This window comes from Marmota monax, unplaced genomic scaffold, assembly GCF_021218885.2.
Source record: "Marmota monax isolate L192 unplaced genomic scaffold, Marmota_monax_Labrador192_F-V1.1 WCK01_AAM20220418_F8-fsc00263, whole genome shotgun sequence".
Classification (NCBI taxonomy): Eukaryota; Metazoa; Chordata; class Mammalia; order Rodentia; family Sciuridae; genus Marmota; species Marmota monax.
The window spans coordinates 129,394-190,341 of record NW_026693408.1 but is presented as its reverse complement, the minus strand read 5'-3'; the positions used below and the strand labels follow the sequence as shown (position 1 = coordinate 190,341).

The window sequence follows — 60,948 nt, the reverse complement described above, 5'->3', positions numbered from 1 at the left end:
GGGCTGGGCGCTCACATCTCCTCTCTGCGGATGGGAGCCAGTATCCTGCTGCCTCTCTGCGCCATCTGCTGGCACATTAAGGGGATGGAAGTCGACTTGGGGAGAGATGGAGACTGAGTTCAGCAGCTCATTCTAGGGAAACCACACCTCCTTGCTGTGTTTCCTAAGTGCCCTAAGAGGACCCGTTGATCTGGAGGGAGAGTTAAGATCAAAATTTCAGACAGCTGGAATTTCACTTAGAATCCATTCATTGTAGTTCAAAGACTGGCATCAAATTTATTATTATCATTTGTTAAATATTTTAGATCTTTTCAGAGAATCTACAAGGGCATAGCAGGTTTTCTTCCCCAGTACATTTTGTGTGGGCAGGAGATGAGGTGACACAAACGGGTGGGACACACGGGGGGAGGGCTGCACCTACATTGCAGGCTTTGGTCCCCTGAGAAAGAACAATATCTGAACTTCTACTGGGTAAGCTAGAGGGACCCAAGACCCACAGTCAGGTAACATGAAGAGGAAGGAGGAAGGGGATCCATGGGGGACAATGAGGACTACAGTCATACATGCATTCAACAAACCTATCATAAAGTAAAAATACACTCTGTAGGAAGGGTCTGCTGAGCAAGCCCCTGCTCGCTGCATGGCCGCCTGTCCTGCAAGCGTCGTGTTGGGATGGAGCTCAGGGAGTAGTTGGGAGGGTTGATTTCCATGGTATTAACCAAGATGAGGGTCTTTATCTTGGTGGGGGTGGAGTGGGCAGTGTAAGCTGGAACAGGGGTCTGGGCAGAGTGGCTCCAGCCTTCAGGGGTCTCTCAGCTGCTCCCTTAGGGGCAAAGGTTTGACCTGCCCAGGTGTCAAAGGAAAGGCAGATGGCAGGGTCCTCCCAGGGCCACAACAACATCCACTGATTGTTGAGGGGCACAGGACAATGCTGTTCTCTGTGCCAGCCTCAAAGCTTTCCTTAGTGGAACCCATGGTGTTCATCTTTCATGAGGATGTTCACATCTTGGGAGCACCTGGGGTAGGAATATCTAGAACCAAACAAGGCAACTCTGGAACAGCGGTTGATTTTTCAGATTCTGAGCCAGATGGTAAGGGGCTGGGGCCTTCTCAAGAGAGACAGGTGGTGACTGCAGCATCTGCTATGATAGCCCCTGACTTGGTTGGAGTTCAAGCAAGAATTGGCTAGATTCAGTAAGACAATCCCTGGGCTCCCTGTGACTGAAGTTTTGCAAAGAAAATGCTTCACAGCAGTTATAATAGTCTCCAAAGTTCTAACGAAAAAAAATATGTTTGGTTGAATGTTTCTTCTCAACACTCAGGGCATCCTGCTTTTTACTCTTTATAATCGGGTCATCATGTACAGATGGCTGTCCCATAATTAGTTAGTTGTTGGTCCATCTCAGGATAAAACCCACCCCCCCATTCCTCCTCTGTCACTTTGTGATGAAAACATGGCGCTCTCTCTTCAATCTTTGAGAGACAGGTGAAGAAAGTTTTTCTTGATGGGAATGGAAGGCTACACATGGATGTGACAGTGTTTTAAGTGGGGGCTGGGAGATGCTGGCTCAAGGCTAGCTCTACCTCTGTGTGACCCTCAGATATATTCATTCTTTATCAGAAAATGGTGTTACACTCCAACTTTAACAAAAGGAGGTAATCAAAAGCCAGTCTCCATGGGAGTGCCTAGCTTAAGCGCCAGCACCTGTGGACATTGAGCTAAACTGCATTTGAATCTGAGGGAGACAAGGGTGCCTGACAGATGACCTGGGACAAATATTGGTGACAAAGTTCAGGGGAACCTTTGAGCCTGGAGTCTTGCTCTTCTGAGCTAGGTAGAGAAGGAAGAGGAGACTCGTCCAGGACTGGAACTACAGAAGATGGATCCTCAGTCTGGGTCTCCAGCCCTCTGCTTGCCCAGCCAGGGAAGCTCCCTGCCCCAGTTGTTGGAGCCCAGGGTCAGAGAGCCTTGCCCTGTGTTGCCTTAGTAGCCGTCATCTGTGAAGAAGGGCCCACTGGCAGAAGGGGAGCAGTCACCCTCCTCGCATGGCTGCGAAAGCTCCCCGTACTCGCTGTTGTAAAACACCCGACTTCCTTGTGGCCCCCGGTTGGGCCGGCGCCGCCTCCCCTGGGGGTCAGAGTGTGCTCTGGACACATCCACATCCTGGCCTGGTCCTTTACAGCTGCCAAGACAGAAGAGATCGGATGTGGGTCAGGTTCTGATTGGAATCATCAAAGACACAGTCTGAACACAGCACGTTCAGAGACTCTGGGAAACACACACCTTTGGCTTAAACAGCAAACAGGACTAATCTGATCTGACAAACACTCCAGGGAACTTTTTCTGTCCCAAACTTGGACACAGTTCCACCTGGAATGTCTGATTGCATTCCCCCAAACCTGCTTCTCTATGATACACCTGCCCAGTGCAGATGCCTCTGGTGCATCTGTCTCTTCACGGTTCATCAGATGTATTTCCAGCCATACAGAGAATATCGCCCTCTGTTGCCACTTGTAGTGAGCAGCAATTGTCTCTAATGAACAAACTCCTTGTGTACCTGTCTTCTGAATTCTGGATTATATCCTACTTCATTAGGACCCTATTTTCTAGGACTTTCTTTTCCCCTTACCACCTGCCATTTGAGGTCCAGCAGACTGCCCATTTGGAAATAGTGTCCTTCCAAGATGGCTGCCCCTGTGCTGCCCATCTCAGTAAATGGCAACAAGGTTCACTCAATGGCTCAAGCCAAGCATCTGGCTGCGGTCTTTGCTTTCCTTCAGCTCTCACACCCAATGCATCCAGATGTCCTGTCCACTCTAACTCCATAATACACCTATGCATAAGTCTCTACCCCTCCATCCCTACACAAGAGTGGATTTGCAGGCTCTGTACTACTCTCCTGGAAGATCTCTGTGCTTTCACTCCTGCCTCCCTGTTCTCCAATCTTCAGAGAGACCCTTAAAGTTAGTCATGACATCAGAACACACCCTTCAGTGGCTTACCATTGCCCTTGGAAAGAAATTCAAGTTTCTCATCACGGCCTAAGAAGCTCTGCAGGTTCCAGCCCATGAAGGCTTCTCTGACCACTTTCCTAAGCTTCATTCTTAGGTGTCACTTCCTTTGAGTTTTTGGAAAATGCTGATTTATTATTATTTTGCTCTGCATGGTGCTACTGAGAAAACCCTGATATACCAATTGTTTCCTTTAAAAGTCATTAGGGTTTCTTTTTTCGCCTAAACTCCCTAAATGTTTCTCTTTAAAGTCAAATCATTCTACTAGAATTTACTATTCATGTGTCAGTTTTCCCAGGTATCCTTCTAATATGAAAATTTATGACTTCATTTGTTTATTTAAGAGCATTATCTTTAAACTATAAGTTTAAAATATTAGTTTTACTCCTCTGTATTTTCTTCCTCAGGGACTCTGATTTTTATGTATATTATATGTCTTCTATTCATCTTCTATATCTTTCTTTCTGATCCTTTTACTTCAGTTTCTTTTCTTGACTATTCTCTATATAACCTCCACTATAACTCTGTTCATATATATTGTCCCTCTGGCACCCTGATCTTCATTTTTGATAAGATTTATCTCAAATTGCTTTCAATTTCCTTCTTAAATTTAGTCATTTTTTAAAATCTTCATTTTATTTGTGACATAAGTTCCCATTTTATAGCTCCATTCTCTCCATTTATTTTCTGGATTTTTTAAATGTCTGACTTATGGTGCAGCTTCTTGTTTCATTATATATTTAATTCATCTTAAAAAGTTTTCATCTTTTTAAGAAAACTCCACTATGAATTTTAATTCTAATTTCCTGTTTTAGTCTTACAATAACTCTGAATGAATAGTGCTTAATTTTTCATTCATGATTATTCATGTTGGAATTTCCTACACCAAAAATAATAGATTATCTTGTGAAAGGGGCTGAGGATACACATGGTGCTATGGTCTGACTGTGACCTCCAAAGTTTATCTATTAGAAACTCAGTCCCCAGTGCAAGTGTTGAGAGGCAGGACTTTTAAGAGTTGGTTATGTCACCAAGTGGATTAATGTTGTTATCACAAGAGTGGGTTTGTTATAAAAGCAGTTGGGTCCTCTCAATGTTTCTCTCACTTTCTGCCATGGGATTTTGCGACAAGAAGGACCTTGCCGGATGGTGGTACCATACTCTTGGATTTGGTAACCAGGAGCCAAATCAATTTCTGCTAATTTTAAGTTCTCCATTCTCAGGTATTGTTATGGAAGCATACGATGAACTAAAATAGAGGGCTTCTTAGGTTTCTTCACTCAAAAGTGCCATATCAGACCCACATCTTTGGTATCACTAATTCTTTCTTGCCAAAGGCAGCTCTTCACGTCAGGTGTCATACTTCCACCAAGGGCCAACCAGTCCTTTGCTGGCCAACCACAAGCCCAGGTTTTCTAGATCTTTCACCTACAGATTTGGACGAAACATTACACTGCAGGGGAAGGAATCTGGCATCCTGAAGGGTCACTGAAAAGATGATGGAACCCGGGAGTGAAGAAGAGTTGACTCCCCAGGGGTGAGTGTGGACCAAGGATTAAGAGAAGACAGGAAGGGGCTGGGCAGGTAAACCACTTCCTTCTTCTTCCCATAGATGTCTCCAAGATATTCTGTCTTTGCACCTGTTTGGAGAAGGTTCTTTATTCCAAGTTTTCACACCTGCCCAGTGATCTGTTGCACCTTTTCATGGCTTATCATAATGTTCCCAAGGGAACCTGTGCGAAGAATTGTGCCCTCTGTTGCTGCCATAGTGAGGCGCAGTTTCTGTAATGAACAAATCATTGTGTGTGTCTTCTTCTGAATTCTGGATTCTACCTTGCTTCTGTAGGACTATTATTTTCTGGAACTTTCTTTTTTGGTCGCCACCAAGCAGTATTCCCTTCCAGCTTACTACCCTTTCAGAAGCAGTGCTTACCAAGACCACCAGCCCTGGGGCCACCTACTTGCACCTGGGGATTTGCTGTCTCCTACCAGGCTCAGCCTCCTCCATTCTCAGCCTCCTCCATTCTCTCCCCAGTGGGATTGGTCACTGTTCCAAGGACATGTTTTTTTTTTTTTGTACTGAGGATTGAATCCAGAGGCATTATACCACTTGGCTACAACCCTAGGCCTGTTTATGTTTTATTTTGAGATACAGTCTCTCTAAGTTACTAAGACTGGGTTCAAAACTTGTGATCTTCCCTGCCTCAGCCTCCTGAATCCCTGGGATTACAGGTGCATGCCATTGCACCTGGCTTGTCCTAAGGACTTTGCCACATGCTTCTCTCATGGAATAGTCTTCATATGACTCTTCTTCTGCTATTCTGCCATGGCTTAGGATTGGCTCTACTGGTTCTGGGTGTGGATGGACACACACACACACACACACACACACACACACACTTTCCTGGGTACATCATAGACATGGGCTTAGTGGCCTTACTTCTTCTCCTTGAAAAGCTGTGTTGTTTTTAGCAAGATGTGTGCAGACTTGAATTTAAATCACAATTATACTCTGGTCTATTATCTCCCTCCTCCCCTCCTTCTTTCTTTGGGTGGGGATCAAACCCAAGGCCCCATGAATGCTAGGCAAGCACTCTACCATTGATCTACATCCCCAGCCTACCCTTTTATTTAATTATTTTTAAGTGATAAAATGCTGTTTAGTAAGGAAATATAAGCCAAAATATACTCCAGGAAATATTACTATCATTAATTTTCTAAAACCAAGTTACTAATTTAGGATTTTAATAATAAACAGGTGGCAAAATATCTGATTTCCTGACTGTATGAAAAATTAAAGTATACTTGCAAAGTCCCTCTTATGCTTACAAAATGCAAATTTCTCTGAAAACTGAAATTTTGAAGCATTTTCAAATTTTTGATTTTTGGATGCTCAACTGGTAAAGTCTATGCAAAATATTCTAAAATCCAAAACATTTTGATATCTGAAATTCAAAAACTTCTGGTCCCAAGTATTTTGGATAGTGGATACTCAACCTGTAACTGACAAGTTGTAAATCATTAACATACCTGCAACAAATGTGAAAATAAGATCAACTGTCTTCTTGTTATATAAATAAATAGGTGAGGTTTAGAGTAAAATATTTAGTGATAACGTCATATATTGATTCCAAACAGCATAGGCAGAAGCCAAGGATTTGTTCTGCAAAGCTATGACAGGTGACCCAAAAAGGGGCTCTTGACAAAGACACTAAGGTCAAGGGAGTGGTCTGGATAAATGACCATGGGCTATTTGGGGTTTGGAGATGAAAGTAGTCTCCCCTTGGCTGGTGTGTGTGTGTGTGTGTGTGTGTGTGTATGTGCATGCCCGTGCACTGGGCACAGTGGATCACACATGGTTTCACAAAATGTGACATCTGATCATCCATCAAATGAAAAGGAGGTATTTGGACCAGCACCCAGGTACAGCCAGAAGGGGGACTCTTTGGTGATGGGGGACAAAAGTCCTGCAGTATTAGAGCAGCTTCCCTTGAACATACAAAAAGGCAATAGGGAGCCACCAACGGTTCTAGATAAGAGTGGCAGTGCACACCAAGCCCCAACCTCCCTCACCAGGCCTCTGCTCAGAGCCTCCTAGGGAGGGCAATGCCCACCTTTGCAGGGGAGGAGGCCTCCCAAGCCCTTACCTGAATCCACTGTCTTGTCTATGCCTGCTCTCTATCCGCTCAAATTCCTCTGAGGCCAGCACCATCCCACTGTCTGTCTGGTTATCCTGTGTGGAGAGAACCAGCAAGGCTGTGGGCCAGGCTGTGAGCACCAGCCAAGAAGGGACTTGTGTGCACCTTCATTCTGCTCATCTAACACCTATCCCTGTGGAAACTGAGCCAGGCTGGGGGTGTCCATTCTATCACCTCCGGAGCATGCAGGTGAGTCACATGTCCCCACCATAGAGGGAGAAACAGGTCTGGGGGGAGCCATACATGTCCCCACCATAGAGGGAGAAACAGGTCTTGGGGGAGCCATGGGGACACCATGCTGGAGAGCCTATAAGGTAGCCAAGCATGTTCTCAAAGTACGGGTAGAACAGGAGCAATAGGAGAAATGGGGAGAGTATGTGAAATAATTTTCTGGCAACTCATAGTTATCTGGAACTCAGATCCTGCTGGAGACACACATCCTGGGTTTAGTGGGCCTTTGTTCCCTCTCAGTTGTGGCTTGGTATGGTTTTCATTTTGAATTCCACTGGGGAGGACTGCAGTCTTCTCTCGGTCTTTGTTTGGCCCTAGAGACATGAGCCTGAGTCTGTGTGGACTGGTGGAGGGCTCCCTCTGTTGATTTGGCTGTCCAACCTCCTTGGGCCCGTGCTCATTGGCCAGGCTCAGAACTCACTGGTCCCATTGGGTGAGGGCTGGCACTGAAAGTCCTGGCATGACTCCTGTCTGTGCTTCACCAGAGCTTAGGTCTGAGGGTTCAGTCTCCTTTTCTACAAGTGGACATACTTGTCCACCCTCACAGAGCTGTCTAAGCTCAACTATGCTTGACTCACATCGGAGGACACAGGTGTCACTATATAAGTGGACACTACAAGTTTTTCTGTTCCTCATATCCCATCTTCCTCTTGTAGTGCCACTGTCCTCTACTTGCCTGGTGGCACTAATTGCCAGTCAAGGAGGGAGGGAGTCTGTGACTTAAGCTGATGCAACAAGAACTATCTGAGGGGCAGCTGTTTTTCCCCCCGGGGAAGAAGAGGGCCTGGGGCTGCCAGGGAGGGGAGCCTTGTGTGGGAGTGACAAGAACACAGGGGAAAACAATTGAAGGTGGTGGCTTTGTATGAGACCCCAAAGTACCTGAGGTGCTCCCTGGCCTTGACATTTCAAGTGACTTTGCCAAGGAGATACCTGTACCCCCATGCTATTTTGGCAGTAGTGACAATAGGTGGGATATGTAATCATGCTAGGTACCAGATGGATAAAGAAAATGTGATGAATAGAATATTATTCCATTTCTAAAAAAGGATGAAATATTGTCAATGCAGCAGAATGAATGGAAGTGGAAGATATTATGTCAAGTGAAACTACCCAGACATTGAAAGACAAATACAATATAGTCTCTTTCATAGGTGGAAGCTAAAAAAAACCCAATTTACCTGGAAGTAGAATAGTGATTAATAGATGTTGAGAAGGTGGGGAAGGGTGGATAAAGGAGGCTGGATTTTATTAGTGCATGTTGTATGTATGTATCAAAATATCACATTGAACCCCATTAATATGTACAATTTATACATATTAACTGATAATAAAATAGCATTTTAAAAAGCAGTTGACTTCTGTCACTTGCTTCAGAAATCTCTGATGCTTACCTCCCATTGAGGTACCCCTGGCCCTGATCTGAGGTACACAGATCTCTCCCCCCACCCTTCCCTTACCACAGAGGCTTTGTACGTTGTTGGGGTCATAGGGAATTCTTCAAAGGTCTTCATCTTGGGGGCACCCTGGGTCTGAGTCCCTCTGGCCAGGTACCCGGGAAAGGACACAAAATTATAATACCTGTGGGGAGAAAACAGAAGGTACTGGAGAGGCACGAGCCAACTACCCTACTAAAATCTCCCCCTCACCTCTCAATCTGCCTTCTTCTCCCTGATGAAGGACCTCCAGTGTGGGGTATGAGCATGGGTGGGGCCTGGGCCTGAGGTCTGGACATGTCCCTGGTCCTGCCTTGGATGTCCATCATGCAGCCCCATCTGAGGGATCCTGGGCACATCCCTCCCCTTCCCTGAGCTGCATTTCCTCACCTGCACAAGAAGGATAAAATCTCCAAAGTCCCCTAGTGGGGTGCACAGTAGTAGGAAAATGGGGTGCACAGTAGTAGGAAAGTGGGGCACATCAAGCTGGTCCTGCTGCTATAGCCACTGGATGGCTTGGCCCTGCCCTAGGCTGAAGCAGACCTGGCAAGATTCTCAGTTCCATGTCTCTTAGCCAGGCTGGTGGGAATGTGGATGGTGCAACTTCCTAAGGCTAAAATTCTGGGAACTTAGGCTAAGTTCTGACTGCTGAATACCACTAGTGAGTGGCTGACTCTGCTTCCAAGACAGTGGCAGTGAGTGATCACACCCTGGGAAGAGTCTGGGCCCCAAATCCAACCTACTGGACAGTCTTTCTGCAAGAAAATGTCACTGGGATGGGTACTGCTGGAACTGTGGTGAGGGGGCCTTTTCAGGGAGGGGGTTGGAAGTGCAGAGAATTAGAGAAGGCCAATTGCCTTATTGTTTGGATAAGGGCTTGAATGTGTCCTCAAAGGTACGTGTGATGGAAGCTTGGTCCCTAGTGTGGCAGTGTTGAGGTGGTGGAACTTTTAATAGGTGGGGCCGAATACAAGGTCATTGGTGGTGGTGGGGGGACTACCCCTGGAAGGTATTAATGTAGTTCTCTCCAGACTGGCTAATTCCTAAGAAAATGAGTTGTTACAAAAAGAGCTGTGCTGACCCCAGAATCCCTCTGACCTCCTGTTCCACCATATGCTGTCTTCTGTATATGCTCCTGCTATCATAATGGGCTCTGCCATGTGACTCCCCAGAGGTAAGGAGATACCAGTACCATGCTCTTGAACCTCCAGAGCTGTGAGCTAAATAAACCGCTTTTCTTTATAATGAATCCAGTACTCAGTATTTTGTTATAACAATGGAAATGTCTTAACACTGATGGGCAGAAAACAGGACTGAGGAGGCTCAGAGGAAAGCACAGCTGTAAGGCCATAAGGCTTTGAAGGGGGCCCTACAGCTGCTGACCAAGCCCACAAGGGCATTGATGACCCTACTGCTATTATTTAAATGATTCTAACATCCAAGTCATCTCTCAAGTCACTGTAAATTGCTTTTCCTTGATGATGTGTGAGGATAAAATATACTGTCTCCAAACGGCTTCTCCCACCTCCCCAGCATCATTCCCAGACCCAGGAAAGCAAGGACCTTGCAGCCAGGCTGTGGCGTTGCATGCTGGGCGGGCTGTCCTCCAGGTCTTCAGTGGCCACATGCAGGGCTGTGGTGGATGCCTGCAGGAAGCTGCTGTCCTCTGAACTCTGAGAGCTGCATGGGACTATGCAGTCCTCCTCTTCCTCCTGGCAAGAATGTGGAAGCTGATCAGGGTCAGAGACTGTACCTCAGGCCCTGCCCCTGCACTCAGGACTGCTGGGGTCCTGACCTCTCAGGTGGGGTCACGACGGGCTGTGTGTGTGAGCATGTGCTCTGAGGATTAAATAAGCTCCTGCCAGAACCCAGCAGACTTAAGCAGTGCTCAAGGCAGTGCAGGGGTCAAGGTTGCTGAAGTCTTGCTGGGCCAGCCTCATTCAGTTCTCCCAATAGTCCTCCCAGGTCTCCCTTTGCAGAGGAAGCAGGCAGGTTGGGCTGGGCCTCAGCAGAGCATCCTCACTTCAGTCTCTTGGCTGCTCTTGCAGCCTCCAGAACCAGTGTAAGCATTTTACCTTTTCTTTTGGGCAGAACCAGACCCAAATTACCCTTTTCCAGTCCCTGAGTCTCAGGCAGAAGCCTGCTGCCTGGTCACTCCTCCAGGTCCCAAAGCATGAGGTACTAGCCATGAGTACCACCAGGGAGGGAGGGATGCAAGACACAAAAGTCCAGGACCTGGGTGCTCAGTGGGTCCAAGGAGGTGAAAGAACGCATCACCATTATGTTGGGGAGTCAGAGGCTACCTTCAGGTCTGGGAAGGACTAGCCTGGAGCTCCTCATGTGCAAGAAGGATCTCTGACCATCTGCATGGCAGCTGGAGCAGGCATCAGGGGTTGTGTGCACAAAAGGAAGATGCCCGTGTCTTCCCTTTGAGTGACTGGGTGTGAGACAGAGATGTGGGTGTTGGGCACTGAAAGGGCAAGCTCAGGGTCCTAGGGCCTGGACATGCATGACCCTTGTCTGGTAGCTGAGAGGTGAGCAGAGCTTAGGGGGCAGTAAGAGCAAGTCCAAAATCAGGATCAGAGACTGTAGTAGGTCAGAGCACAGATGGGGCTCACCTGCCGGTCCCCACTCTGAAGCAGGTCCCCCAGGATTTCCACCAGCTCTGAGAAAGCAGGCCTTGCTTTGGGGTCTCCTGACCAACAGCTCAGCATGATGCGGCGTCTGCAAGGGAAAGCTGGTTGCTGGCCTGTGATCTGAGCATGCCCTGACCCTTCCACCAGCCCATCCTAGCCCTCCTTTCTCCCTTGGATCCCTGACATCGTTTGGATGAGGTTTGAATGTGTTCCCCAAAGGTTCATGTGCTGGAAGCTTGGTCCCCAGTGTGTTAGTGTTGGAACCTTTAAGGTGGTGGAACCTTTAAGAGGCGGGGCCTAGTGGAAGGTAATTTCATGGGGGTGGTGGGGGGGGTTGGGGTGGTGGTGGGGTGAGGACATCCACCCTCATGAATGGATTAAAGTTGGTCGTATGGAGTGGGTTGGGTCTCACAAGAGTAACTCATTTGGAAGAATGGAGGTTGTTATAAAAGGAGCCTAACCCCTGCCGGGTCTCTTGCCAGGCCATCTCTCTCTCACATCCTTGCACCATAACATGATACAGCCAGAAGATGCCGAACAGACGCTGGTGCCAAACAGATGCTGGTGCCCTGCTCTTGAACTTCCAAAATCATGAGCTAAATACATCTCTTTTCCAGATACAATATCCACTATTTATTTTTTGTTGTTGTTATAGGAACAAAAACCAGACTAAGCTTGTCTCTTACACCCCCTTTGTCTCCCTACTCTAGGCACTGTTCCCCTTGTCTGGGGTACCCCTCCCCACCATTCTCCAGCTGCTTTTTCACTCCTTCTTCAAGTGTCACTTCAGTATCCCCACCTGGGGATGCTTTCCATGATCACCCTGACTCCTTCTAACTCCTGCTGGCTGTTCTCAGAGCACCCAAACCTCTCCTGTCCATCACAGTTATGGTTACTTAACTACCTTTTTGCCTGCCAGGGCCAGGGCCAGTCCAGCTCTATTGGCTCTAGTCTCCTTGGAAATGGCACAGAGCAGGAGGGAGTTGTTGACTGGTCAGTGGTGGAGTGAGGGCCTGTTTATACAGGCCCCAGGCCCATCCTGGCCTGCCTGTTTCCTGCTGCTGCCAGCATGCTGTACTTCCTGTGCCTGAATGCCATCCTTTGCCTCCATGTTTACATGTCCCCTAGAGTGCCCCCATTGCTGTGTGTCCTCTTTCTGTGCCTGTCCCCAGGCCTTCCTCTATGTGTGCACACCCTCTTCTAGCCTACATGCTTCACCTCCCATCCCCCCTCCCCACCTGTTGCATCTGTACTCTTCTCTCCCTGTGCCCATCCCCCCAGTCCCCAGCACCTGCACATCCAGCCAGAGACTCACATGGCAGGAGAGGCCAGCTCTGGAGCCCTCATCCGGGTGCCATCTTTCAGTCGCTGGCAGAACTCCTCGTTGATCTGTACCCCAGGGTATGGGGAGGCCCCTGAGAGCAGGAAAGGACGGAGGTGAGTGGGGAGCAGGCTGCCCACTGCTCAGCCCAGCCTCCCAATTTCCCCTGTCCTATTCCATCCACCCTTTCTCTTCCTCCCTGTAGCAAGGTGAAGATGGGGTTCACTCTGTTGTGCCCAACCTGGGGCCTAGACAAGTTGTTGCCCTGTCCTCCCCCAGTCTAGCTCTTTATCTAGTTAAAGGAGGATGAGGCCACTCATTTGTTAGGGGGCCGTGAATGTCTACACATTCAATACGAATTAGTGAATTCACAGTTACCAGGACCTTTATGGGTGGTGGAATTCCACAGAACCAGTTTTGACAAAGCTACTTCTCCCTCTTGCTGCATTTCCCAATGCCCCACTGTGCCCACATCCTGGGATCTCCAACACATCAGAACCAAGCACAATGGGCTGGGCTGTCCTTGATTGTTGTCTTTGTAGGCCTACCCACGCTATCCGCTTTTAATTATTATTATTATTAATACTTTGCAGAGGTGGGGTTTGAACTCAGGGCCAGTGCAAGCTAAACATACCCTCTGCCACTGAACTACATGCCTACCCTTTACTCCCCTTCATGTACCCTGGACCTCCCGAGTGCCTCTTGTTCACACAACAGTACCCAAGCTCCTAGATTCTTCCTGATCTTTTATTTTCAGTGACAGCATTTATCATCGTTGCCATTGGTGATACTTTCTTGTTTGTTGCCTCCCTCCACCCTAGAAGGGGACTTCATCATGTTCCTATGTGGGACTTGTATAAGTAGGTCTGTTCATTGAATCAGCACCAAGCTCTCTCAGGGAGCCATGAGAGGTGGAGGCCATCATGTGAACCAAGGCTTTGTCCTGCAACAGGACCCAGACGATGCCAGGATGGAGGCAAAGTTCTCTGGGAGCTGGGCCAGGATGGGTAGAGGCAGGAGTCTTTCATGGCACACGACAAACCACCTGCCCCAGAATGATCAGACAACTTGCTCCAAGTGCACATCTCCATGCCCCACCCCTGGCATCAGAAATGCTGATGGTACAATCTGGAGCTGGTCCCCTCTTTCCTCCCCAAGTTGGACACCTCACCCTGCACTCACCCAGGGAGAAGATCTCCCACAGCAGCACCCCGAAGGACCAGACATCACTCTGTGTGGTGTACACCTTGTCGAAGATGCTCTCAGGGGCCATCCACTTCAGGGGCAGCCGGGCCTAGGGGACATGAAGGGAAGTGTGTTCCACGGGATGGCAAGGAAGAGAGGACTGAGGTCAGACACTGAAACATCCTCCTCCCAGAGGTCAGTTCCTAACCCTTCCTCCCGGGGTTGCTGATGTCTCTTCCTCATCATTTGTTTCTTTTCCTCTCATTACTTCTACCTAAGGGTCTCTGCTTCCAGCCCAGCATCCCCATCCCCTCTCTTCACAGCTTACAGAGAGTGCCTTCTGTAAACTACTTCCTTCACCTGCTGTCACCCACCTGTGAGTTGGAATGAAGGACAAAAGCCTTCTGTGTGGGACCATGCTAGACAGGGTAGCTGTCACAACACGTTCTGGACTCATCCTTCTCATTTCCTTCCTCCAGCCTTCTTCCCACCTCTCCCTTGAGCAAACCCCTAATCAGCCATGGATGCTCATTCAGGCACCTTCTGAACTTCACCAGTAGGACATAGATGAACTTTTCTAGGATGGCCCCTGCACCAGGCCTACTCATCTCCAGACAGACATCACCTGGCTTCCTCTGCCCACACAGGGAGTTGGTGTCTACCAAATGGACCAAGACACTGGGTAAAACACTAGTTCTGATTGGAGCACTAGAGTCCCTGCTTGTCAATTCACGTCTTCACTTTCCCACCCCAGGCTGCCTTAGTAGATAGGGTCACTAGGGTCCTCTGTAGGCTCAGTGGAGGCACTGGAAGCAGTGAGTCCCCCAGCATCTGGGCAGGTGGCCTGGTAGACTAAGGAGCCCATGTCACCCTAAGCCAGCACGACCCCTCCTGCTCAAACAGGAGGTTTGTGGTCTCTTCCTCCCCATCTCCCCAGGCCCCCAACTTTTCTCCTTTTGCACTCACGCTGCCTTTGCGGACATAGTCAGGGTCTTTGTAGATGTCCCGGGCAAGGCCAAAGTCGCAGATCTTCACTATGTCACTTTCTGACAGCAAGATGTTTCGTGCAGCCAGGTCTCTGTGGATGCACTAGATTGCAAGGAGGTGGGGATTTACTCAGCTCAGATGGCCTGGGTGATGGCCATGCCTGGAGCTCCAGAGTGCTCCAGGGGGTGTCCTTTTTGATTCCTGCTCCTTTGGGGAAAGATTTCTGTGATTCCCAGGACTCATGGAATTGTGGGGATAGCAGAGAAAGGGAGTCAGCCAGACTGATTTCACATCCAGTTCTGTCACTGACTAGCCAGGGGACTTGGAAAGTGAATTCCTTACTTTGCTCTCAGTTTTCTCTTCTGTAAAATGGGAGAGACAGGAGCTGATCCTGGGGCTACTTTGGGGTGAAGTTTGGACTGAGCACACATATGCATCCTGTTGGTTTTGCACCTTCTCCCCTCCACAGGGCCTGATGGGGGTTTGGGAGATTCACCTTGCGGGAGGCCAGGAACTCCATTCCCCGAGCCACTTGGAAGCTGTAGCAGACAAGGTCTTCCATGGTCAGTGGGCTCAGCCACAGGTCTTCCACTGCACAAAGGACGGAGGTGGGCTCAGGAGCATCTCCTCCATAACTTTCATCTTCCACCCAGCCCAAAGGGAACATTTATTCACCCACCCTGACTACATCCTTCCTGGCCAGGTCCCTGAGGCCCTGGGTACTAGCTCTCAGCCCACTCTTCTGACCTTCACCTCCACTCTCTAGGATCACTGCCAGAGCAGTAAATACTGTTGTACCACTGGGCCTCTGCACCTGCTACTCCACCCTCCACTGCTTCTCCACCTTGTCTTCATGCAAACTGCTATTCACACTGTGATGCTCAACTCAAATGTCAAAAAGCTCTGTGGAAACTATCGCTGGGGAATCCTTCCTAAGTCAGAGTCCATTACATGCTTTTTAATGGAAGCCTCTCCACTAGGGCCCCAGGATGTTATTCTGGGCTGCCTGATCATGAGGTGCCAATCAGACTCTGGGCCAGGGGAAGCCAGGCTCTTCTTACCTTCTTGAACAGGATGAGCCCGCCCTGCCCCTCCCTTGCCCATCAGGAGCCGTGTGAGCAGGGCCCTGTCGCTGCTCCCCGACCTTCTCCGGTCAGCCTTGGCGCCTTCAACCATCGCGTGGAAGCGCCTTCGCTGCTCGGGAGACTTCTCCTACAGATGGATAAAGCTGGTCTGAGGGGGCTCGCCTCCCATTAGGGAGGCGCATTCCATTTCCACCCTCAGCCCTTGGCTCTGCGTTAGAACTCTGGCTGCTGGCTGGGCCTACTTACCGCGTAGGGGTTGAAGGCTTCCCGCTTGGCGCGCAAGAAGTTGGAGAGGTTGCCATACTTGCAGAACTCTACGATCACCATGAGGGGCCCTGGAGAAAGGTGGGGCAGAGCCAGGCACTGGTGACTGAGGGCAAGCTGGAGGGACAGATGTACAGCAACGCTCCGGCCCTACACCACCACTGCCTGATATCCCTCCTGCGCCCCACCCCACCCCACTCCAATCTTGCCAACCCAATCCCAGCGTGTTCCTCCCATCCTTAGCGCGAGTGAGCCCACCCCGCAATTGCCCAGTCCTTCCCCCAGGGCACCCCGGTTCGGTACCGTTGGGTTTGGTACACGCCCCCAGGAGGTTGACCACGTTGAGGTGGTTACCGATGTGGATTAGAATCTTGAGCTCCGACATCAGGGCGCGATGTTCGCTAGCCGTCGCGCCCTCTGGAGGGGATACATGGGATTTAGCATGGTGCGGGACCTGCCCGCCCCTCCTCCCATGCCACTGACTTAACTAAGGCACAGTCAGTACTAGGGAGCAATGGGGTGGGGGCGCAGGGTACCCAGTACATCTTTCCGGTCCCATTGAGGCAGGAGGTTCAGGCGGAAACCTTGCTCTGATTCCCACTGCCTCCCTGTAAATTCTTGGGTGATATTCTATCTTTGAACATCAATTTCCCTTCCTACACCACAGTCCCTCCAAGAGCTGCTGGTGCTCCTCACCCAGCTGGGAAGCCCCTTCGACCCAGTCGACACCACACCTTTCAGCATTTTCACAGCCACGGTGTCACAGCTGCTGCCTTTGTTAATGCCAAAAGCTGAGGCTTCCACCACCTTCCCAAAGGCTCCATGACCAAGGACTCTCCCTGCGGAGGCAAGGAGCAGGTTCCAGGTGAGGAACCTGGGGCTGAGGGAGGAGAAGGGTGGGTAGCAGGGTGACCTGTCCCAAGGCCAGGAAGTAAGGGGCAGAAGCAGGAGGAACATGGGGTACCTCTTCTGCCAAACAGGAAGAGTGTGTGGAGAGGGAGCTGGAGAGAGAAAGGGAGAGGAGAGGCAGACAGGAAGCCCTCAGTATCCTCTCCAGGCAGGTGTGATACATCCATTTTGCTCAGAGCAAGGAAATGACCTAGGGGCCTGGGAACTGGGGGTGCTGGCCAAGGGTTCTGGGGGATGAAGGCCCAGATGGAACAGGTCAGGTCAGGTGGGGACCAGGCAGGCCTTCCTGGCAGGAGTTCTGAGAAGGGAGGGATTTCTGGCACACCAGTGGGGCCCACCCTGGAGCAGCTGAGGCTGCCTCTGCCAGGCAGGGCATGGTGGCTGGGGCAGGCTGGATGCTGGCCTCACCAAGGTGCAGACGCTCCCGGGGAAACTCCCACTGGCTGGCGTCATAGGACAGGTATTCACATTGTTCCTCCAGAGGCACTTCCCCTGGGTCCATGATGATGGACAGGTAGCCAGTCTTGATGTCTGCATGTCCCGGCTGAGGGTAGGGGTGGGAACAGCTTGTTGATTTGGTCGTGAAACTTTGCCTGCTACAGATGGCACTTGTTTGGGGGTTGGGCAAAACTTTGCCTGCTACAGATGGCACTTGTTTGGGGGTTCAATGAGTAAAGGTCTGACCAACAGATAACCTTTTCTCTTATTGGAGCCCAGCATAGAAGGATGGGGAAGTTTCCCAGGAGACTACCTGACAAACCAGGCTGGGGAACTTGTTTTTATTCTTAAGGAAGGGCTGGCCGAAAGAAAGACCCCATTAGGAGTTGGGGAGAGGCTCAGCAGGGGAAGCTACCTCACCCTTCGCATGTTACAGAAGATGAGGAGGAGGAGGATCCAGAAAAAGACAGCAATGACCCCGGTGCCAACGAGGATCACGATCTCCATGCTGCCTTTGTCCTCCGAGCCTGAATGGGAAAAGAGGGAGGGAGGAAAGGCTATACCTTACCCCTTCTGATAGGCATGACTTGCATGAGATGGGACAAAAGAAGGCTACAGTTAGGGAAGAAAATTGGTCTATGGGAGCAAAGCGGGGCTCGGACCTTCCACCGCCACGCTGGCGGAAGAGTTGACGCAGCCCTTGGCGTTGCACACGCTGCACAAGTAGCGGCCAGCGTCTTCTTCGCGCACGCGCTGGATGCTCAGTTTCTGGTTCGAGTCCGCCAGGTCGATTCCTATCGGGTGGCATGGAGATTCCAGCTCAGGTGGGCCTAGGGGCTTTGGATTTGAAGACCTCCCGACCCCCACGGTCGCCACAGGCCACCCTCCTTACCAGATTCTTTTTCCAGAACCCTTTCGTCTTTGTACCACACAATGCTGGGTATATGCGCTCCAGCCACCGGGCACCTCATTTCCAGGGAATCACTCACGTTCACCAGGAGGTCTGTCAAGTTCTGCGTGAGCCGAGGAGCTTCTAAGGCTGGGGGTGGGGGTGGAGAGAGAGCTAAGTGGAGGCGCAGAAAGTAAAAATCACCTAAGAACCAGCACTCCGGGCAGGACTGGGAGCAGAGGTGTGGGAGGTGGGGGTGCAAGGGTGAGATGGGTTGCACAATACTGAAGGAAGGGTCGGGGATTGTGCGTGCAAGTGAGAGGCGGGGCTGAGCTGGGTAGTGGAATGCTCCTGCCGACCCAGACTTGCAAATAGACTACCCAAGCGCTACTGGGCTGGGTGCAAAGGCAGAAGCCGCGGAGGCGAGATGAGAAGCGTGGCTCCGCCCTTGAACACCGGCCTGGCTCGCCTCACCCTGCACTGAGAGGTACTTCTTGTGGCAGTGTTTGTCATGGCTGCGACGATCCTGCACCTCGCACACGTAGTCGCCCTCATGCTCGGGCGCCACTCGGGGGATGCTCAGGCTGAGAGTGGCGTGGCGCTCCCCTGGTTTCGCTTCCTCCAGATTGGCCTCCAGCGGCGTAGCGAATAGGTGCACGTTCTTGCAGTCGAGCAGTAGCGGGTTCCCTTGGGCATCGTGCAGCGTGGACAGGTTGAGGCGGTACCAACGTAGATGCTCATAAGTGTAGTTGTCGGCTCGGCAGCTGAGGCGCACGGACTGGCCCTCTAAAGGCTCCTCAGTGGGTTCCGATTCTATACTGAAGCCATCAGGGATGGCTGGGAAGTGGGGAGGAACCTCTGTGACTCTGCCCAGATATTCGCTCACCTATCTGCCCTCTCCCCTTTCCCAGTTGGCCTTCGAATTCACTTAGTTCCCAATGAAGGGTGTGCACATATGTATCCAGGTGATCATACCACTCTAGAGCTCACTTCCTTCTTCTTTCTCCCCTTCATTGACCAATGGACCCAGATCTCTGATGTCAGCCCCACCTCACTGGGTCTCCTCCTGACTTCCTACCTCTCCTTGTCCTGATCAAGCCCCAACCAGGTTGCTGCTCTCACCTCTCCTAGGAGGCCAGATTCCTTGAGTCTCCTAGACTCAGTGGGGCCCATTCTTCATTCTTTCTTCCTACTGACCATACCCCACTACTCCTCCTCTTCTTGAAACAATTTCTTCATTAACTTTTGCCCGTACCACACTCTGGGTTTCCATCTCTTGATTCTAATCATTTCTTGTCAGGCTTTTATGGGCTCCTCCCTGCCCCCAAGTGTTCTCCCTGGTTCCATTTCTCTGGGGGTGCCCTCATTAACACCCCTGGGTCCAGTGACTGCCCACTCCTAGGCTTCTGAGTTCTCCTGAGGTCATCAATACATTTGAAAATCTGAGTAAGCTGTAGACCTTTCCAGAGCAAAATGTGCACATGAACCACAGGGCTCCACAGAGTTTTGGAAGGGTGGCAGGAGTCAAGTGTAGCTGCAGAGAACCAGAGGACACCCTTGAGGGAGATGGCTCAGGGCTGAGGGCAGACAGTATTACTACCCCAGTGCACCAACACTTAGTCCATATGCTGATAATCTCTAAATGTATCCCTCTCATCCAGCCCCAAGGCCCTATGGGCATTATATATCTCTCTCCAGTGCCTCATAATCACCAGAAATACAATGAGTCAAACCCGGCTCTTGACCTTGCACCCAGGGCTGATCAGGGGAAGAGGCCCTCTCTGAAAGGCAGTCTGGTCACTCACTGGTCACATAGAAGTAGATGAGTCGCTCGTCCTGGCCCACCTTGTTGAAGACCACACACTTGTACATGGCAGACACATTGGCATCCTGTATCACCAGCTTGCTCACAGTCTAGGTAGAGCACAGGTACAAAGATCCATTTCTAGCCTGAGTTCTTCAACCTGGACCCTCCCCTTCTGCAAGGAGGCCACTATGCCCACCAGGAATGGGGAAACTGAAGCTTTAGGCTGTCAATGAACAAAGTTCAGAGACAGGACCAGGAATGGTGAGGCAGGGAAGAGAAGGAATGGCCTTCACACAGCAGAGTTAGGAGGGTCCCTAGAAGAGTCAAGGGACAGTATATGGACAGTTCCTCTTTCCTGTGGCTGAGGTCAGAGGGCAGTTTTTGGCAGGAACAGAGAGACTTCAATCTGTGAGTGGGCTTAGTCTATGGCCATGTTGAAGGGTCAGAAGTCAACGTGACAATTGGGTCAGTACAAGACAGGTTTAAAATTCAGACTGTGGTCACATCAAGGCATCAGTTACTCCTGAACTGGGGTCAAGCTTGGCCTAAGGTCAATAGTGGTCATTGTGTGAGATCTTTGTGATGTGCCACATTGATTCCAGGGCACCTTTTTCTAGTGTCCAGGATAATCTTGGGAGGTAGGTAGCAGGTGTCCCAGGCTTTCAGAAAAAATTCTGGCTTCAGAGAGTAAGAAACTTGAGAAGTATGGGAGGAGACAGGGCCATAGGCCCTGCCTACCATCCAAAGACCCCCACCCCCACCCCAAGCCGGGCACTTCCTGGCCAGCCCTGGAACAGGAAGAGGCTCTGGAGGTGTGTAGGAAAACAGGAAGTGACTGTAGGAAGTGGGTGCCTTTGTTCATTCCCCCTCCCCCTCCTGGCCTCTTCTTAGCATTGCCCCCAGGCTGGTCTAGCAGCTCAGCAGACTTCTGTGGAGACCTGGTCAGCCTCCAACCCCATCTTCTCCAAGCCTTGGTGTTTGTGAGCACAGGGGACTGTGGCCTGGCCAGGAGATCTTGGATCTCTGCTTCGTTGTCTGGGAAGAAGCAGGAAGCCTGACTCCTATGTGCATGTAGGAAGGGAAGCTGAGGCCCATAAATTGAGGAAGGGTCACCTGGTTCTCAGCTGCTTTCCCCAAGCTCTTCTGGACAGGTGGAAACAGAGAAGGCAGAAGAGAGCCCTCCTAACCACCCTTCTTTCCCCTTCTCTTCTGGCCCCTTGGTGGCTGGACTGTACCTTATTCTTCCCCTCCACAAACTCGGTCCAGGTGTCCAGGCTCTCGATGGGGTTCACAGGGTCCTGTGTGGTCACCTCCCTCCAGTCGCGGCACTGAGGCATGCGATCCCTCTGCTGCCGACGACGGCTGTCACAAACCAGGAGGCAGATCAGAGACACAGCCAGGGAGAGCTCACACTGGGGGATAGGGGTCTTTGTCATCTTCAGAGTCATCTTACACCTTAGTGGGTAGGGCCAGTTCTCAGGCCAAGTGAGTAATAGGGCCGGTGAGTTTGTTTCTGCAGTGTTGCTCAGGGCCTTGCACTCCATCCTGTGCACTATATCCCACTTTTGCTGTGTTGCTTCCTTCAGAGTTTACCTGGGATCTGCTTACCTCGCTTGCCTCTGGGCAGCATGTCATCACTCTGCCTCAGGAGGACCACTCCACTAATCTTTCCCTTTCTCCTCCGGGGTTAGATGTGCATCCCCAGCATATTTGGGCCCCTGGCTCTTTCAGTTGGTATGAAGTATAATGGTGGATCATCAGAGGGAAGCAAATTTGAGGTACCAGTGTGAGATGTAGGCTATGTGATCCTGAAGAATCCCTCATGATCCTTGGATACTTCAGGCTGTTTCAGATTCACACCAGTTCTACTGAGCTTCCCCCACTGACGGTTCTGGAGCCATAGCCTTTTGGTTGCTGGTGGGGCTTCCCTTAACTCCTGTCTAGGTTCCTGGCATCCATCCCTCCCTAGCTTGTGACACAGGATCTCTAGCTAAATGGCAAATCTGATCTATCACTTCCATGCTTAATGTTCTTTACTGTCCCACCCTAGTGCCTTCAAGACCTCTGCTCACCTCAGCATCCTCCTCTCCTGTCCCCTGCATTGTCTAAGTTGTCTCTGCCATAAATATTCTCCCTGGCCCATCTGTCTTGTTGATATCCAGCTTAGTATAAGGGGGCATTGCTCAGCAGTTGGGTAGGCTCTGTTTTCTCTGTTGAGAATGTTGCCCTTCTTCTTTAAACCTGTTGTTGCTTTATCTATAGGGGGGTGATTGTGAGCTGCATTGATGAGCAAAGGCACATAAACATGCTTAGTGTGTTCTGAGGCCCAGAACAGAGTTTTATAGCAATATTCCAAGTCTGCCCACTTCGTGGGAGGGGCCATCATTGGTACCCAGATGCACTTCCTTTTGTCCTTCCTAAATGATGCAATTATGCATCCAGGGGCTTGCTCTTGAGAGAACTGGGTGGGGGCTAGCCCCATCCCCATAGTCCAGCCTGGCCTGCTGGCATAGGACTGAATCAGTGATTTAATATTGTTAAAATGCTCATACTGTCCAATGTGATCTACAGATTCAATGCAATTGCTTTTATCAAAATGCCAATGACAATATTCACAGAAATAGAAAAACAATCTTAAATTCAGATAGAACCACAAAAGACCTTGGATAGTGAAAGCAATCTTGAATGAAAAGAACAAAGCTGGAGGCATCACACTACTCAACTTCAAAATATACTATAAAGGTACAGTACCAAAGTAGCATGGTACTGGCATTAAAACAGGGACTTGGACCAATGAAACAGATTAGAGAGCCCAGAAATAAATACATGCACTTAGAGCTGATTTACAATAAAGGTGCCAAGAACACACACTGGGAAAACAAAAGTCTCTTCAGTGATGAGAAAACTGTCTATCCGCATGCAGAAGAATGAAACTAGACTCTTGTCTCTCACCAGTTATAAAAATCAGTTTGAAATTGATTAAAATTATAATACTTAAAGCTATAACGTTACTACAAGAAAAAATAGAGAAGCTGTTTCATGATGTTGGTCTGGGAAAGCGTTTTTATGAATAATACCTCAAAAGCACAGGCAACAAAAGCAAAGATAGGGTTTGAGTTCAGAATAGGGATTCTGGGAGGGGTACAGGTAAGGTCTGGGTGGCAAGAGGGGCTGAAAACTGAGTTCACCATGGTTGAGGTTGGGGAAATGGAGGTTAAATAGAGGAGAATGGGGTTGGGGGCATACTTACAGGCTGCGCTGGGCAAATGTCTTGCAGGGTGTCCAGGGCCGCCAGTGCCACTGGATGCTGAGAGGTGGAGGCACCCCATAGGCTGTGCAGGTGAGGGCCTGGCGACTGTGGCGGGAGTAGATGCTGGGGGAGGAGGCTTCCTTCTCATGGATGTGTGGGGGTACTAGGGGAACAGGCATCGGCCAATCAGGTGGCCCCATCACCACACCTACCCAACCACCTGTCCCCTCTCCCATCGTCCCTGCCTGTACCATTCACCACCAGCTCCAGGCTGATGTTGCACCTCAGGCCGGCTGCTGAGTTCCACAGGGCGAGTGTGTAGATGCCTGCACTTGCTTCGGTCACTTCTTTGAGCACCAGAGCATGTGGACTGTGGCGCCCAGTCACTGCCTTTTTGTCCTTGTACCTGGCCCAGGAAGGGAGTTCAGGGGCTGTGTGGACCCTGCCTCATGCTGACACTTCCACCCCATCCAGCCAGAATGGTTCCAGGACCCCCCCACTGTATACTCAACTTTCTGAATGCTCTAGTCTCTTCTATTTGCATATAACCCATGCACATCCCTCCATCTCTAAATTACTTACAATGCTTAATACAATATAAATATTATGTAAATGCAATGTAAATGCTGCGTTATACCAAAGCATTTAGGAAATGATGACAAGAACAAAGCCTGAACATGTTTGGTCAGTAGAGACACAATTTTTTTCCCAAATAGTTTCAATCCACAGTTGTTTGAATCCACAGATGCAGAACACAGAGATATGGAGGGCCCATGTATACTGCTGGAAATGGGAAGAGAAGACCAAGTGGCTTTTCCTGATGGGCCAGGTCAGAGCAAGCAGCCCCTCCTGGATCAGGCCAGAAAGGGCCAGTAGCAGTGTGGGTGGGATGGGTGGGGCAGCAGTCTCTGGTCTGGGGAACAGATGGTCAAAGGCTTTAGGCTTTATCAGCTGGGTCTCATAACTCCATCAGGTGGTCAGCTCAGGAACATCCCTGAGACCTTGCAGCAGCAACTCCTGCCTTTGTTCCTAAAGCCTTTGAGATCTTTCCCCAAGTGATGGGGAGACTGTGTTTCTGCTCAGTGCAGTCCCCTTAACTCTGCCTTGTCTGTGGCCTTGGTTTGCCTTCAATTACCAGGCTTATCAAGTTCAGTCTAGGAAGGTTCTGCCCATCTTCCCAGTCTCCTCTGGTTGGCTCTTCCATACTAGTTGGGCTGCAGCATCAGGTACCAACTACAGGGCTCTCAATGTCCTCTTTCTCACAGTCCAAATCCAGAAGTGAAGCTTTAGCCCCCAAGGAGCACAACTGGACTTCTTACCATGCAAGGAGATCCCTGCTTGGCTTTCTGATCCCCAATCCTGCCCTTTCCTGAGCTCTCCAGACACATGGTCTACCCAGGATTTTGGCATTTACTGCTGCTCTTGCTTGGATCCTCTTTCCTATAGATGATAGTCGGCAGGGCTCTTTACTTTCTTTTTTTGGGTTAGAGTATTCATTAAAGAATACTAGCTTATCCTCTCCTGTCTCATTATGTGGGTGGTACTTGGCTGGACCCTGTCCCTGTCTTACTGATCATTAGCCCATTGGTTTTCTTTCTTTTCGTTTTGTTTCAGTGCTGGGGATTAACCCAGGGCCTCACGCCCTGCTATTTGCTCTACCACAAGCTACATCTCCAGATAGCCTATTGATTTTTAGATATGTGTGTCTATTGATTGTCCACACCCCCACTGAGCTATGAATCCCATGAGGACTGTCTCCTTCCTGTTGTACATCGTACATGTAGACCTCTGCCTGACATCTGTAGGTGCTCCATAGATACTTGCTGCACACTGGAGGAAATAGATGCCTCCCACCCCACAGTGGCTCCTCCCTAGTCATGAGCTGGAATTTCTGTAGGCAGTTGCCTCTGCCACCTGAGTTCTGGACTCAGACAGTCCTTCCTCTTCAGATGCTTCCCCTCTGGGTACCAACTGTGCTAAGCCAGAGAGATGCTGTGTGTGTGGCCTGGGAGAGGCACATTTCTTGGGCAGAGAACTATGGTGATGGGGACACAGAGATCTCTCACCTCTGACAGCAGTCTGACTCAGAGAATAACATGACTTGCACAGGGTCACAGAGCAGGACAAGGCAGGAAAGCACAAGCCTGTGCTATCTATCTGGCACTGGTGCAGAGGGCTGTTAGAATCCAACTCTGCCACTTGCTGGGACTATTGCCCTTGGGCAGATCCCCTTTCCATCACAAGTCTCAGGGTCCTCAACTGAAAACTGGGGAAATGTACCTTGCAGGGGTTGTGAGGGCCAAGACAACATCAGCACCTTGCTGGGCACATTGGGAACTTCGGGAACCAAGGACCAGCTTGTCTGTTTATGTTCACTATACCTTCCTTCAGCCACTGTCTCAGAGTTATCACAAGATGATGCCAACTGAATAGTGGGCACCTGTGGGGCTCTGGTGACTACCTAGTAGTGCTCTGGGCCAGCTGAGAACTTCTTGGAAGTAGATGCTGGCCAAGCAGGAGAAGGTCCAGATGTGGTGGGAATGTTCCAGTGGAAAAACAGCTGCCTAGGGATCAGGCTGGACCCCAGATGCAGCAGAGTTGGTCACTCACCCTGAGCAGGCTCAGTCCTTCTGGCCTTGGAAGGCAGGGGACAGGCTCTGGATGTCTCTAGGAACTCCTCTTTTGTAAGTGAAGTTCCTGGCTACACCATTGCCCTCAAGACTCTGCCTCAAAAGCTCTGGCACTGTGCCGGGTGGACTCCCAAGGCTGTGGCCTCACTAGGCTAAGGGCCAGGACATTCCAGGCTCTTCCAAGAGAAGCCTGCTTTTAGTCTACAGTAGTGTAAGTAGCTCCTGGCTGAGGATATCTGGGGCATCTGCATGCCCAGCACCAGAAAAACTATCCTTCCAGGTGGGAGAGGTACTCAGGCTGGGAGGACAGAATGCTGGAGCCCAGGCGACGAATGCCCTTTCCATCTTCTGACTTGTTTTCTCACCTATATAATAGCAGCTTGGGTCAGCATGATCTACCGTGGATGAGCCATGTGGATGCTCAGAGGGCTGAGGAAGCATTGGGGAGAGGTTCTGTGCTCCCTTGAGTTCTGTTGGGAGCATCCAGCAAGGGCAGAGCTACTACTGAGGGGTCCCCTCACTGCCCTGAACACACCCCACAGGGAAGCCTTGGTTTCTCAGCTCACAGAATGAAGCCTGGGCTCTAGCATTCGGTAAACCTCCTGGAAACTCTCTAGTTTTACTGCCCAGGGCCAGGCTCCATAACATTTTGTTCAATCCCTATGGTATCTCCAGATTTCTGGAGAAGAGGGTCCTGGGAGAGGCAACCTAGTTGAAAGCACTAAGGGACTGAGGTCGTTGATGTGTGACTGGCCTTATAGTTACTCAGCATGTAAATGAGTCCAGCTTTCAGGGCTTTAGAGATGCTGAGGAGTTGCAGGAAATAGTTAAAGTCCTCCTCTCTGCCACCACACCATATATACTAAGCAGGCGGGTACTTAATCTTTTCATGGTTTTATAGCATCCTGGGCCAACCTTCCTCTAGTTGAACTATTGTATGATGTAGTTGCTTTTTAGGGGGTATCCTCATGGAAGGTCCCCACCTGGGTCTCAGGGTGCAGGCCCTGATGGGGAAGGACACTGCCCTTCTCGTCCCTCAGTCCTTTCTTGTGCTGGGCCTGGTAGGATAGGAAAGGGAGGGGGGCCCAGGGCTGTTACCATTGGAACTCCGGCGGGGGATACGCTGCCAGCTTCACAGGCAGCTTCACCAACTCGTCACCTGCAGTGGCCTCCAGGACAGGTCCTTTGAGCCACTCGACACTGATGAAGGGCTTTTCTGCCAGACAGGAGGCATGGGTGTAAATCTGGGGCTGACCCATCGAGGACCAGGGATTTCCAGCCCCTGCAGAGCCCCTGCAGCCCCAGTAGCCTGAAGATGGAGGCTTGCCATGCCATCCAGCATGTGGGAGCCAGGCAGGGTTTCTGCTCATAGCCTTCCCTTTCCTCTGGCTAGACTCCCTGCTGCTTAGGTGCACCATGGCCTTTGACCCCAAGCCTACACTGCACAAGGACCCTTGTTCCTCAGGCTTTATGATGCTGGACCCACCCCGGGGCCAAGCTGGGCATAATGATCCAACTCCAGGCCATACCGTGCACAATGACTTCAGTGCTCTCCCGGAATTTCTGGATGCCATTGTTGACCTCGCAAACATATGTGCCCAGGTCATGCTGGCTGACGTTGTAGATGGTCAGGATGCTGGAGAGTTCTGTGTGAGTCTGCTGGGAGCGCCGCTCAGGTACCCACTTACCCCGCTCTGCCTGCCCACACCCAGGGGAAGCCCAGGGTCAGCAGGTGGGCTCTGGCAGAGTGGACCTACCAAAGGCACACACCCCTGCCCAGCCAGTGCTGGCTCTGGAAGCCTTGACCCAGTTTTCCTTGGGGTGGAAAATTTTCCCATCAGACTGGATTTCATGGGGCTGGCTGGGCCTGTACCTCTTCCACACAGAGGCCCAGTGTGTGCCAGGTACAGGTGGGCTTGGGCAGTGATGGGAACAGGACAGCTGTGGGCAGGAGGAAGGCGCCCTGCAGGGCTGCCAACCTCACCTGCTTCCCTGGATAGTCCCAGTCGAAGGTGACCCCTGAGTTGAACTCAGCCCACACTGTGCAGTTCAGGACCAGCTTCTCCCCGACCAGCAGCTCCAGTGACTTCTTGGGGAACAGCTGGATGTCATAGAGTTCATTGCCTGGTGAAACATGCACAGTGACTCCCATACCCCTCACAGGACATACACAGGACACCCACCACACAGACTGCAGAGCACTGGATGCTCCTCAAGATCAGCTGTGTCACTAATAGCCCTATTACTGGGAATGGGGGTTCCTGCCATATTCCTCTTGGGGGCACAGGGAGTGGTGACTGGGTGAGGTGCCAGGAGCAGGCCCTACCTGTGATGTGCACAAGGAAGAGATTGGAAAGGAAGTTCTGGCCGCCCCAGGTGGTCTCACACTGCAGGTACAGAGCATCACGCAGCAGTGACGTGGGCACCCGCATGCCCCGGCGGTCGTCCCACACCACTTCCTGCCCATCAGGCTGCAGCACAGAGCTTTGCTGGAGGGATACACTGACTGTAAGTGCCTGGCTACTCCTTTCCTCCTGACCAGACCAGCAGCCACCTTTCCCAGGGATGGGGTAGTAGGGTTGAATCCTGGCATGGGGATTGGGATTGTACCGATCGCAATGTGACGTTGAGGCCAGGGATGGACACCAAGCAGGGCACCCACATGGAGTCCTTCCTGTTGACCAGGAGTGTGTCGGGTTGGTTGATGAACGGCTGCTCAAAGTCTAAGGAGAGGGAGTAGGAGTTGAGGAAGGACGGGGCTCAGGGAGTCTCTGGCCAGGGCTGGTCAGGGGTGGCAGGGCAGCCCCATGGGGGCTGGGTGGTGATGATTCATCTGCCTGCTGCCATCTGGAGTAGGGGGAGATCTCCTTCTCCCCTCTTGCCAGCCTGGGGTCAGCATGGGCACTAACCATCCCTTCCAGGACCCTGCCCACACCTGGTCTGCTCACTTGTCTTAATGACCTCACCTCTTACGAACACGTAGGTGCTGGCAGCTGTGGTGCCCTCGATGCGGGCCTTGATGTACTTATAGTAGCAGAGGTAGCTGCCTGTGTTGTTGGCGTGGGCCTCGCCCAGCAGCAGCACCTTGCAGTAGGGCTTGGCGTCTGTGCCCTCACAGTCTCGCACAACCCCTGTGTCCTCGCTGTCCTTCTCCCCTGTGGCTGGTGTCTCCTGAGCTCCTGGCCAGGCCCACTCAAGGGGGTGTTGCCCCCTGGCAGAAGATAGGAGAGGTCAGGAAGCCCCCTGCACTCAGTGGCAACCCAGGGGGACAGTTCCTGAGGAGCCTCCCTAAAGGGCCAATAGCCTCACCCACAGCTTGTCTCACAGAGATGGGACAGCCCGGGGTTTAGGCACATATCATAAACCCAGCCTGGGCCAGGGAACTCTCTGAGACCCCTGGCAGGCTGGCCTGCAGAGAAGCTCAGGCCTTGGATCATAGCTGGGGCTACAGGAAGGTCCTGGGAGCAGAGTGGGAGGGCTTGGGGCCAGAGAAGGGAGGCTGGGGGTCAATGCAGGTGATCTAGGGCCCATACAGGGTGACCTGAGGGGTAGGTATGGGTAAGGTTTGGAAGTACATGGTGCCTTTGTCTGCAGGGCCTCTAGGTACCCACATCCTGGGAACCCTACTCAGCCTCAAGGCCTCTCTGGCCTGAGGAGGAGCTGTCTTCTGTGTCCTCAGCCATCACCTCCCACCTTGGCCTTCTGTAGCCTCCTTGGACTGCCAGGAGGGAAGGGCTCAGTACCTGCAGGAGATGGATAGGCTCTCACTGGTGTCGATGATGTATGCCTCCTCCGTAATGTTCAGGGTTGGGGGGGTCATGGAGTAACCACTTGCCAGGCCTGGCATGGGAGACAGGGTTAGTGTAGCACTGGGTCATGAGTTCATGCAGGTCCAGCCAGCCCTAAGTGATAACTGACTGCCCTGGATTCCGGCCTCTGGCCATAAAGAGCTGAGTGGCCATTATGAAGAGAAGGAGGAGACGGCAGGGCTCATTCTACATGGGGGAGGCTTAAAGCATGTGACCCCCACAGCTTCATTTAAACTGCACACCTACGCTCACTGCTTATGAGGGGGTCCTGCACATCCCAGACTTCCCCCAAACACACCCAGGCCTCGGCCTCCCCACCCAGCCTCTTATGTCCTCACCCACTTCAAGATCCCAGGGACTCCATCTCATGACTGCTCTTTGGCTCAACCAGCTTTTTTTTTTTTTCCTCATCTGCATAGGCCCTGTCTAATTGCCCCAGCCTCAGGGGGCTCTCCCTGCCCAGGCCTCCACCCAACACCCTCAAGTCTTCCTGTAGAACTGTTCCTTAGATGCACAAGTAAATCTGCTTGACGTGGTTAAGTACCCATCCTCAGCCCTAGATGACTGCAGGCTGATTGGGTTCAGGCCCCTCTGCCTACCAGAATGCCAGCCCTCCTCCCCTCCAGCTCTGCATGTATCATTTTCCTCCTGGTGGGGTAGTGGGGTGTTGTGGTGTGTGTGTGTGTGTGTGTGTGTGTGTGTTTTGCATGCATGTGTTGCCAGGTGTGGGTCTTTGGCACATGCATGTCTGTATCTGTGGGCCTGGGCATGTGAATCTGTCTTTGGGTGGTATATGTAGCTTTGTATGTGTGTGCAAGAGTGCATCTTTGTGTGTCTTCAGTATGTTTTGAAATGAGATTTTGGTGTGTGGAGTGTGCTGTCCTGATCATTTGGTTGTGTGGCTTGGGGTCAGGGTGTGTAAAAACATCTGTGGTTCATGTTCTTGCGTATACACAAATGTATGTGTGTGGAAGAGTGGGATCCTGGTGGGGGTGGGAGCAAACTCTGGGGGAGGTCTGGGCCTGGAACTCTGGCAGATGCATCCTGCCAGGACCATCCTGAGACAACAGGAAGGGAGGACTGTATGGCTAGAGGCCCAGGGCTGTGTCCTGTCCCTCCCCCAAGTCCCTGTCCTCCTGGGGGGAGCAGAGCCCATTCTCCTATCCTCAAGCCCTTCTAGTCTCACAGATTCTCCAATATTGGAGCCAAAGTCCAATTCCTTTGCTCCTCAGCTTCTGAAGCCCTAGGGTCCTGCCATGCTAATGGGGTGGGGTGGAACCTGGGAAGCCCCACCATAAATGGTTTTACACACCTTAACCCCAAGCCATACAACCAAGTGGTACCAGGATATCACACTCCACACACCAAGGTCTCATTTAAGCATCATGTAGAAAATAGCCCCCAGTCAGCACTCACTGGCCTCTCCCTTCTTCCATTCCTCCCCATCCCCCCTCCTGGTCAAACCCTTCTAGGCACCACTGCACCAAGGGTCAGAGCAGAAAAGTCCTCATCAAGCATCTAGTTTTACTGTCCGATTGGGAATATGAGGCTCTCCAGGTGAACTGAGCTGCCATTCTAAGAAGGTATCCCCTTGCCTGGCCAGCTGCTGGGACTGTACCTCCTCACACTCAGGTCAATATCCCTGTCCTTGGAGTCAACTCTGTACTGGGGTCCTGAGGTGAGAGATGGCCCTGGGCCCTGCAGCCTCTTTCCCATGCGGAGCCCTTTCAGGCATGTGAGCAGGGCCTGGGCACTCAGCAGCCCCTTACTTGTACTCCCTGGGGCTGCTGGGGAGAGAGCTGTCACCAGGGGAGGGGGACCCCCAGACAGGAGTAACCTTCTCAGAGCAGTGAGGAGCCAGGAAGGAATCCCCAGGGGAGCACTTTGGACTGGGCTTCCAAGGCAAAGTAGAATTTTCCAGTCAGTGAAAAGTAAACAAGGCTATGCCAGGCAGACAGCGGGGCAAATATGTGGGCAACCAAGTGAATGGTGGTCTGTCCCCTGAGCTATGTAAGAAGGGAGAGATGATGGGCGTGGGTTTGGACCAGTAGGTGTGAAAGAACTGTTGCCCTCCCCGTTGGAGTTAGTTGGAAGTCAGGCCTGAGGCCAGCATGTGAGCACAAGAGGAGTGCTGCCTCAGCCAGGAGCCACTGCCTCAGCTCCATGTGTCTCCTCCCCGGGGCGAGAGGACATCCCCACACTGAGATCTGGGGTACTGTGCTAGGACCCTGGGGAGACCATAGCTCCCCCTACCCCGAAGTGCACATCTGAGCAAGCCCCAGGTAATTGCCAGCTGTAGGGCTGTAGAAGTTGTCAACTTCGTTTTCTTTGGTGGCTCTTTAGCTTTTAAGATAAAGCAGATAAATAGTGACATTTTGGCCTCTTCTTTTCCCCAGCTTCAAATCTCAAGAGGTTCAGGACTTCTCACTACACTTTGAAAGTACCAGGTTTTTCATATCTTGAAGACTTTGCTTTGCTCATTCGTTCTTTTGGTTGGGACATTCCCATTTCTTTTCCTCCTGTGGATCTCCCTCTTTAGGGTTCAGGTCACATGTCCCTTCCCTATGAGAGCAGGCATCATCATTTAGGCAGCTTCTGCCTCACCCTCCTTGGGGCTCCCAAACACTAATCAGACTGAATTATGGTTTTCATCTTCCTAAGCCCCCAAACAGGACATGTGCAACAAAGACTCAGGAGATGGATACAAGGATGATTTGATGGATGATGGATGAGAAAGGGATAGATGAATGATGGGTCATCAGATGAATAAATGGATGGGTGGATAGGTGGGCAAATGAATGGGAGTGAGTGGTGGCTGGATGGGAGAGGGTGGGTGGATGGATGGGGGAAGAACTTCCTCCCATCAGCACCATCCCACCAGTGGAAGCAACCACATCATTGTGCCAAACAGTACGATCTTTCCTGTTCCCTCCTGTCTTACTGTGAACCCTGGTTTTCTGAGGATACCATTGCCACAGGGGAGATTCCTACGCCCAGAGAATTCCTTTTGGCCAGTTCTCCTCCCCACAGCAACCCCTATGAGGCATTTGCTTTTGATGGCACCACCCTGTGCCCACTAAAGCTGTCATCAACTTCTCTCCTGGTCACTTCCCCTCATTCTCTGCTGACTGTAGCTCCTGGCTCACCATCCCCCTTCCCACCCCAACTCCTGCCATTCTCCATTACTTCAACATCCACGTGGTGACTCACCAGCATCCTTGCCTTTTGAGTCCTCCCGTCCTCTCCCCTTCAGCCACTGGCTTCCAGGGACACTCCCTGAACATGGTCATCACCAGAAATCGTGCCATCATTGAATGCCTGACTTCCTCCATTTTGCTCTCTTCCCCCTTCTAGCCCAGGTGTCCTGTTCTACGCCTGCTAAACCCTTCAGATGTAGCAAAGGCCCCACTGCTTCCTCCCTCCTTACCTCTCAGCACCCTCCTGGTGTCATCTCTGTCCTGGCCCATCAATCTGATTGTCTGCTTGTCCTCTATTTCAACCCTGTGTCACTACTATATTCCCAAGTGGCTCAGCACTGCAGCACAAAGCTCCTCATGCTGGCTGCTTCCCCTTGATTTTCCTGTTTTCAGACTTCAAACAGGCCCTCGTTAATGGAGTTCAGGGTGTTCCCTCTGCCACTCTCCATCATGTTCAGGATTCCAACCCCCTGGACCTGATTCCCACAAACAATTTATTTCTCTTCTGATCACCATTCTTTCTCTATGGAATCATCTCCCATCGTCAAAACAAAACAATACAATTCCTTGGTCTCAGACTCCCTCCTAGCCATTACCCCTTTTCTTATTTCCCTTCAGAGCCAAAGCTCTAAAGTAGCATCAACCCCCCAGCCACATTCACTTGTGCATCCACGTGGCGAACACCCTCTCTTTAGAGGGGGAAAGGGAGTTGCTAGTCAAAGCCTCCAGTGACCCCACAGATCCAGTGAGCACTCAAGGGCAGGGAGCAGACCTGTCTCCTGTGACCTCACTCTCCTTTCATCTTTCTCCTTCCCTCTGCCCAATACTAATTCCTGTTGCTTCTCATTTTTTCTTCCCAACTACCATATCCTAAGGGTCCAGATACCTTCAAATCCTCTATCTCCAGCCCAGATCACTTACCTCAATTCAGCCTTAGGTGTTCAGTTGCTCTGTCAATGTGGATACCCTGCAGACACCCTGAGTTCCATGATTCTGATGCTAAACTTTAGAGTTAGACTTCCTCCACTCTGCTGAAAGTCCCTTCCCTGATAGCTCCAATCTCTCCAAATGGGAATCACTATGGATCAGTGCCTGTCCCTCCCCAGCATATCCATCCACAACAGATGCAGGCTAGATGCATTCCAGAGCTGGCCCTTGCTCTCCCAATGGGTGCCTGCACAGTGGCATTTGCCCCAAAGCCACCTCCTGGTCCTGTGAATGTCCTCCTACAGTTCTTCTCCATGCAGTCATTGTGATATTTAAAAAAAAAAAAAAAACAAAGGGACCACATCACACTTATGCTTAAATCCTGTATGTGACTTCCCACTACAGTTCCAGGAAAATCCAAACTCCTGACTAAGTCCTGGCCTCTACCGGCTCTTCAAGTCCTTGTGGTCCTCTCTCACTTCATGTTCACATCCTCCAGCCACCATGATCTCCACATTTTTCTGCAACATCCCATGTTCCTTCATACTCTAGGGCCTTTGCAACATTGGTCCTCCTGATGGGCTTCCTCACCTATTCTTTGTACGGCTGGACTCTTCTCACTTTCAGGCTTCAGCTTAGACAGAACCTGCACATCCTTACAAAAACATAAGTTCCCTCTTTAGGCTTCATTTCAGCCTCATGGATTCTTGCTCTATTCTTCTGATCATAAGTTGTAATTATCTTATTTAGTTATTTGCTTAAGTTGTGTTTGTCAATGTCTCCTGCTGGCATTAAGTTTTGGTGGGGTAAGTACCAAGGTACTATTTTCTACCCAACCTGGTGCCTAGCTCAGAACCTGGCACAGGATAAAGGTTCAATAAATTACTTGTTGAATGACTAAATGGATGGATGATTGGAAGGAAGGATCAATGGGCAGACAGAGAGCAGAAAAATGGATTGATAAATGAATTGGTAGATGGAAGGACAGATAGTTGGATGGGTGAGTAGATAGATGGATTAATGGAGAAACAGGTAAATGAAAGAATGGATAAATGAACAGACTAGTGGGTGGATGGAAGAATAGATGGGTGGGTAGATGGATGGATAGATGGATGGATAGGTGGACAGAGGGAAAGAGGGAGGGGTGGAGGTTGACAGATGGATGAATGGACAGATGGTTAGATTGATGAATGGATGAATGGATTGCTAAACAGACCTCTGAGGCCTTTCTTCAGGCTGAAACTGTATCAGACCCTGTTGTTCCTTTGAAAAAGATGCTTGCAATTTTAAAGGACAGTCACTGATGTCTGATGACAATGTGAACCTCAAGAAGCTCTGCAGCCAGAAGAGATACAGGCCTGAGCTGCCATGTCCAGAGGCTACATGGCTGCCCAGCCCCCACCTGCAGCCCTAAAGAAGGTGCATCCTTCCTGCCTGGCTGTTGTCTGTCTCCACTGTCCTTCCCTTCCCGCACCAGGAAGCGCTGTCATCCTGGCCTCTGTCGCACTCCCCCTGCCTTCCTGTTTCTGGCCCAGGAACTGACTTCTTCCTTCCCCTGGCCAGCAGGGCCCTGGCCTCCAAGCCTGCAGTAGAGCAGTCAGGGCAGGCGCCAGACTGAGGTCAGTGAGGCCAGAGTGCACACCTCCTTTTCTCTGTGCTGTCAGCAGCTCTGGGACGCCCTACGGCCTTGGACCACAGAGTCCCAGGCATCAGCCACAGGCACAAAAGTCTGTGTAAGCAGCATTCAGGGGTCCTGCAGCCTCTCCTGGGGCACACCAGTATCCCTTGATGAGTGGCAGGCAGGGTGTGGAGGGAAGTCCCATGGTGGGTTAGGTGCTGGACATGAGCCAGGCAGTGGGAAGCTGGCCTAGTCATCGCTGTCTCTTTTGGTCCTCACAACAGCTTGGAAGGGAGGAAGAGATCATAATAAATGTAGTCAATGAATGAAGAAATCAAGGGTTTAGGCCTTATAGCTGTAGGTGGCCTAGCAGCTGTATAGAAGCCCAGGTCCAGCTGAGTTCAGGGCCATCCCTGCTCCAGGACAATGCTGCTTTCCAAAGGCAAAGAGCAGAGAAGTCCTTCAAATGAAAGCCTCAGAGACCCCTCATACCTAATAAGCAGGAATGTCCACACAGGAAGTCAATGGGTACCTGGGCCTCTGATCCCCCAGCTGCCCCCATCACACTCCCTTTATGGGTCCTGATCCTCTGTGTAGATCCGTGGCCAGGTTGGCTGTAAGTAAAGTCCTTTAAACAACCAATACTATATTTCAAAGGAAACTTCCTGAGAAATTGAGGAAAAACCCACCGAAATGCATGAAGACTGCTAAGAGAGAGCAAGACTTTACTTTTATCCCATGGATGTCCCAGCGTGGCTCTGGGAGGTGCCATAAAGGAGGTTCCTATCCCTTCTCTCAGTTCCAAACTTGTTAGTCCCATGTCCCTTGCTATGTATAGAATTTACATTTCCCCAGGAAATTCTTTCCGGGGCCACCTGGACAGAATTTGAAGACACACTCCAATGTATCAGGGTCTTGGTCCTGTTTCCAGTGCAAGAGGATAAGGCCTGGGCTCTGAGTCATTTCTAGAGAGCTCCCTTGATCACTAAAGTCAACAAAGAAAGGCCAGGTCCAGGTCCCAGAATAGTGGGGGAAGGAGGGCTGGCAGGAGAAGGCAAAGGGTCAACAGGTGCATCTTTGCAGCTGCTCCCACCCTGACCCTAATATCTCTCTGTCCCCTATATCCTGCTATAAGGTTGAGCATTGGCTCCGTGCCTCCCTGACCCCAGAAACCTCCTTCCTGGCCTCCAACCTAGAGGCAGCATGACTTCAGGACCCTTTCCTGGCTTCTCCTGGCCACTTGGATCTGCATACTCTCAGCCTGATTTTCAGGAGGATAATGGTCCCAAGAATCCTCCACCCACTTCCTGGCTGGTTTTTCAAAGCTTCTGCCACTCCTAGAGTCCACCTGCTGAGCATACCAGGGCTTGCCCACCTTCATCTCAGGGCTCAGGCTGTGTCCTCTGTCTTCCCCTGCTGTCTGTGCCTGGTGGACTGTTGCTACTGCCCTCAGACCCAGGCACACTGCCCTGACACCTGAAGCTGAGAGCACTGACCTCCCACACTGACCCTAATTTGTAGCACAGGGAGGATTTGTGTCATCTGGGGGCTCCTTGGGGCTGGGATGTCAACAGCACATGGATTGTTCTCCAGGGCCATTATGGGTGACACAGGATGACATCAAGACCATTTGGGAACAGGGAGCATGACTCTGTTGTGGCTACCCTGGGCCTGGCTCCTCTTTTCCTTCTCTCTTGAGTAACTTGGAGATAGGGGGCCTATGCCAATCCTGCCAGTATGACACACTCTCCTGGGCAGATGTGACAGGGCAGGAAGACAAAGGTAGCCAGGGGCCAGGCAGCAGGTGCACACTAAAGGCAAGTTATGATATGGGTGATGGGCAACAGCTGGCTGGGAGGGGGTCAGGGTCACTGTGTATTGGTCTTGGGGCTGGGAAGAATGGAAGAGACCTGAACCAAAATCCTTTTTCTTCACTCCTGGGGACAGACCTGTATAGATATCTGGCAAGGAGGAAGTGTTCTGTCCTAAATTTCTCCAGACCTGGTGTCAGCTCTGCGTCTCTAGAGCTCAAAGGTGAGCGTCAAGGGACCATCAGTTCCTCACCTCCCACCCTGTAGGACAGAGTCAGCAGGGACAGGAGGGGCTGTTTCAAGTGTGTGCTTAGAGCTCTGTGAACGCAGCTGGGCACCCTACAATTCCACTCTCTAGTTATATGGCCTTGAGCAGTTCATTTCCTCTCTCCAAGCCCCTAATTTTCCCCACGTGTGTGAAATGTAGATTGTTCCCAAGATTACTAGGAATCACACAGGTCATAAATAGCAAAATAACACATTAACAGCCACTGTAAAAGTCAGGTACAGTGGCTCACGCCTGTAATCCCAATGACTTGGGGGGCTGAGGCAGGAGGATCACAAGTTCAAGGCCAGCCTGGGGAAGTTAATGAGGCCCTGTCTCTGGGGATGCAGCTCACTGGTAAAATATCCCTAGGTTCAAGCCCCAGTACTGCGAAACAATAAAACACCACAAGAGTAAATTGTCTTTGGTTCATGTACACTGAATATTTATTATCACCTGTCTGCTAAATTCTTGGCTTATCATAGCTGCCACATCTCACTGTGACTCTAGCATGCTGTGGCCATAGCATGGAGGTAGGGCATCTGGGAAAACCTTGCTGATTGTGGGGCAGGGAGGGTTTTCATGTGAGCTGATTTGGGCTTCATATACTGAAGCTTGCTGGCCCAGGAGGGGAGTACATAAATTAGAAGGTTGTATGCAAAGGCAGATCCCACCAGTCCATCTCTCTAGGGCCTTCCTTGGGGAATGGGGACAACTACCTTCTGTTTTCTCCTTTGGCCCATTGGTCACCATGCCATCTGGGGCCAGACATCCATCACCTCCTTCAAATAAGCCAATTCACCATTATCACATAGCATCTAGTGAGCCACTTCACTCCTCTGTCCTGAATTTGCCCTTGACAATCAGCTGGAAAGGATGGAACATAGTGTGGGGTAATGAGGCCACATAGCAAAGCCCAGGATCACAGGCTTAGCCTCGGGCCCCTGTCCTGTTCACTAGCTCATTCTCTCCTTTCGGCAGTGGCTCTCCCTGGGATTTCAACTCCACTCTGTGCTCTCCCCAGCCTCCCTGATAGCAGCTCTTCTGCATTCCATTCCTGGTGGAACTTTAGGGACCCCAGACTTTAAACCCAGATCACTGTGAGGACATCTGGACCCATGGAGCACACAACTGTTCACTCACCAGATGAGCAAGTATTAAAAAGAATGATACTTCCCAATGTTGGCAAGGATGTGGAGAAATAGGCACTCACACAGTAATGATAAAAAATGTTTACACACTTTGACCCCCAGATTCTGCTTAGACTAATACATCCTGTATCACAAGAACAACTGCAAATTTAGCACTTTCTATGTGCCAAAACAGTCCTACACACTTGTACATCCTACACCGTTTTAATACCCGCCCTGAGTTGGGTGCTGTTATTGCCATTGTACAAATGAGAAAACTAAGCCACACAGAGGTCAACTTGCCCAAAAGTACATTATATCATGGATTATCTTTGGGAGTCAGATTACAGAAAGCTATTATTTACTTTTATGGATGTCAGCATTGTTTGCATTTCTGTAGTTTATGAAATAGAAAGGACTTTAGCAGATCAAATCATCTTTCTTCTGCAATCCCTGGAAATACTGCTCTCCAATCCCCTAGGAAGGCCATCTGAGTGATGGCCATCCCACTAGGCATTCTTAACCTTCCTCCTCCCCCAGAACCAACTGGTCACATATCACATCCATTCTCAGAGCTGAAATGGGTTTTTCAGACGGAGTCGGAGGTTGCTAGCTCAGGAGGAGGGTACCAATGGCAGAGTGGCTAGAAGTGCCAAGAAGCTGTACTCTCCTCTCCTTGCCTTGCTGTCAGAGAACTTTGTACTTATAGTGTTCAGAGACCTTGCAATGGACACCTTATGGACAGACAGCCTCCACTAGACATTCTGGAGCTGATCATCTACCCTCCTTTTTACCCTACTGTCTGTCCAGCTTCAGTACATCTCTCCTGGATCACCACACCAATGTATCTGCACTGGTCCAGTCCTAACCAGGCAATGAAATGACCTTTTTATGACACAAGTCCCTCTCCTGCCTAAAACCATTCCCTGCTTCCCTGTTGCCTGAGTGAAATCTGAGTGCACTGGTGGCTTCCCCATCACCCACCCCCTGCCCTCTTCAGCCTCAGAGACTTTGCCCTCCATGTGCCATATATTTGGGACAGTCCCTTCCTCTACTCTGATATCTCAGCCCCAATGCCACACCCCCAGGGTCACACACTGAGGTCCCTCCACAGGATTCCTGAACTGTTCTGCAGGTCCTGGTAGAGGCTGGCTTATTACATTTGACAACTCCTTTGTTCAAGGTCAGGACTTTTGTTTGTCTTTTCATTGTAGCATTCCCAGCATGGGCTTGGCTGGTGATTGACCTGTGACTGGCTCTGGGAATCCAAGGAACAAAAAAGACTGTATATAATGTAGAAGAGGTGTGGAGGTGAGGCCTGCACTACCCAGAAAGGCGGAGATGCCATGCACTGAAGTAACCACACCAGGCAAGAAGCAGACCCTGGGGCAAGATGTTACTGTTTGGGGCGTGCCAGGACATCAAGGTAACAATGTCTGAGAAGTGGTCATAAATTTAGGATCCCACCTGCCCATCTCTCTAAGGCCTTCCTTGGGGCACGGGGACAACTACCTGCTGTTTTCTCCTTTTGCCCATTGGTCCCCATGCCATCTGGGGCCAGACATCCATCACCTCCTTCAAATAAGCCAATTCACCATTATCACCTAGCATCTAGCCACTTCAGTCCTCTGCCCTGAATTTCCTAATCTTCAAAATGGGCAAAATGGGAGCTCAGGATGAAGCTCAGCTGTACAGTACTTGACTACCAAGCAGGAGATCCTGGTTTTGATTCCTCAGGACTGCAAAACAACAGCAGCAACAAAAAAGCGGGATGCATAATGAAGTTTTTGTCACAAGGCTAAAACCTGCACACACCCTAGCGTGAAGCAATTTGATGAACCATTAGTGAGGTGTGTCTCACACTGACTGTGAGGGTGTGTCTCACACTGACACCCCCTTCTCCCTCTGAGTGTGGGCTGCCTGAGTACCTAGTGGAGGGGTTTAAGGAATAGAGGTGACCCTAGCAGATGCTAGCACCTGGTGCAGGGCTGCTGTGGTGCAGCCAGCTGTGTCAGGCCATTACCCTGGCCTCTCTGGGGTCAGGACTCCGTTCACCAGTCGACAGGACGAGCTGTGTTATCAGACAGTCCAGCTGGTTTCGAGGTGGCCCCCCAGTGCTGCTAAATCGGGGCCACCAGCTCCTGCTGCAGGAAGAGGGAAACGCAGGCAGGATGTCCTCTTCTATGACCGACAAGTCCTTTCCCATGAACCCCTGCTGACCTTGCCGGCCACGTGGCGGGGGCTCCCCCACTTGCCACCCAAACCTGCAACTGCCTAAGCCCAGTGGCGTCGGCAGAGGAGAAGCTGCGGGGCTTGGGGGGCGTGTCTGCTGTATGCTCCGCCCACCAGGAGCAGGGCAGGCGCCCTGATCCTCCTCCAGCATGGAATGCTCGCACCTTCCTGCTCCCAGACTTGTCCCCTCCACATAACCGGAAAACCCAGATCCCAGAGGAAGCCAGTGTCTGAAAAGGAACGAAAGTCAGGAATCCCTGGCTCCAGCTGGGATATGTCGGCTGCTTCTCTAATGATGGTCCGCCTAGAGTGTGAGAGGTTCCTTGAACTCTTCTTTTTGCCCACGGGTCCAGTCCTCCTACTCAGCCTCATCCCCACTCTTGCTTCCAACATCTTTCTGAAATTTGCCTTCCTGCTTGCCCCCAAGAGACTGCTCTAAAACACAGGTGTGAACCTTCCGTGGCCTTCATCCCTCTCCCCAGATAAGGACCAGTTTCTTGGGCTAGTGGAGCAAGCCCTTCCTTCTGGAGTCCAAGGTTGGCCCCATAGGGGGCGGGTGCATCTCAGAGAGCTGATTAGCATAGGGTAAGCCCTTGGGGAGAAAGACCTATCCTGTAGAGGAAAACACCCAAAGGGCAGCAGGAGAGATGTAAGATAGACACAGAGAGGAAGTTCTGTGTCATGCTAAGACTTCATTTCTTTGCCCCATTCTACTCCCCATTCCCTTCTGTCCCATGGCACTCAAGTGCTCCCAAATTTCCTCCTTCCTTATCTTGCCTAGTTGTGACACCTGGGGTCTCCTGGGAAGTCCGCACTGGATACCTCCACCTGAAGGCCATGCTTCTCCACATTTGCTCCTCTCCATCTGATAAATTGTCTCAGGATCCACCCTGTTTGCTTAAGCCAGGGACCTGCTCCTGTTCCTGTTCTTTCCACTATCCTGTAACTAACAGTATTTCCTGGGTTCATCCACTTGCAATTCCCTGACTCCTGCCTCACCTGGACAGCAGTCTCCTAGTTTCTGTCACTCTCTGTTGCCTGGTCTCTCCCCACTCCCATCTCAGGCTCTGGCCTCATTTGACCACTCACTTGTCCCCATGTACTATCTGGACTTTCCTGTCTTTGAGGTATTCTTTGCCCTGCTTGGAATTCCCTTTCTTGGAGTTCTACAGACTTCTCCAGGAAGTCCCTAACTGGAAGTGACACTGCCTTCCTGTGCAGTTCACAACCCACCAGCTGGGCTTCTCTTGGGCCACTGAACACTTTCATCCCTGGATTACAGACATCTGATGCCATGTCGGTGTCCTGGCCAGTCTGGCACATAGGTAACCCCTGCAGTTCAGTGCCATGTCCAAACCCTTGCAGCACCACCCTGAGCAGGCACAATGGCTTGTGTCTTGTACAGAACTGCAGCCTCCTTCCCTGGCAACTGGGGAGTTCACCAGACAGTGCACTTGTAATACCCTGTCTGGGGCCTGTTAGACACTGTGCTCTGGTCAGGGAGCAGGGCCCCTTTAGCCAAACTGGCTTTGTTGCCTCAGGCATGGTAGGCAAGTGGGCAGCACCTGCATTTGAGTCCCCAGAGCACTGAACTAGGGCCAGAAGATGGGCCCAGTAACGTGGGCCCAGACCCCATGACCTGCTTGCACTGACTTTCATCCCTACTCTACTCCTGTACCCTGGGTCTGGGTTAGAACCGAGGAGCAGGTATAACAGAAAGTGGGATGGCCATGTGTGACTCAGACCATGGCAAGGGGTAGCATTCTCATGCCAGACCCATTTGGCTTCCCAGCAGTCTCCTTATTCCCCTGCATGTCCCAGAGCTGGCTGCCCACCGTTCAGAGGTGTAAACAGCCTCTTTTCTAGACTAAACTGAAAAAGACAAAGCATCTTGGGGCTTCTGTCTGCCATCTGCCCTTCCCATAGAGACACTGCTGGGGCCAGACTGTGAAACTAGACCAGGATCCTAATCCTTAAAATCCAGCCTATGCACATACAGCCCCTGATTGTTTGCCAGCCTGTCCCACAGCTGTGCATGGGGAAACTCAGGTACAGGGAGGGAAAAGGAGGGGCTCAGGTCACATAGCAAGAACTTCGGGGCAGGGTTAGGCAAAAGTCTGGTTCAACCACCTTTGGGGGAATCAAAAAGCTTCTCTGACTGCATCTGGCTTTCCTGATGCCTGACTCTACTTAGGGATTTTTCCCCTCTCTAGGGGTGATGGGGATCGAACTGAGGACCTCCTGCATGCTAGGCAAACACTCTACCACTGAGCTCCACCCCCAGCCCATGCACTTGGGGGTTCATATTCCTGCTATAGCACCTCCAGCAGTCTGAGGTCCTCCTCAGCCCAACAAGACGGATGAAGCAAGGTTCAGGGCTCAGGAGGAATGGTCTTTGTCTCTATTAGCATCTCCTCACCAGTCACACCCAGTTCTAGCCTGGGATATACCCCTTCAGCTAATACCCTCTCTTTCCCTTCACAACATGATTTGCTGAGAGTCACTGTCACTTACTACAGGGAATGACATCATCTCCCTCTACTCCTCTACCTCCCACTCATGCTGGCCTCTCCTGGTCCTCCTTTACTTGCAAAATATCCTTATCTCCCTGGAAGACCCCCCCCCCCTTCCAGGTTCCCTTCCTCAGAGTTCCCTACTGGACCCCTTGCCCTATTTCCACTTCACTATCCAGCCCATCCTCCCTCCTGAGCTTCTGGTATAGTCACCTGCTGCTTGAGAGACATCTCTTTAAGGTGTGTGTGTGTGTGTGTGTGTGTGTGTGTGTGTATGTGTAAGGTCTCCCATTCCTCATCTTGCCCTCCAACAAGGGCCCTATTCAATCCTTGCCCCACACTTTACTCAGTCACTCAACAAACACATACTGAGCATCTGTGAGATTCTGGCCCTGGGCTGGATATAGGGTAGCAAGAAATGGTCCAAGGCTATTCCCCTGATCAGGAGGACAAAAGCTCAGACAGATGTCCATCTCCCCCTTTCTTCAAGTTCAACCATACCACCTTCACCTCTGCTCTTCTCAGTCCCTCAGCCTATGAAGATAGAGATGGTGAGCAGAGAACAGAGCCCTGGTATCCCAAAGACGGAGATGAACTACTTGCCTTCTACAGGTCTCCTGAGGACATTGAGAATATACATTATTGTCCTTGGTCTAAGTTTTTTTCATGTGTAAAATGGGTCTGACATTGACTGTGATAATTAAGAGATGAAGTATGTAAAGTCAGTATTAAATTTTATGACATGCAAACACAGTGCAGTTTCCATCTCTCCCTTCAGGCCTCCCAGCATTCCTCTCTCAAACGAAGACCCTCCTCAACCTCTTGATTTCCAGAGACACCAGCTCATTCTCTCCTCACCCCTGATGCTTTCTTCCAAGCATCTCCATTCAACTCCTCCGCTCTTTTCCTTGTCCCCGACACTTCTCTCCAACCTCAGCCCTGGGTCTGGGTCTCTACCCATATTCTCAACAAGACCCTTTGGTGGCGACCTTTGCCTTAATATTCAGTTGGCCTTCAAGACTTCTATCTTCTCAAATCCGGGGAACCTCGGCCTCGTACCACTTCTGCAAGCTGACTGCTCACAGACTCGAGATTAATCTTAATTTTGCACCTGGGTCCTCATCCCCGACTGCTGGTTCCCGTGCAGTTGCCCCTGCTGCTGCAGTCCCTGCCCTGGGGAAGGTGGACGCCCGTCCGGTGCGCCCTCTGGGGGACCTCCCGGGATGGACTTCAGCGTTGACCCCGAGGCGTCGGGAAGTGCGCACCCAAGTCTGGGGTCGGGCGGGGATTGTCACCTCTGAGGGCTCCCAGGGAATAATCCCCAGTGCATGGGACCGAGTGGCGCTGCGCCAGAGCTCCGCAGGGGGAGTGAATAAAGAAATGAAGGATCCAGGTTAAGGATGCAGCCCAAAGGGGCGAGCCTACAAGGAAGCTGAGCCACTGAAGGTACAGCGAAGTCTGGGATCCCAAGGATTACCCCAGCGCTGACGCGCAGACTGGTCGCCTCGTCCCTGACCCGGCTGCAGTCCCCGCCCGCTCTTTCCTCATCCCGGCGGTCCCTAGTCCCAACCAGCCGTGCTCCATCCGGTGTCCGCACCCCCGTGCTCCTGGACAGTCCTGTCCCCCGCCCGAACCCCACTGGTGCCATCTAACCCTTTGCCCCCCGGCGCGCGGCTCCCCTTAGCGGTCAGCCCAACCCTGGCGCAAGCAGACGGCTAGCGGCGCTCACCGTCGAGGAGTCCGAGGCAGAGCCACAGGCGCAGGCACAGCGCGGCGCCCGGCTGCATCTCCGGCCGCTGCGACGCGGGTAGGACCTGCGCGGCCACCGCAGCTCCGGGCTGGGAGTGTGAGCGCGCAGCGCGAGCGCGGGCGGGGCCCCGACTGGGCTGCGGGACGGGGGCGGGGTCGGGGCGGGGCTCTGGGGGAGGGCGGGTCACCGTCGCCTTAGTCCGTCCATTGCACCTAAGTCCTTCGCAGACCGTCAAGGGTGCATCCTTTGCACAGTCCAAGTCCAGGGTAATAGCCCCTTCAAGTCAACTACCGCCCTCTTCAGGGCCAATCACGGCGGGCGAGGAATGCAGGTTACTGTAAAAATTGGTTGTGGGCTGATGAAGGAACCAGAGCGTGGCAGACAAGGACCAACAAAATGTGTCACTACGTATTTTTCTGTAATCTCCTTCCATCAATAAACACTAGAGTAAGGAAAAAGGTAATAAATTTAACTTGAAAATAGTAGTGTTAAATCTTTGAAAACTTTCAGCAGATGCCTTACTACCTCCTTGGTGTCCATGGAAGCTGCACCCTTGAGCCCTGGACCAATATAGTTGACCACTCCTCCTGATCCTGAAGGTCTGGCCTCAGCTTTAGATCTCATCCAAATATTTTTGCTCTGAGCTCATTCATAAGTCCTTTTATCAGGTGACACTTTACTTTCTGACTTGGCAAACCCTACCACAGACTTCCTTTCTCTTTTTGGTTCCGTCGCTAGAATTTTCCTGTTTTAAAATAAATCCCATGACGATGACTATTTCAACCTCTCTCTTGCTTTTATTTACTCCATTCACAATTTTTCCATGCCCTCCTCCCAGTCCTTTGGTCCTTGCCAGAAACCAAGACCAAATTGGTTGATAACAGCTAAGAATTGAATATGATATTAAGTTGGAATCACAAAGTAGTGAGGAAGGTTTTGATAATCAAATAAACAGTGTTGGGGGGAAATTAGAAAACTGAATAAACAAATGAAGCCAGATTCCCTTTTTCAACCTTTAATAATATCCAAAAGTTATTGTAAGATGTAGTGTATTTACCTAAAATATTTAAGATACCAATGTATTATAAATATGAGATAAATATGTTTCCAACAAGGGATTTGAATGTCACTGGCAATCCAGAAACCGCTCTCATTTTCCATCACAAGTCCCTTACCATCCCTAAACCTCCAATTTTCTAATATCCTGGCCTTATCATTTCCCTGTTTTCTCTATATTTTATCACCAAATATGTATTTTGTTAGTTTTAATCTTATTTAAGTGAATTCATACTATATATATTCTTTTACTCATAATCAATTATGAGATTTATCTGTATATTGCTATGTAAAACAATATGTTGTTCATTTTTATAGCTGCATAGAATTCCACTGATTGATACATCACAATTTATTTGTCCATCTACTATTGATGAAAGTGTGAGATTCTACTGGTTTCCAAGTTTTGCTGCTATGAACACTCATATATATATATATATATATATATATATATATATATATATACATATATATATATATATCTCCTGGTGAACATGTGCCTTGCTTTCTCTCTTTCATTTTCTAGGTATGGGTCTTCAACTTTGATAAGACAGTGCCAACTATTTTTTTTTCAAGTTATCTGTACTGTTTAGCACACCTATGGTAGTGTAAATGGTTTGCAGGGCTCTGTATCTTCACTCACATAATAGTGTTAGTTTTGATTTTAGAAATTTACCCATTTTAGTTCTGTAGTGGCATCTCATTATGGTTTTGATTCGCTTTTCCCTAATGAACACTGAGGTGGAGCATGTTTTTATAATTGGTGATTTAGATTTCAAGCCTTTTGCTCCTATTATTGCCCATTGTCAGTCTTTTTCCTGTTGATTTGTAGGAGTTCTTAATATATTCTGTCAGTTCTGGTTGTTATTGCCATGGAACAGATTACTCCAAAATGTTGTGGTGCAAAGCAATGCCTATTTTATTTTGCTCATGTTTTTGAGGGTCAGAATTTGACAAGAGGGCTTGACTGTGTAAATTCTTGGTTGGGGTCTTGCATGTTTGGTTGCTGTCAGCTATATGAAGGCTTCTCTAGGTTGGATGGCTGGCAGTTGGTGCTGGCTGTCAGCTGGGGGCTCAGCTGTGGCTGTGGCCTGGTGTACCCATTCATGGGCTTTCCAGCACAACACTCTAGTTGAACTTTGTGTGCAGCACATGGCTTCTTCAGGTGAGGGACCCAAGAAAACCTGGTGGAAGCTACATGCTCTCAAAGTAATTGGAACCTTGCCCAGTGACAGTCCTCACTAACTCTTGACAAGCAGAAAGTTCCTGCTGAAGAGAAGCATGTGGAAGGGGAGATGCTATCAAGGCCATCTTTGGAAAATACACAGGAGACAATGTGCTACAAACCCCCCTCTCACTCACTGTCTTAATTTTCATTCTTTTAATAGTATCTTTTTTAGGGGGAGTGGGAGAACAGAAGATTTTATTTCTAGTTATTTTCCTTCTGGTTGGTGCTATTTGTATTCTTTCAAGGAATCTTTTATTCTATCTCCGTGTCATGAAGATATTTACCATTTTAAAAATCATTTACAAATTATAATTTTTCTTTCACATTTAGAGCTATGGGCCCCTGTAATGGCTTTTAAATTTTTTTTTAGTTGTAGATGGACACAATACCTTGATTTTATTTATTTAGTTTTATGTGGAGCTAAGGATGGAACCCAGTGCCTCACACATTCTAGGTAACCACCCTACCACTCAGCCACAACCCCAGCCCCCTGTAATGGCTTTTTCTGTATAGTGTGAAGTGGAGTAAGGTCAAGTTTATTCATACCCCCCGCTAAAGATCTAGTTGTTCTATGATTGGTTATGAGATTGTTCTTTTTACACTGTTCTCTAGTTCTACCTTGGTCCTAAGTGAACGGTCTCCTTCAAGTGGATCATTTTCTATGCTTTATCTTCACTACCATGTCTTTACCTTAGCTTTATAAAAGCCTTCCTGTCTGTTAGTGTAAATCCTTGTACCTTGTTCTGCAAAAGTGTCTTTGCAGTGGATCAAGGACTTAGGAATTAAACCAGAGACCTTGAGCCTAATGGAAGAAAAGTAGGCCCAAACCTCCATCATGTAGGATTAGGCCCCAACTTCCTTAATAAGACTCCTATAGAGCAAGAATTAAAACCAAGAATCAGTAAATGGGAGGGATTCAAATTAAAAAGCTTCTTCTCAGCAAAATAAATACTCAGTGAGGTAAATAGAGAGTCTGCAGAATGGGAGCAAATCTTTAACACAAGCACATCAGATAGAACACTAATCTCTAGGATATATAAAGCACTCAAAAACCTTAACACCAAAAAACCCCCCACAAATAATCCAATCAATAAATGGGCCAAGGAACTGAACAGACACTTCTCAGAATATGATGTACAATCAATCAACAAATATATGAAAAAATGTTCCAATATCTCTAGCAATCAGATAAATGCAAATCAAAATTACTTTAAGATTTCATCTCACTCCATTCAGTATGGCAGCTATCAAGAATACAAACAACAATAAGTGTTGGTGAGGATGTGGGGGAAAAAGGTACACTCATACATTACTGGTGGGACTGCAAGTTGGTGCAGCCAATCTGGAAAGCAATATGGAGATTGTTTGGAAAACTGGGAATGGAATCATCGTTTTACCAAGCTCTCCCACTCCTCGGTCTATACACAAAGAACTTAGCCACACAGGGTTAGGGACACAGCCACATCAATGTTTATAGCAGCACAATTCACAGAAGCTAAATTGTAGAACCAACCTTCAGTGGATGAATGGATAAAGAAACTGTGGTACATATACACAATGGAATATTACTCAGCAATAAAAGAGAATAAAATCATGGCATTTGCAGGTAAATGGATGGAGTTGGAGAATAATGTTAAGTTAGCCAATCACGAAAAACCAAATGCCGAATGTTTTCTCTGATATAAGTATCATAATGGGGTTGGGATGGGGAGCATGGGAGGATTAGATGAACTCTAGATAGGGCAAACGGGTGGGAGGGCAAGGGAGGAGAATGGGAGTAGAAAAGAAGGTGGAATGAGATGGATATGATTACCCCAAGTACTTGTATGGAGATGGGAATGGTGTGAATATACTTTGTATACAACCAGAGATATGAAAAATTGTGCTCTATACGTGTAATATGAATTGTAAGGCACTCTGCTGTCATATATAACAAATTGGAATAAGAATAAATAAATTTAGTAAAAGTGACTTTGCAATTCTTCAACAGTTATATTTCCACTTAAATTTTAGAATCATTTTGTCAGATTCTAGACACATGTGATATGTTGGGACTTTGATGACAATTACTGTGACCAGTTTGGAGAACACTGACTTTCTTTCAATCCGTAAACACGGAATATCTTTCCATTTTTAGATACTATTTAATTCTGTAAAAAGTTTTGCTTTTTGTGCAGGGCTCTTGAGCATTATTTGTTAGATTTATACTTATAATATTTAATATTCTTATGCTGCTGTAAAGAAAATCATGTTAGTATTTTATTTTCTAATTGATTGCTTTTTTTTTTTATAAAAATGCAATTGACTTTTAAAAACCTGGCAGTTTCTTTTCTTATTAGTGATTCTTAAGGACTCTTTTATATATATTCTAAACACAAGTCCTGTATTTGCAAGTATTTTCTTTTTATCTGTAGCTTACCTTTCCATTCTTTTAATATCTTTTGAATAGCAGAGGTTTTAAATTTTGATGAAGTCCAACGTGTTAATTTTTTCTGTTGTGGATTAGACTTCATCTGGCATAACAGTACTGTGAGCACGGCATATCTTTTTATAACCTTTTACTTTTAAATGTGTTTTCAAATGTGTTTCTTATAGTCTGTATATGGTTGAGTTTTTTATTCTGCTTTTTAATCAGGTGATTAGACCTTTTGTATTTAAAGTTATTATTTCAACATGCTTAGCTTTAAATTTGTCATCGTGATAACTGTTTCCTATTTGTCTAATCTGTTCTTTGTTCCCGCTTTCCTCTTTCCCTTCCTATTTTTTTTTTGTGGATTGAATATTTTTTATGATTTCATTTTCTTTTCTTTTTTGGCTTATTAACTATCTCTGTTTTCTAACTTAAAAGATTGCTTTAATGTTCACAGTGTACCCTTTAAATTCATCACCGTCTATCTTCAAATGATAACAAATTTACATGTAAGTCTTACAAGAGGTTCACCTTTGTTTTCCTTCTCCCAGCTCTTATGCTATTATCATTCATTTTATTTATATATATCATAACCCTGCAATCCATTGCTATTATTTTTGTTTAAATAGTAACTTCTTTTATAGGCATTTGAGTTTAAAATCTTGTTTATTTATCATTTTTTAAAACTCTTTTTTAAAATTATTTTTTAGGTGTAGATGGACACAACACAATGCCTTTATTTTTATGTGGTGCTGGGGATTGAACCCAGGTCCCGGCCATGCTAGGCAAGTGCTATATCGCTGAGCCACAATCCCAGCCCTATCATTTTTATACTATATTTTCATCAGGTATAATTTTCCTCCTGCCAAACTTTAACATTCTTAGTAGTGTTGATGAATTCTTTCAACTTTTGTACGCATGTCTGTAAGTCTTTATTCTTCTCCTTTCTGGCACTCCAGTTAAAAGTATGTTAAGTGACTCCATATTGCCTTATAGTTTCCTGAGACTCTCGTCATTATTTTTTACCCTCTTAATTTTTTATTTTGAAAATTATGATAAAATACATACAACATAAAATTTACCATCTTAACCATTTTTTAAGTGAACAGTCAGTGACATTGAGTACAACCACATTGCTGGGCTACCTACCATCACCACCATCCATATCCAGAACTCTTTTCATTTTGCAAAATTGAAACTATAACCACTGAACAATAACTTCTCATTGCACCCTACCCTTAGCTCCTAGTAACCACCATTTTACCTTCTGTCTCTGAATTTGATTACTCTAAGTAACTCATATAAGTGGAATCATATGGTATTTGTGTTTTTGACTTATTTTAATACTTATTGCATTTAATGTAATGATCTCAGTTTATCTGCTATAGCACGCGTCAGAATTTCTGTCATTTTAAAGGCTGAATAATAGTTCTCTCTCTCTCTCTCTCTCTCTCTCACACACACACACACACACAGAGACACAAAGACACACACAAAGACACATACACAAAATGCATTTTCATCTGTCAATGGCACTTGGGTTGCTTCTACTTTTTGGCTATTGCAAATAATGCTACTATAAACATGGGTGTATAAATATTTCCAAGTCTTTGATGTCACTCCTTTTACATATGTACCCAGAAGTGGAATTCTTGGATCTTATAGTAATTCTATTTTTAGTTTTCTAAGGAACTGCCATTTTGTTTTCCATAGTGCCGACATCATTTTACATCCTTAGTGACAATGTACAAGGATTCTATTTTCTCCACATCTTTAGCAACACTTATCATTTTTGATTGTTTTGATAGTGGCTATCCTAATAGATGTGAGATGGTATCTTGTTTTGATCTTCATTTTCCTTATAATTAGTGATGTGAGCATTTTTTCCTGTGGTTCTCTGGGGAAATATTTGTTAAAGATTTTAATCATTTAAAAAATGTGTGTTTTTTTTTTTTTTTTTTTTGTATCAGGGATTGAACTCAGAGGCACTTGACCATTGAGCCACATTCCCAGGCTATATTGAATTTTATTTAGAGACAGGGTTCTCACTGAGTTGCTTAGTGCTTCACTGTTGCTGAGACTGCCTTTGAACTCTCGATCCTCCTGCCTCAGCCTCTCAAGCTTCTGGAATTACCAGGCCTGGCTTGTGTTTTTGTTTTAGCTTTTTTTCCTAGAGGTTTCAATGGATGCTTTTATTGATGTGTCTTCAAGTTTCCTGATTTATTTCTTTTGCAGTGCCTAATCTGTTAAGCCTTTCACTAAACTTTTAGTTTCAGCTATTATTATTTTAGCTCTAAGATTTTATTTGACTCTTTTATACATCTTCCATTTCTTGGCTCCTTATGTTTATTTGTTTTCCTTTTAAGTTCTTCAACATATTCATAATCTTTCAAAAGCCATCATCCACTAACACATCATCTCTCTCATTAGAGGATTTGTTTCCCTTGCATATTTGTTAGTATGGTTTGAGGTCACATTTCCCTTCCTCTTTGAATATCTTATAACTTTTTGTTTGAATGCTAAATATTTTGAATATTATAATGTTGAATGTCTGGATTTCCTATTTTTTGTAAAAGGGTTATATGATTCATTATGAAGATAAATTACCTGTAAATCAGCTTGATTCTTTTGACAGTTATTTTTAAACTTTACTGTTGGGGGTGTGATACCCTCTTACAAAGGCTTTATGCTCTTGGGGTTTCTACTGAGTGTTTTGGGTGTTCATCAAAATCCATTCATAATAGCTGTTGTTTCTGGTCAGATTTCTGAGTTATGGGAATTGCGCATAATTGAAGTCCTCTGTCCACTCTTGGAGTTTTGTCTTGTGCAAAGGCAAATGCAGTTTACCAGTCAGCAAAAGACTTAACGTGAGCTATTTGCAGATTTCTGGAGCACTGTTTCTGCTTAATTTGCTTCTGTCCCATAACCTGTAACATAAATTCCAGTTGTTTCCTCTTCCCTAATTCTAAGCTCTGTTTACTCAGTAGATCAGATCTGCCACACTTTAATTTGGTTTTCTTCCCAATACCATGATTCAAGTATCCCTAACCAGAAAGTTGAGATATTTGCAGGGTTACCTTGATTTATTATCCAATGTATGAAAAGAATTGTTTCATACATTTTGTCTAGTTTTTGAGTTGTTTATGGTAGAAGGGAAAATATATCATGATAAATGTGGTAAGTCTTCTCATTTGGTTTAATTTGCATTTAATGTTTAGTGGTTATTTGGATATACTCTGTTTTGAAGTGCCTGATCAATTCTTTTTGTCTATTTCCTACTGTATTATCTTTTCATTATTAATCTTTGAAAGTTTTTTTTAATCCATTCATGTGTCACTTATAATGGGAACACATTCTGAGAAGTGCACTGTTAAGTGATTTCTCATTGTGTGAATACCCAGTGTGTACTTATACAAACCTAGATAGTATAGCTTACTTCACAGTTAGGTTTCCTAGAATAGATATGACAGCCCTTTGCTCTGGGGCTGTGGTGAACAATACAACACAAGACTAAACCAACCACAGGAAAACTTTGCAATCCAAGAGTTGCAGTAAACATAAGGTGGATGAGGAGTTGCTGGTGTAATATGGCATACTGTTTTGCAGTAAATTTTGTTTCATAAGTAGAAGGAATACACTTGAAAATAATAATGAATGTATAGTGTAGTAAGTAAATACACTAGTATCACAGTTCTTTATTATCATTATCAGGTATTAGCTATTGTATATAATTGCACGCACTCTGCTTTTATATAACTGACAACCTAGTGGTTTGTTTCCCCTGGGCATTCATGGTGACTTTCTAATTTTCCCTGTATATGCAATTGCTTTTGAATGTTCTGGCTCCCAAATTGGAAAAAATAGAAAAAAAAATAGAAAACCAAAAACAAAGGGAAGAAAAAAGGCACTGACCTTTAAATTCCCTAGAAACAACTTCAGCCTGAGGGGGAGGGGCTTCAAACAATGGGAGGAGGTGCAATGATGACTATCACCTCTTTGCCTGCACCTTTCTGATAAGATGTGGCAATCAGCAATCAGAGCACAGATCCCCAATACTTGGAGGACAAGGTCCTTCATGCCCACCCTGGCTCTTGCACACTATTTGCAGACTACTCCAGGACCTTGTGCACAGATTCTTGCCAGTGGCTGAGAGATGGGGGACTGGTTATAGCTACAGTGCTAAGAACTGAAATTGCCCAAAATTTATGATCCTAGCCTTTCTTGGAAGTTGCAATAGTCTTCAGAATTCTAAAATAGTTATATCAGACAGATTTTATAGTGCAGTTGTCTAGGTGGGGAGACAGATTTCTGGGGGCTTCCTACTCCTCCATCTTCCTAGAATCTTCTCAATTTATTTTTGATAAATCTCCTGGGGAAGAAGTAGCCTCTTCAGCAAATGGAACTGATACTGGTGGATAACTACATGTGATTAAGTAGGACTTTTATTTCACACTATATAAAAATTAACTCAAAATGGATTAAGGCCTAAGTATAAAAGTGAAACTATAAACTTCTTTGAAGAAGACCAAGTGGGTAAATCTTCATGATCTTGTATTTGGCCATGAATTCTTAGATATGACATTAAAAGCACAAACAAGATGAAACAAAATGGATAAAATGGACATTAGTAAAATTAAGACATTTCTATGCATCAGAGAACAGTATATGTGAAAAGACAACCAATGGAAGAGGAGAAATATTTTCAAATCATATGGTTGATAAGGGGCTTTATCTACAGTCTATGCTGTAACACAGAACTGTTAAAATTTAATATAAGGAAGCTGATTCATAATGGGGTTGTGAGGGGAGCATGGGAGGATTAGATGAACTCTAGATAGGGCAAAGGGGTGGGAGGGGAAGGGAGGGGCATGGGGTAAAAAAGATGGTGGAATTAAATGGATATCATTATCCTAAGTACATGTATGAAGACATGAATGGTCTGAATATACTTTGTATACAACCAGATATATGAAAAATTGTGCTCTATATGTGTAATATGAATTGTAATGCATTCTGCTGTCATTTAGAACAAATTAGAATAAAAAATTAATAAACTAAAAAAATTAATAATAAAAAATCACTAAGTGAAAGAAAATGTACAAATAGCCAATAAGTACATGCAAAGGTGCTTACTCAGCCAGGTGTGGTGGTGCATGCCTATAATCCCAGGGGCTGAGGAGGATGAGACAGGAGGATCTCAAGTTCAAAGCCAGCCTCAGCAATGGTGAGGCGCTAAGCAACTCAGTGAGACCCTGTCTTTAATGAAATACAAAATTGAATTGGGGAGGTGGCTCAGTGGTTGAGTGCCCCCGAGTTCAATCCCTGGTATTCTCCCTGCACCCTCCCTACAAAAAAGAAAAGATGCTCACTCAATGTCATAATCCATTAGTGATATGCAAATCTAAACCACAATCAGATATCACTTTGCTCCTACTAAGATCCATAATGAAAATGATGGAAAAGAAAAATTGTTGGATGTGGAGAAATGAGAATCTTCCCACTGTTGGTGGGAATGTTTAAGATACAGCCACTTTGGAAACATTCTATCAGTCCCTCAAAAAGCTAAACCAAGAGTTATTTTATGATCTAGCAATTTCACTCCTAAGTATATATCCATGAAAGGTGGAAAATATATGATCAAATATGTACACAAATGTTCTTGACAGCATCATTCAGAATAGCCCCAAGATAGAAACACCTCAAATGACCACCAATTAACAAATGGATAAATAAAACGTTATATGTCTATGCAAAGGGATATTATTATGGCATAAAAAGAAATAAAGTATAACATGGATGAACCTTGAAAACATAAAAAGTGAAAGAGGGTCAGTCAGTCACAAAAAAGACATGATTCATTTATATTCAATATATACAGAAGGAAAATATATAGAAATAGTATAGATTAGTGATTGTCTAGGGCAGGAGGTGGTAAATGTGAGAATAAGGTGTGATACCTGAGTTCTTTCTTTAGTGGTAGAAATGTTCTAAAATTGTGGTGATGTTTGTAAAATTCTGAATATAGTAAAATCCCATTTAACTGGGTGAATTATTTGGTATATAAATTATATCCCAACAAAACTTTCACCAAAAAGTTGGCTGCATAATTTTATGCAGATTAAATAGTTAAGAAGTTCATAACCACTGAAATAAATATGGCATTTTACCCTCAACAAAATTGCAAGGTTTCTTGTCAAAGTGGTTGTTGGAGGGATTGTAGCTTATGAGTCATTGTGAAGTGGTGGAGGGGAGGTTTTATGAAATTAGATGGCATGGAAAGTCATCACATCAAATGTGGATGGATATGGCTCATCACACATCCTGTGAAGTCGTAGGTGTTGGCAGTGTGTACACCTGTGTTGTCTGGGCACTTCTGCAAGGTACAAAGCAGGCATTAGACTGAATGTAATTTTCTGTATTTTCACTTCGTGTTTCTTTAAAATGAAATCAGGAATGAGCATGAGCACATAATGCTCAAATTTTCTCTTTTGTATAAATTGCATTGGATAAAATTCTAATATTCAAAACAAACATTATAGTAGAATGACTGTGGCTCTATCCTTGTATTGAAAAATGAGTCTCTCAAAAACAGTTGGCTTAATAAAAAAGACTAGCAACTTTTAACATTATCCCATGGGCAAGTATGCTAGCTAGGGCCTCTCTTTTTCTTTGTATAAAGTCACCAATGTCATCATGGGGCCCGACCCTTGTGACCTTATCTAATTCTAATTATGTCCCAAAAGTCTCTCCTCCAAATTCCATCAACATACGAATTGGGGGATTAAGTTCACAACATATCAACTTTGGGGGCCGCATTCAAATCATAGCTAGAGGGAATGGAGGAGGGGAGATGGGCAGGTGGGCTGGAATTTAGATACCTGGCAGTTGTGCTGTCTGCTTCATGATCAGGGTGGCTGCTGTCCCAGGCCTCAAGGAACCCATCTGGAGGAGCCTCCTCACTCATAGCAGCCCTGACCCACCCTCACCAGGCCATTTTTTTTCAGCTCATCTGTATTCCCTCCTCACAGCACAGGGCATACCTATTGAAGTAGCACCCCCTTTTCTCCACAGAAAAGCTCTCTTCACCATGGCTGATTTTAGGACTGTCAGCAAAAGAGTCCATTGAAGATAAACTTCCTATTTTCATGTCACCCTGTTTACTTGGCCACTGGCCTAGAAGATACCAGCAGCACTCCAGGTGCTGGACACCCGCTTACTAGTTTTCACAAATGTATCCAGTATAGTACTTTGAAGAAATGTGTAATCAAAGCCTCTGGCCTTGAGCTGGGCTTCACAGAGATGTCTACATTCTTAAGTTACAAATGGGCCCATGGTAACAGCTGGTAGGGGGAGGAAAGAATGGGGAGAAGAAGCTCTCCCTTTCTCAGGTGCTATCCTTGAAGAGCTAACTTGCCCAGAACAGTGAAAGAAAAAGCTGCTTTTGTGTAAACCTCTGCAGACTGTGAACTTCTGAGCCCCTCCCCTTACATGCTGGGTATAAAACTCTGAAACTCCCTGAACTCGGGGTTCAAGGGATTGATTGGTTACAGCAAAAGGTGTGCCCTCTGAACCTGGCTGCAGCCAAATAAAACTATTTCCTGCTCTCTTTGGTGCCTTGCTTCCTTTGTCCCTACAACACCTATGACTTCATTTGCCCTGAAACTGACCCACCTGGGGGACAGTACCCCATCCTTGAATATCTAATGGTCTGTTAGGGAACAGAATTTTATTCATTTCTCTGGCTCAAGAGATAGATTTGGCAATAATGCCTCAAATTTTCAAAGTGGTTCTATTTTATTGGAAATAATGTGCTTTTGACGACCACATATTATCAAAACATACATCATCTGTCAAGACTAATTTTCCTTCTAGGTGTGCGCGTGTGCGCGCTCATGTGTGGGCGCATGTGTTCTTTTATTTACAAGAATACAAGAACACATGTGTCCATCTATTTACAGCCTTTGTCACATACTAATATTGTCTTATATCTCCATGACCTTTTGTCTTCTCTTACAGACTCAAACACTGATTCTTGTTGGTGCTTCTCAGCTCTGGCACTAACACTGCACCTAATGGATCATACATCATGATAAGAACTTTTAAACAGCATTTTCCCGGAAACCAACTGCAGAGGTTGAGATGCTAAGATAGATATAGCTAGCTGCCTGGGTTGCAAGACAGACTCATGATGGTGATAATTGGGAGATTGCCTAAATGGCGCCACCACGTGGCCATATTGTGTTATGTGGCCACATGCCCAAGACGGATCATCTTTAAAATCTCTCCTACAGTTCACTTTTGAAAGAATTTTGAGTGAGGGGTTAAGGGTGTAGTTCAGTGACAGAATGCTTGATTAGCATGCATGAAGCCCTGGGCTCTATGTGCCACATCGGTATGTACCCGTGCACACACACACACAGTTCCGAAATTGGAGCGATTCCCATTATCTTAAAAAATTGTGTACCAAGTAATACCTTCTGAATGGTTTTCAGTATGTGATTTCAAATTCACATAATTTAGGCCTATATAAAATAAGAGTGCTCCAGGAGACAATAGAACTAATTACTTAGAAGAAAAGTTGTGCAGACCTCTGGGAGACTAGAGGATAAGTCTTTTCCAGCTTCCCCCACTGTGCAGAGATGCTTGTACCCAGAGAAGAAAACTTCTCTTTGAAGTAGGTGACAGGCTCAGTAAGGGTGGTTACACTTATCAGATGCTTACAGAGTGCCAGCCTCTGGGCAAACACTCTATGCATATACTTATTTAATTATACGTTAAATTACTATTTAAATTATTATAGTAAATTACCAAACTGCTAATATGTAGCAGGCACTTCTCATTAGGTACTTTGGATGGCTTTCTTTTTCTGGCCAGCCTTCTAGTACTATCTTCTTCTTCTCTGGCTAGCCTTCTAGTACTATCTCAAAATCTTCAACTCTTATTTTATAACTGTCTATTTCTCTCTTCAATCTGTCATTTTTTTTTCTTCAAGAATTTTTGGGTTCTGTTTGTAGGGGCATATTTTTGTAATTGTTATATCTTATTGATTGGTTTACTCTTTTATCAACATCTAATATCCTTCTTTGACTCTTTGTAAAATTTTTAACTTAATATTGATTTTGTCTGGCCTAAGTATAACTACACCAGCTTTCTTTTTAGAATATTGTTTGCATAGAATATTTTTTTAAAACTCATACTTTCAAAACGTTTGTGTATTTGGATTTAAAGTTAGTTTCTTTTAGATACCATGTATTATAACATTTTTCCTTTAAATTGCATGCTGCTAGTCTCTGGCTTTTAACTGGAGAGTTTAATGAATTTATTGTAATTTAAAGTAATTATTCAAAAGGAAGAGCTAACTTCTGTTATTTATGTGTTTTTTCCCCCATAGGTCTTCCATATTTTTGTTCTTTAATTCTTGCATTATTTCCTTTTATAATTTATTTATTTTTTTCTAGTATGCCTTTGATTCTCTTGTCATTTCCTTTTCTGCCTAATGGTTACACTGAGGATTAGCATCAATCTTCAATTTATCACAACCTAGTTTGAATTAATGCCAGCTTATTTTCAATAGCTTACAAAACTTTGTTTCTAAACATCACTCCATTTTTGTTGTTATTACAAAAAATTGTATCTTTATAAGTTTGTTATTAACATAGATTTATAATTATTGTTCTATAAACCATATAGAAAAAGAATTACAAACTAAAATATAATAATAATGACTTTTATATTTACTTGTGCCATTATATTTATTGATGTTCTTTATTTCTTCAAATCATATAGATCTGATTTACTGTCTAGAATCTTTTATTTCATCCTGAAGGGCTCCTTGTAGTATTTCTTTTAGGGAGACTCTAATAGCAACAAACTCCTTCAGCTTTTATCTGAGAATGTCTTAATCTACTTCATTTTTGAAGGATAGTTTTGATGGACATAGGTTAGTTGATTGACAGTTTAAAGTGGATTAAAGACTTAGGCACTAGATAGAACAGAGATCTTACACCTAACGGAAGAAAAAGTAGGCCAAAATCTATATCACGTGGGCTTAGGAACTGACTTCCTTTAACAATACTCATAAAGCACATGAAGTAAAGTCAATAATCAATAAATGGAATAGAATCAAACTAAAAAGTTTTTTTATGCAATTTTTTAAAATAAGGTAAGAGAACAAATAAACATTTGTAATTATACTGTATTATAATTACCCGCACAATTGCATTTATCATTGTTCTTTCTCCAACTCAAATGAAATGTCGTGGTTTTGAAGACTGCAAAAATACTTTAGTTTTTATTGTGATGTAAGTTTGCTTTCGACAAATTATCTCAGCCTTTATTTATCTGGAAATGATTTTATTTTACTTTCACTTTTGTAAGGTAGTTTTGCTGGATACAAAACTCTAGGATAAGAGATTTTTTTTTTTTTTTTTCAGTTCACTAAATGAGTGAATACACATATGTATCCTTCAGTGCTTCTGATAAGAAGTAGCTGTTGTTCATATTGTTGTTGCCCTGTACATGATCAGTTGATTTTATCTCATTGATTTCAAAACATTCTGATGGTTTCACTTGACTTTGAATAGTTTTACTGTGTATGGATGATGGAATATATTTTAAAGTTTATTGACCTTCCTGGATATGCGGATTATATCATATTCAGGAAGTGTTTAACCAATATTCTTTGAAAAAAATTTCTGCCCCTTTCTTGTTCTTCTTCTAATATGTTGATATGCTTACTTGTGCCTTCCAGGACTCAAATACCCTATTCATTTTTCTTCATTGCTTTTCTGCTTTTCAGATTGGATAGTCTTCATTTATCTATCTTGAAGTGCAATTTTTTTTTGTGCCAGTTCATCTCTAATGTTGATCTTCTCTATACATTTTTCATATTTGTTATTTCTATTTGGTGCCTTTTAAAATAATTTCTACCTCTTTATTGATACTGTCTATTTAATGAGTCATTTCCATTTTAATTTTTCTTTAATTATTTAAATATGGCTTTCTTTACTTCTTTGTACTTAATTATATTAGCTGCTTTGAAGTGAGTTTGTTAAATCCAACTTCTTGGCCCTCTAAAGTCATTTTCTATTGATTACTCTCTTCTTCCCTTTTTGTTCAATGTATAAGTCACACGTTCCTATTTCTCTGAATTTCTCATAGTTTTTGATTGAATAATGGCCGTTCTGGATAATATATTTTAGCAACTCTGAGTTTTGATTCCCCAGGG

General features: G+C 47.2%; 1 protein-coding gene across 1 annotated transcript; it reads right to left on the bottom strand.

Annotated features, from left to right (window-relative positions):
- Window positions 1-250: 250 nt before the first annotated feature.
- Window positions 251-45,137, bottom strand: Flt4 (fms related receptor tyrosine kinase 4). The gene is made up of 30 exons (XM_046457083.2): window positions 45,007-45,137; window positions 29,519-29,615; window positions 28,742-28,986; window positions 28,386-28,498; window positions 28,102-28,264; window positions 27,760-27,899; window positions 27,305-27,473; window positions 26,874-26,991; window positions 23,397-23,551; window positions 23,146-23,308; window positions 21,131-21,257; window positions 19,894-20,002; window positions 18,563-18,925; window positions 18,092-18,238; window positions 17,862-17,993; window positions 17,620-17,726; window positions 17,170-17,305; window positions 16,587-16,691; window positions 16,156-16,269; window positions 15,835-15,923; window positions 15,565-15,715; window positions 15,000-15,094; window positions 14,483-14,605; window positions 13,514-13,625; window positions 12,326-12,425; window positions 10,993-11,098; window positions 9,938-10,086; window positions 8,399-8,519; window positions 6,660-6,745; window positions 251-2,183 (listed from the first exon to the last, which is right to left on the bottom strand). Exons 1-30 carry the CDS (start codon window positions 45,062-45,064, stop codon window positions 1,985-1,987), a joined length of 4,092 nt encoding a protein of 1,363 aa, XP_046313039.1. The 5' UTR covers window positions 45,065-45,137; the 3' UTR covers window positions 251-1,984.
- Between the last annotated feature and the right edge of the window lie 15,811 nt (window positions 45,138-60,948).

What these genes read in the sequence shown, in the direction of transcription:
- Flt4 (XM_046457083.2), bottom strand. Translation starts at nt 45,064, where the DNA reads ATGCAGCCGGGCGCCGCGCTGTGCCTGCGCCTGTGGCTCTGCCTCGGA. An exon ending in ACATTTGCCCAGCGCAGCCT is followed by an intron (nt 21,258 to 23,145) that starts GTAAGTATGCCC and finishes GGTTTGTGACAG; the next exon opens with CCGTCGTCGGCAGCAGAGGG. An exon ending in TTCAGAGTGGGGACCGGCAG is followed by an intron (nt 10,087 to 10,992) that starts GTGAGCCCCATC and finishes CATTCTTGCCAG; the next exon opens with GAGGAAGAGGAGGACTGCAT.